The sequence below is a fragment of the Archocentrus centrarchus genome, chromosome 1 (assembly GCF_007364275.1).
Source record: "Archocentrus centrarchus isolate MPI-CPG fArcCen1 chromosome 1, fArcCen1, whole genome shotgun sequence".
NCBI classification, from domain to species: domain Eukaryota; kingdom Metazoa; phylum Chordata; class Actinopteri; order Cichliformes; family Cichlidae; genus Archocentrus; species Archocentrus centrarchus.
The window spans coordinates 40,325,713-40,383,148 of NC_044346.1; the positions used below are offsets into that span (position 1 = coordinate 40,325,713).

General features: G+C 42.3%; 1 protein-coding gene across 2 annotated transcripts; it reads right to left on the reverse strand.

Annotated features, from left to right (window-relative positions):
- Window positions 1–419: 419 nt before the first annotated feature.
- Window positions 420–43,592, reverse strand: LOC115782486 (atlastin-2). 2 transcript variants are annotated; one of them, XM_030732669.1, is made up of 14 exons: window positions 43,498–43,592; window positions 33,820–34,091; window positions 29,782–29,916; window positions 29,527–29,631; window positions 28,569–28,619; window positions 9,195–9,251; window positions 8,815–8,907; window positions 8,456–8,594; window positions 7,044–7,171; window positions 6,585–6,641; window positions 6,261–6,332; window positions 4,484–4,915; window positions 4,117–4,131; window positions 420–3,219 (listed from the first exon to the last, which is right to left on the reverse strand). In XM_030732669.1, exons 1-14 carry the CDS (start codon window positions 43,556–43,558, stop codon window positions 3,109–3,111), a joined length of 1,728 nt encoding a protein of 575 aa, XP_030588529.1. In that variant the 5' UTR covers window positions 43,559–43,592; the 3' UTR covers window positions 420–3,108. The 2 variants fall into 2 exon arrangements, with proteins under 2 accessions (XP_030588529.1, XP_030588537.1); XM_030732677.1 differs by lacking the exon at window positions 4,117–4,131.
- Window positions 43,593–57,436: the final 13,844 nt, after the last annotated feature.

Genomic DNA, 57,436 nt, shown 5'->3' on the forward strand with positions numbered 1-57,436 from the left:
CCGAGTCGGATTAAAGGGAAACAAAGTGCAGCATTTCTGAAAGATTTACAAGATTCATTAAAAGTTAAATATTGTAAATTCGTCTTCACTGTTTTTCAGTCTCACCCAGAGTATCTGTGCCGTATCAGACCGCCCACCATGGAGCTAAAGATGGAAGCCAAGAGAGGCCATTTTTTTCTTAATGTTTTCTTCAAAACTATTCTGTTCATCCAGTCTGCGATAAAGACAAACCGGACTTGATCGTCTGTAAGTACGCAAACATGCCGAGTTATGCCAAAGTTAGCCGGGTTTGGAGCATCAAGCTAAAAACAGGGAATGAGTTATTAACGCGCGCACGTGAAGCTTCCATATAGATTATCATACAAACACTGATGTAACGCATAGATTTGACTGAAGTACTTTTAAAGCTCAGGCCGCTTGATGCCAGTTCATCAGGTCCAGTTTCTCCATCTCTTCACTGGCTGAAAACCACCCAAAAACAGGACGAGGCCGCGGTGTGTGTAGGAGTTTGGTTTAATAGTATTGAAAAATAAATTAATGAAAATAACTTTAAAATGCAACAGAAGAAAAAAATCCAGATTATAAACATTCTTTGCCAGCAGGGGGTGCAGTCGCAGTGCTCATGTAAGATAAATTTACAAATATATATAAAAAGGAATTTATTAGACATATCCACAAATCACAAAAGCGTTCCTTTACATCCAGCGAGCTGAATCTGGTCTACCACCCAACTGTTGTTCTTCCAGCTACAAAAAAGGTCTAGAAAATTTATATTTATATATGTATATATTTCATACACATGCCCTGTGTGTGGATGAGGCTGTAAAAAAAACTAAACCGTATAAAAACAAAGAGCACACAGTGGTGATGCTGTGGATGGAATGGTTATTAAAGAAAATGACCTCTGACCCTGAGATCAAGGCCAACACTTGGAATGAACCTTTCATCCGATTCACAGATTTTGGCTTTGAAAGCAGAAACACAGACCCCACCCAGCTTTAAGTGTTCATGTGTCCGTGATGCAGCAGCTGGAATGGCCAACGAGTCAGTTTCTTAGTGTTTCACTGAACAGCTTTGGGCAGTTCCCAAACACGGAGCTGATTCAGTCCATCAGATCTGCCCAGATAACGAGGACGAGGAGGAATGACGAAGGGAAGATATTTAAACAAAACCAAAAACCTCCAATTAAAAATCATCTACAAGTCTCAGCTGAGCTAGACTGAAGGAGAAAAATGAACACTGGCAGTTGGGTTAAAAGGACCAACTACCAGGAAATGTGTAGAAACCAGAGACCCAGAAATAATTCAGACATCGATCGACTCAGTCGAACATTAAGACATCTTTCTCAGTGGGTCCAGTGGAGGTGAGGCGGACAAGAAATGGTGGACCGACGGGAGGCTAACTGCTCCCTTACATCTCAGACAACAAGCACGTATCCCAGCATGACTCAGTGCTGGAGCATTAAAAGTAACTGGAGGTAAATACTGAGTCATAATCACCTGAAAACTAATCTAAAAGCAGCCACCGTCAGGCCGGCCTCCTTCAGTGCTGAGCTGGTTTGTTTTGCTTCCTTTCAATTCTTCTTCCCCAGATTTGCACAAACTCATGGAAACTTGTTGGTGAAGGTAACGGTGCATCAGTGCCAGTGCAGAGAACTGGTTCAGATTCACGGCGCAATGATTGCTCAACTACTATCTCAACTAGTTTCATAATAAAATGAACAGGGTCATTTTCAGAGTTAAAAACAAAAGTCATAGCCAATTTTGCAGAAAAGGTTAAACTGAACATTCAAAAAAAATTGTTTAATGAAAACTGCAACCCTGAAACCATGTCTGTCCACGTGTCTCACACCACGGTCTACACCATGCATGGTGTGCATTCAGTTTTTATGGTTGACACATTTTCAGCAGTCACAAAAAACTACTGCAAGCAGCTCAGCTCTCAAATTTCGTGTCACACTGTTACTAGAATGATATTTCAACATTTGGGTCGAGTCCTGTTGCTGCCGTTGCACAGAAGAAAACCTGAAATAAATATGTTCACGATCTCAGAACCTGAGACAAAGGTTACTGCGTGATTCAGTCATGAAAAGTTCTCGATTGCCTTTTCATCCAGCTGAATTCAATACAAACAGTTTGCCTGTTATAACACCGGTCGTGCCAGAAACTCAGGAAGCAGGAGTCTGGGAGTCTAGATGCTGTGAGCTGCTGCGGGTCTCACTGAGTACAGGGACCAGTAAAACAAGCAAATAAGCTCGGTGCTATTCAGGCCTGCTATAGCAGTTTACCACAGAAGACCATTCCTGAGATCCTGGGGCTGTTCCACAACCTTCTACCCTGGTCCAGGACTGTGGATGAAATCTGACAGAGGCTGAGAAAACTGCTGGAAATATGAAGTACAGTTCAGTGATGAGACTAAATCTTCAAGTTTGAGTATTCATTAGTCTAGCCGTTTCTCCATTTGAGAGATGACTGATTAAAATTAAACAAAACGTGAAGGCTTTAAATTTCAGATGTTTCGTCTCAGTCCAGTAAGTGAGCAAATACAAAACTTAAAGCATCTAATTTGGGAAAGCAGGGAAAAAGTTGGCTTTGGGGGAATTTTAAGTCCTAAAAACCTTTCCTGCCTGTGTTTGTCAGTCCACTCAGTCCGAGAGCTTCTACGAGTAAAGCTGTAAACTTTGGTCGTGGCGACTCCTCGTGCTGCCACCCAGTGACAAACAACCCTGATGAAGACGAGGCGGTGAAACACGAGGAGAGCAGTGAGGAGGGTCTGCGGTCATGCTCTTCATACTTACATTCATTCAGAGAAATGGAATCAATGTGCGGCCATCATTTGACAGGTAACCACACCTGGTATAATGTGTCAGAATAATGGCCCCTCCCACTAATAAGAATTGTAACCCCACCCACTGACAATAAAATACATCCTACCACTTGGTCCGGATCTACAGTGAGTCCTTAAACTCACAGCCTGCACGGTGAGGAACCAACATCTACAGCCAAACAAAGAAAACTTATTCATACATCTCAAACCGTTGATTTTAAACCGAGCAGAAGGTGAAGGTGACGGAGGGAAAAAACATGACAGGACTGGCATAGTTTGCTGCTAGTTTTTCTTCTTGATGTTGTTGTTTGAGGCGAGTCGAGGCCGTGGGGCTGGGATCAGGCTTCCCAATGGGACTCGACTCCGAGCCACCTCGAAGAGTTTGGAGAAGATCTGGAAGAAGAAAAGGAGGATGTCACATCAGAGCTGAAGCAGAAGGATTTTAAGATTCAGTTCTGGAAAGCAAAACAGACGTCAGCCCAGTTACACACCAATAACCGATCGGACCGACATGCTCTGCACCACCGCCACAAAAACACCAGGTGGGGGGAATGTTTTAGAAGACTTGGAGAATAAACGCCACACGCATTTCAGCTGTTCTGACAGGCTGCAGGTGGCCAATATCTTACTACCACGTTTTGTGTTCATGTGTGACCCGTTTGTATTTAGACACAAAAATGTCAGAGCTGCTGTTTGTCATGGACGGTATCTTCTAATTTGGCAGTTCCCTGTAAACTGGGCTTGGTTTGAGAGGAGGTGACTGCTGTAGGCAGAGGTGTGCCCATTATTCAAGTGGCAACTCCGCGGCTGAAAGATGAAGCCACTGCTTGAGCGTGGCTCCAAAAGCAAGTCAATCCTCGTGGACTGTAAAAAAGGCCCAACTACACAGCAAATCCATGTTTAGAGCCTGGGCAGGTTCCTTTTCCATAACAGCAGGTAAGGATTTAATTTGGGGGTGTGGTCGGATTGATTAGCCATTAACTGGTGCGAGGCCTCAGCTCTGCCAATTCCAGTTACTTAACTGGACCACCACCATGTTTGTGCCGTTAGCGCCCTTTGGAGGATTTTTATTTGAATTATCTGTTAAAAAATAAACAGTTGCAGGACTGGGACATGAAACCATTTATTTATTTATTTTTTATTAATTCCTTTATTTAACCAGGTAAAACCCCCATTGAGATCCAGATCTCATTTGCAAGAGGGACCTGGACAGAAAATCTGCAACACAACAACCTGGTTACAAAAAAGTAAAACAAAATAAAGATGTGCAGGTGTCAAGCAAGCACTCACCTTTCGTGGAGTCCTCTGGAAGCATTAAGGGACAACATCAATATGAAGGTTAAGCGGAAAAAGCAAAAAGATGAACAAGATAGATAGTTTCCTGTTATCAATAAAGTTTAAGGTTGAGTGCTGAGTGATGAACTCACTGATCCACAACAAGGAGATAAGAATAAAAGCCTTACAGGTAATATTATGACTGAAATCTGCTTGGCTATAGAAAAATAAAATATTAGAAGACAGGAACATTTAGTGACAAATCAGTTAATGTGGAAATCAGCTCCCACTTTTTAAAAACGTGAGTGAAGCAAACAAGGTGAAGAGAAAACTTTTACATAAAGATTAGAAGGAAACTGAAGAAACGGGCTTGTCCTCTCACCTGTTCCCAGAGGGTTTCAGCCACCTGGTCAATGAATCCTCCAACTTCGCAAAACTCTCCAGAGTATTTAACGTAGGCCCAGATGCAGAGTGCCGTCAGAGCCACTCCCATCACCAGGTTGCACAGTGTGGCCACAGAGCTGATGCCCACAAAGCCGGTAACCAGTGACACCACATACATGACAAACATGACGGCAAAGAGCGTGGCGGGTGTCCGTGCAGCGTAGAAGATGTTCTTGCCGTCATTGTGCTTACTGAAGCTGGCGTAGGCCTCATCGAGTTCCACCTCCAGCTGCTCCTGGTAGCGCCGGCAGAAATCCTCTCCGCCCATCTTCTTGACAGAGCGGAAGTGCCGCACGGAAGCCTGCCGTAGCTCCATGTGACGGCGCTCCAGCTCTGCCGGGGAAATGTACGGTTTGTCCCCACCGCAGATCTGAGGACAGAACATGAGTTACCAAAAAAAAACAAAAAAAAAAAACCCTGGATCTCAGAAAAGTAACAGTTCTCAAATACTGGTCAAAACTAACACAAACACACTCAATACATGTAAAACCTGGTACTGAACACCATGAAAACCAAAGAGATCATCATCGACTTCAGGAAGCACAGGACTGACCCAGCTCCCCTCTACATCAACGGCGAGCGTGTGGAGAGGGTCCACACCTTCAGGTTTCTTGGTGTCCTCATCTCTGCTGATCTCTCTTGGTCAGATAACATCACAGCTGTTATCAAGAAGGCTCAGCAGCGACTTCACTTCCTGAGGGTCCTCAGGAAGAACAACTTGGACTCAAACCTGCTGCTGACCTTCTACCGCTCATCCATTGAGAGCCTGCTGACCTACTGTATCACAGTATGGTACGGCAGCTGCACTGAGGCAGACAGGGTCAGGCTTCAGAGGGTAGTCAAGACAGCACGAAGAATCGTTGGCTGCCCTCTCCCCTCCCTGATGGACATCTACACCTCCCGCTGCATCAGCAGAGCCAGGAACATCATCAAGGACAGCTCACACCCTGGCTTTGACCTGTTTGACCTGCTGCCCTCTGGCAGGCGCTACAGGTGCATCAAAGCCAGAACAAACAGACTCAAGAACAGTTTCTTCGCCAGAGCAATCACCACCCTGAACTCACACACTCACCCACTGTAACTGTGCAATATTATATTATTCATACTGAACAATATCTGACATTCCCATATTGTGTAATATCCAGTATTCATTCACTAGTGCAATATTCATTCACCAAGTGCAATATTCATCATCTTCATTATTATATGTATACACATATTTACTTTTCTTACAATGTACAGATGCACCAATGTATGTATATATTTTTATACATGCTATTTTTTGTATATTTTACACATTGTTTATTTCTGTATATCTCTTGATTATATTGATCATACTAGATTATAATATTTTCATAATATTTTTATTTTAGAGAGTTTGATTTTCTGTTGTATGGCACTGAACAGGAGTGGCCCTCCAATCTCATTGTACATCCTGTATAATGACAATAAAGGCATTCTATTCTATTCTATTCTAAAAGATGTACAATAAGTCCTCTTCACAGAGGATCCTGTGACTGCCGCAGCCTAAAACTGAAGGATCCCTTTATCACTGTGCCTAAGAGCTTAGGTTTTAGTTTGTAATGGAGTGCATTTTATTTCACTCCCCAGTTATAAGATCATGTCTGGGGTGAAACTAACTGTACCAAGAAAAACTTGGTGCAGAACCAAAAAGTTGATCTGGAGGATCAATCTGCCTCCTCCCGCACGTTTACCTGCTCCATGCTTTTGTTGTACACATCTTTGGATCCTGCTACAGCTGCAAGGTTATTTGCTTCAGCTGTTGCCTAAAAATCAGAGGACAGAACATAGTCAGCATGGACTCTGATGGGTGAAACATCAACACACACTTTACTGGCTGCAGCCTGATCTGAAGGATGTGGCATTGTTACTTTACATTAAAGAAACTTCATTCACCTCTTAACCTCAGAGAGAAAACAGTTTGAGGATGTGAACTCTCTTTTTTTAAAACAAGCTGCTTACTCTGCTGATTACAGATCAGCTGATGGAGCCATTTAACAGCAAGGAGCTGAACCAACCTGCAGCATTGACTTGGGGTGAGGGAGCTCCTCTCCCTGATAGATCTTCATGTAGGCCTGAAAACACAGCAGCAGGGTATTAGGGAATTTGAATCCTCCAAGAGATGTGATCTTAACATTTAACCACCAATAAACAAATAGCTAAATAGGGTTTTCTAGAAATTTGACAAAACAAAGCCAAAGTTTTATCTGCTAGCTTTTTCTTTTAAACCAAAAGAATAATTTAACACATTTTCAATTGGAAACCTGACGGCCATCCCGACAGAAAGTAGTAGAAACTAAAGCAGCATTCCTCTTTCATTATGGGCCCAGATCCACTTTCAAGCATCTCACTGAAGTTTCTAGAGCTCACTTCTTTACCTTCCACAGCAAATTCTTTTTGGGGAACTTGTTTTTAAATAAATTAATGTTATATGTGGTAAAGTGCATTGTTCTTACTGAGAAAATGAGTAAACTCACTTTGAAGTAGTGCAGCAGGTCTCTGCAGGTGATTTTCACTCCTCCGATCTCTTTTTCCACCAGGTTTTCTGGAGCAAGCAATGCTGGAATGAGGCTCACCAGCTCATTCTGAAAGTCCCCATCAATATCTGAGAGACACACACCAAAGACATGTCCAAAAAAAAAAGACAAAAACCCAAACAAAACACATGCTGCTGGAGAGCTGTTTAAAATAAGTGTGTGATGGCGTTCTCCCTGGCAGAGAAGCTTTGGGTTGTGTCCATTTCACCTATTGTTCAGTGATGTGTCATTTTTATCCTTGACTGAACATGTTGCTTTATGCAAGATCAGATTCAATCCAATTTCATTTTACTTATAAAGCACCAAATCACAACAAATAGTTGCCTCGATGTGCTTTATATTTTAAGACACCCTACAAGATGTGCAGCATATGAGTGAGGGCAGCACAAGCGTAATGAACCAAAAACGAGCTGAGCATACACAGTACCGTCATTTTTGTAATTATTATAGTTTCACATTTTTATGCACACAAATCCATGAGTTCATCAGGAAGATGGCCACAAAGGATCATGTGCTTAGGGAGTACCTCAGGCAGCAGAAACCTGAGAAAGAAGAGGACGAAGGACAGGAACCATCATGGAAGAACCGGTCTCTGTACGGCATGAACCACCGGCAGATAGAAGAAGTGGCTGACAGAGAAATCCTACCAATGGCTGGATAAGGCTGGACTGACAAACAGCACAGAGGCACTAATCATGGCAGCACAGGAACAAGCTCTGAGCACAAGATGGATAGAGGCTGGGGTCTACCACACCAGGCGAGACCCCAGGTGCAGGCTGTGCAGAGATGCCCCCGAGACGATCCAGCACATAACAGCAGGGTGCAAGATGCTAGCAGGCAGTGCATACATGGAACACCATAACCAAGTGGCTGGCATAGTATACAGGAACATCTGTGCTAAGTACGACCTGGAAGTCCAGAGGTCAAAATGGGACATGCCCCCAAGGGTGGTTGAGAACAACAGAGCTAAGATCCTGCGGGACTTCCAGATACAGACAGACAAACTTGTCATGGCTTAACCAACCGGACATCGTAGTGGTGGACAAACAAAGGAAGAAAGCTGTAGTGATAGACGCTGCAATATCAAGTGATGGCAACATCAAGAAGAAGGAACACGAGAAGCTCGATAAATATGAAGGGCTCAGGGAGGAGCTGGAAAGGCAAAGGTAACAGTGGTAATCGTAACATTTGGGGCAGTGACTCGGTAGCTAACAGCAGAAATTCTCAGCCCGGAGTTGCTCCTTGCTGAGATACCATCGCGCGATCAGGCACCAGCTAGAACCCCACACCCCCATCACACACACAGCGCAACTGAAATGACCTCTGCCAGTACTTTGAATGTGCCATTATACCTCTGAGCCGCCCATCAAAGTGAGGATTGGTGGCCACCTTGAGCCCAGGGTGAGGCAGCAGGAAACAACTGATGTTGGAGAAGCAGGAATGGATGTGTTTGCGGACATTCTGCAGCTCCTCGTGCTGGTTCTGTTTGACCTGAACACAAACCAGGCGCCTGCTGTTAATACCAGATTTGCTGCGGTTAAAATAAGTCAACACAATGTGGAATATAAACAACTTCTGAGTTTTTAGTTGGGAATTTCCTCCATGTCATGTTAGGTTGACAGTGTCCACCTACTTTGAGACTTTGTGCTGCATTAATTGGATCCTGGATATCTGTGCAGTCAGGCTGTGAGGCTTAAATGATCCAACTCACCTGCAGTCGTTTCTCCAAGAAGCTCTGCCCTCCCTCCAGACCATATGGATGTTCGTAAGGGTAACTCCAGTCTCGAATCAGGAACATCAGAGTCTGGAGGACCAAGAAAGATTTATTTTTACACACACACACACACACACACACACACACACACACACACACACACGCACGCACGCACGCACGCACGCACGCACACACACACGCACACACGCACACACGCACGCACACGCGCAGGACTTTCATGACTTCAAATACAACCATTTCAACAACATACACTCCTTGAATAAGCACACTATAAAGAGTTCTCATGCAAAGCTTGCTTTTATGTTAAAAAGAAACCTTTATCACATTTTGAGGACAGTGACTGTGGCATGGCAGACCTGAAAGGGTTTCTTGTAGACTTCCTCCATGGCCAGTCGTCCATACTCAGTGAAGAGCTGAGGAGATAAAACAAGCTTATAACCCAACAGCAGCTAGAAAAGCTCAATGAGTACAGGATCAAGTGTATGAATATCTCATTGCTCAAATAGTTATCTTGTTTCTTCTGGCCTAGGAAAGCTTGTCCCTTACAGGTCAAAACAAAGTCAAGAAGCTACTCACTACTACACATTTTTGTTTACAATAGAAAATAGAAAAATGGGTTACATTTGAGCACGCTGCAGCACAGTGGCATAGTAGATAGCACTGTTGCCACATAGCTAGAAGGTCTGGTTCGAATCCACCTTGGCCTGGGCCTTTCTGTGTGGAGTTTGCATGTTCTCCCCGTGTTTGCTTGGGTTTTCTCTGGGTACTTGGGTTTCCTCCCACAGTCCAAAGACATGCAGTTACTGGGGTTAGGTTAATGTCTTTGGGCCCCTCCCCAATCGGACAAGGAGTGACTTAAGCCTTGTGTTCTCCTTGAATTGCTGGCTGTCTGAGTGGTGTCCAAAAAACGTTGTGGGCTTCATAGATAATTGGCAAAGTTTCTGGGGAAAACCTGGTCTTGTTAGGAGAGACGGCATCCATCCCACTTTGGATGGAGCAGCTCTCATTTTTAGAAATCTGGCCAAATTTATTAACCCTAAAACCTGACGACCCAGGGTTGAGACCAGGAAGCAGAGCTGCAGTCTTACACACCTCTCTGCAGCTTCTCTCCTCCTGCCATCCCCCCAAAACCCCAGTGTTAGAATAGATAAACGTTTAACTGTTTTTCTATGTATCACAATGTGTTCATCATAAACATGCACATGACCATCAGATTGTAAGCACAAAACATACTCATACACACCCGGACCCTCCAGGTGAGGAAAGCAGGTAACGCCTGTTTCCTGACGTCACACACACATACACACACCCCCACACACCCACGTAATGCTAAAATAAACGAGCCGGCAGGAAGAAGGAAGTCAGACTCTCTTTCGGACCCACACATGAGTGTGAGCTGACTGAGACTCTCCCTGCAGGTTAAAAGATCAACTACGGGTTTCTGTGTCTTTTATTTAACGGTGGTCCGAACCTAACATTTTTTGGTCCTTCGAGAGCCGGGCGGGCAGTGAGGAGGTTTTTCCAACGACTACGGAGGGACACCGGCGAGCCTGTCCAGACAGCCAGCTGCAATAGAGGGGCTGCACAAAGACCTGGGACGCAAAAAATTCATTGCCAGGCCTGGCTTCATAGGTTTCTCCACGGTCGCTGGGAACGCTTTCCTCGAGACCCGATCCACCAACGTGAAGATGACAGAAACCAGGTAGGACAAATCGTAGACTACTGAGTCGGACCAGGTCCGATTGCCAGGATAACTTTAAGGGAAAGTTGGCTTTTCAGGGAAAACTGTAGTCTACGTCCTCCGAACCGGGTTCGTGAGGTAACCGGCCGAAGTAACTTTCAGGGAAAGTTAGCTTTTCAGGGAAAAGCGTAGAAAAACAAAGCATAAAACGGTACCGTAGGTGTTCTCGCCAAAAGGAGAAAGTAAATTGGTAACTCTTACCAAACGGAGAGGTTTTAATTTGGCCTTAATTCGGAATTTTGGTGTTCTCACCGTAAACAAAGATTTAAAATAGGCGCCATAAATACGCATATGTGTGTGTGAATGTGAGTGACAGAGAGTGAAAGCCGCCATTGAAGTGGAAGCAGCAGCATGAAGAAAATCTAACGGTTTTCAACTTCATGGTCTGTTGAAGTACACAGTGAAGGGCTGTTAGGTTCGGACCACCGTTAAATAAAGAAAGACACAGAAACCCGCAGTTGATCTTTTTACCTGCAGGGAGAGTCTCAGTCAGCCAACACGCGTGTGTGTATGTCTGAGGGAGAGTCTGAACCTTCTTCCGCATTGGCTTTTATTTTAGCATCACGTAAGTTTACACAAAGCTCAGGTAACAACATCACTCACTTCACATGATGTAATCATGTATGTGTATGTGGGTGTGTGTGTGTGTGTGTGTCCTCAGGAAACAGGCGTTACCTGCTTTCCATGTGCATGTTTATGATAAACACATTGTGATACATAGGGAAACAGTTAAACGTTTATCTATTCTTACAAGGGCGGATTTGGGTTTAGGTCTCAATAAAGACACGTGGTCTGTATGGGACAAAGCAAAGGCTGATTGTAGGTCGGAAACAATGGGTAAGTCCTCGTCGAAATGCGAGGCCGCCGTATTAGAGGGCGATGTAAAATTTATGGAATGCATAAACAAGGGTCAACTCAATATATAAATAAATGTAAGAAAAAATATGGGTTTAAGGGAAAGTTGGTAGTGACAGAATGTGTCTGTGTAGATTCTCAGTCATCCAGGTCATAGCGACTGGACTTCTTTTTGTTTCTTGAAGACGTTTCACCTCTCATCCGAAAGGCTTCTTCAGTTCTCAACCAAATGGTGGAGAGACCCAGGTATTTAAACCCCTGTGGGCGTAGTCCCCTGGAGGTGGTTATGACCCTCTATTGATCATGTGCGTGAACACATGTGCCCAGGTGTGAAGGGGGCGTGGGTCATATTTAATCAGTGGTTTCAGTTGAAACCAATTTAGGACTCCGCTCCATTGTTTCCTGTGGCCTATTGAGGTCACTGGAACAAAGGTGTGAATGGGGGTTGAGACGTCTGGGAAGGGAGCTCAGGACAGCACTGTAAGCGGGGGAAAGTTGGTGACGTAATCCACCTCCTCTGTTCAATGATGGTTGTTCACAGTGGACATAGATGGCTTCTTTCACTCCTCTTTCAAACCATCTGTTTTCCCTGTCCAAAATGTGAAGATTGGCATCCTCAAAAGAGTGCCCTTTTTCCTTCAGATGCAGATGTACTGCTGAATCTTGTCCTGTCGAGGTGGCTCTTCTATGTTGTGCCATTCGTTTGTGAAGAGGCTGTTTGGTTTCATGTAGAGGTCCGAGCACTCTTCACTGCACTGAACAGCATACACTACATCGCTGATCTTGTGTTTGGTGGGTTTGTCCTTGGGATGAACCAGTTTTTGTCTTAGGGTGTGACTTGGTTTGAAGTATACTGAGATGTCATGCTTGGAGTGGTGGCCTAGGGGAGATGAAGAGGGTTCGTCACTGAGAGGACCCTGGTTCAAATCCTCGGGCTGGCATCACTGTGGGTCCCTGAGCAAGCCCACCCCCCCAGGTTGCTCCCCGGGCGCCCTTTGGCTGCCCCCTGCTCCATGCTGTGCTGTGTGTACTACATACTCTATGTGTGTGATGGGTTAAATGCAGAGAATGAATTTCACTGCATGTAAATGTATGTGACAAATAAAGCTCTTTCTTCTTCTTCTTCTTCTTGGAGAAAATTCTTCTGAGTTTCTCTGACAAGCCTGACACATATGGGATGACAATGTTGTTCCTCTTGTCCTTCCTATTCTCTGTAGTTTGTGTTTGGCCTTCATTCCTGTGCATCTTAGCTGATTTGATGAAGGCCCAGTTGTTTTGAGGGCTTTGAAGGAATATTATGCCATATATATATATATATATATATATCTTATGTACGTTTACTTCCCTGAGATATTTGTCTGGAAAATAACTTAACTGATGAAAATACAGAAGCTTATAATGTTCCGTGTCATGATGAACTTTGTGTTCGAACTGTACAATGAGCCACACTGATGAAGACTACACAATGATAGATATGGAGACTTCGAGGTCACCCTGTTGTTGAAATTATCTGTTTTTCACATTCTGTTTTGTAAATGATGTAATCAAGACCGATATGAGCTGACTATATGAGAACTGTAAGTTGAATTAGAAAGTGCCAGTACTTCATGCCATCTCACACGAGTATGGTATGCAGTCTGACCCAGATTAATCTGTAAACTGTTTGACATGGCTTTATTAAATTTAAGAATTGGACTCCTTATTCCGTTCTATGGTTTAATTTCTGTTTAATAAACGAACACGCTGGAACCTGGGGGGATAGGCTGGTTTTTCAGGTTCCTTCAGATGGTGACCCCAACGTGATTAAACAGGAATGTTTTTCAATTTTTAGATGTTTTTTGAGTTTCTTGGGAATAAGGAGTGAATCTGGCCGCCGGTAATCGTTGTTTTGAGAGTCCGAGACAGTACTGACTTTCAGACTATCAGTGACCAGGACGTCCACCTAAAGGTTGGCAGAGACCTTTTCTAAATATCTGCATATTGAATTGCATCAAATTATGGTCACTGGTGGTATGACAGGAGGACGGTGTAATTCGAGCCATTTCACACAGTTGTAAAAGTTTAAGAAGAAAAAAAAAAAAAAAAGAAGAGTTTAAAAGAGTTAAAGAAAAGAGTGAAAAGAATAAAAGAGTTTAAAAGAGTAAAGAAATATAGGCAAAATGAGTCGGACGGTGATGAGCCCATGGGCCGTCTGGCCAGCGGACCGAACGAGTGCCCTTCTCAGGGGGTTTTAAGGTTTAGAGGGCCTTTGGTTTTTCTGAAATCTAAAGCAGAACATTTGTCTTTACTCATATCCTTTGGAAAGTTGAGCGGCGTAACAGTGACGCGTCTGTTTACGGCTCCCGGTAGAAAAGTTGATAGAGTAAACACTGGTGGTCTTCGCGGTTCTTTTCATGAACCTTGATCTCAGAAATCCATAAAAGCAACTAAAACCCTTTAAAAGCCTCAAAAGATAGAGATAAAGAATAAAGAGAATAAAGAAAAAGTAAAAGAATACAGAGAAATGAAGAAATAAAGAGATAAAGAGAAAAAAAGAGTTTTGTAATAAAATAAAAATCCTAAAAAAAAGAAAAAATATAAATGGTACCATGCTAATATTGTTTTTGTTCTTGCAGTTTGGACTGACTGACTGACAAAATGACTGATGACACTGGGTGTAGAAAAGGGGCTCCGATTAAAAGAGGTTGAAACTTCAAAAATAACTGGTGATGTAAAATTATTGTTATTATTGTGTAAACTTCCAACCACAGATATTAAGCTGAAAGCTAAGTTTAAAGGAGAAATCTCTCCATCTTAATCAGGTAAAAGTTGATCTTGGGGTCAGAAATTCACTAAGCAATCCCAAAATTAGGTCACTTGGGAAAGAAAAATCTATAAAAATAATTAATTTTGAAAAAAAAACTGATGGATGCTTGAATGTGTGTCTGTGTGTGAGGAGGCCTCCATGTGTGTGACTGAGTACTGCTGTGAGAGAAATAGGAAATAAGGACAAAATATTTTGAGGTGAATTTCTTTGCAAAGTGTGGTGTTATTTGTTGTTGTTTTTTTTAAAAGGAATAGGACAATCTTCCAGCCGTCAATATTAGCTGTTTTGTAATCCATTGCTATGTGTGTGTGTGCATTTTTATCTCAAGGATGTGTGCGCGTGAATCTAAGTGAGAGTCAGAGACAGAAGTCGTGCGTGTGGACTAGAGTTAAGTTTTTTCTCTTCTTTTTCTTTTCTTTCATTTGGACTGATATGGTTGTATAAGGGTGTGCTGGTCAAAAATTCTCGGAAGGAAGGTTTCACTTCCGATACATATGAGAGATAAGCCAACCACAGATGGATAAAAAGACAAAAAAACCCTGAAAAATCATAAAAAAAGGGAGTCAGGAGTTTATTGCTTTAAAAATAATGAATAATGAATAAACAAAGCCAGTAAAATAGATGCCTTGAAAATCTCAGGTTGAAGTATTTTTTGCAAATTGTTAGAGGTCATTTTTCCATAAGATTGCTGTTAAAGGTTTCCGTGAGGAACTCAGTTTTAGTAAAATCTCAAAAGAAAGGTTAGAAAACAAAAACAAAAAAACAGTGCATGTAAATACTTTGTGAAACAGCCGAATCTGAGACCCAAAACAAAGTGCCAAACTTTGAGCTGCTGCTCTGTTACAGAGCAAAACATAGAGAAAAAAACTTAATGGTTGGCCCGTGTAGGATAGAATACAAGTTCCCGATTTATTCTTTTGTGCATTTACATTTATTTATTTGGTAGATTTGTTTAAAGCTAAGATTATAAGAGAAAAGCAGAGAACATTTGAATTTTGAATGTCTGAACAATTTGATATTGAATCCAGCATTAAAGGAAAAAATCCCAGAAGCTAAAAATATAAAAATCAGTTTGCCCTTTTGATAAGTAAGCTAAATTAAGGTAAATTATTGAGACAAACAGAGTTAAGTCTCAAAGGAGGGAGACAGACCAGCAGAAAGTTCAAGATTTAACTAATGAAAATCTCAGTTTTATTCTAACAGGAGCCTGAACATCACTGGAGCTACAGGAGACTGAACTGATCGGCTATTAATAAAGAAACTGGTGCAGATCGAGGTGTTCAAGCTGATCCTAAGAACTCCTGAACAGACTGACAGCTCCACACACTCATAAAAAGGCTCCTGGTGCTCAAGAAGGAGGCCAACCATCACATGAACAGGTGACCTGAGAGTTCTTGACCGACGATCTTTGTGCACAAGTCTGAGCCCAGAAAGAGGGTCATCCATAGGAGGCCTTTTTTGACGTGGGGATTGATAACAACAGGTGCAATCAGTCACAGGGTCTCAGTGAAGAAAGAGCACATTAGAGGGTCAAAGGTCAAAGAACTCCCAGGCAGAAAGCAATTGATTTCAAGATTTTAATTACAGTTATGCTATATTCAGTAGTATGACTCAACTACTATTGTAAGGCCACCTCTACAGGGGCCAGAACTTTGTGGTTTTAAGATTATAATTTGTTTAATGCTTCCTCCAACACTAACTATTGTTCTCTTATAAATTCCCATGAGGCCTCAGGGGGACACGCCCTGATTTCAGTTTAGACGACTAAAGATGACAAACCTGCAGCGAGCTGCATGTAAGGTCAACAATGGTGTTGTGAGTATGACCTCTGACCCTAAAAGGATCTACATTTTGACTAAAGACTGTCCATGACATTTTTATTTTTTGTTTTGTTTTCTGGTGAAAATCCCACTGCAGGGGTTTAGATTTAAAAGCATAGAATTACACAAAAGAAAAGAAAAAAAATAGTTAAAAACCTCGATTTTACTGCTGAACTAGTAACAACTGCTGATGTTGTTTTAGGTCAAGGTTATGCATTTTTCCCCTTCACAATTCAGTAACTTTAGGTTTATGAAGCCACATTTTGTCTGCCATAATTATGCTTTTCTTTGGGGTACAGACCCTTACAGAATAAATATATTTTGAATCCAGTATAATACTTTGAAATGATTTTGATTGTCGAATCTCTCTAAGATATTTTATTTCCCCAGATTTTCATGCCAAAGGAGTCAGAATTGAACAGTAATTTTATAGACAGAGTTATCCAAGAGCTGTTTAAGATCAGAGAACTTTAAAATGATTATTTTTAGATATTTTGAGATTCATCCTATGTTTTGTTTTTTTGTTTTCTTGTGTTCTTTTTGTTCCACTTTAGCTTACATAGAAGGTGTGTCAAATTTTAATTTAAGGATATTCATTTGCATTTTGAATTTTCTGATGAGTTTGAGACCAAAATGCAAAAGTTAACTTCACAATTGTATGAAAAATGATACAGCTGACACTGGCCTTATAGAAAAATAACAAAACATGAACACTTGCAATGAAGATGCAGCTTACACTCACACACTCACTCACTCACTCACACTCACCCACTCACAGACAGACAGAAACTCAAATTAGATTTTTGCTTGATCTGATATTTAACTCTAGGTGCATTAAATCAGGTTCACTTTTGGTGGATTGAATCCACTTACTTAGTAAATTAGTAAACTAGTGGTATATGAAAATTACAAGATCATTTTTCTCAGGCTGATAAACAAAATAAAGGATTTATAACTAAAAGCCATTGAATAAATTCATCCTTAGAATATTTATGGGCATTTTGATGTCCTGTCTTAGTTTGTGCAAATTTAATTATTGACCCACAGACCTGCAGTTCATGGTATTTTGTTTAACTGACGGGGAAAAATTTGGAACTTTCTTCACTGGACTTTTTCCACAGGTACCTGAGATCATACCGGAGACATTATGAGCCTTTAACAGGAAACTGACCAGGATGACGGCCAGATGTGAACAGCTGATGTCTAAACAGGTGCAGGAATGCATCTCCCAGTGACAACTGCTGAATACTGTGGTTTGAACATCCATGGCTTTGGTCAATATGAGCACGATGTGCTGAAAGAAGGCTGCATACATATATAACTGTTACCTGTGCACTGATCCAGTGATTGTTTTTTTTTATGTTTGGAGAAAGATTTTCATCGATTAGAACTGGATTTGATCCTGAAGGGATGCAATCCACATTTTTAATGAATTTGAGGAAAATTATTAGATAGTGACTGTTTCATGTTACTGTTTGTCATGTGGGCCAATTTAAATGTAGAATTTACTTTGGACTGATTAAAGTTAAATGCTAATCCACTTCACTAAACAACATTGACATATGAAAGACTAATGCTTGTTTTCTTTTTGTTTTTCAGGCCATAAGAAAGTATAGAAAGCAGGTACATCCAGTATAAATATGACATTATTAAACCCTGTCTAATTGCTAACTTTACAATCACAATAGTATAAGATTAGTTTTCACAGAATCCTCTTCTGGCATTTAACATCAATACAGTCCTGGCTGACCACCTGAGGTCAGGCTGGTGAAGTTGACCTTAGAAATGTCTAAGGTCAAAAGGGGGATTGAAGGAATATTATGCCATATATATCTTATGTACGTTTACTTCCCTGAGATATTTGTCTGGAAAATTCTCAATGTGTGTGTGTTCCTTATGCTTCCCTTCTGCCTTAGAGGGAACACTTTCCGCACGGTGTTGTAGGGTCCTGATCACCCCAAGTTTGTGTTCCAGAGGGTGGTGGGAGTCAAAGAGGAGATACTGGTCTGTGTGTGTGGGCTTCCGGTAAACTTCAATGTTGAGGCTTCCATCTTCCTCGATAAGCACCGCACAGTCCAGGAATGGTAACTTGTTATCTCTGGCGTCCTCCCTGGTAAAACGTATGTATTTATCCACTGAGTTAATGTGACGAGTGAAGGCTTCTACTTCTTGGGTTTTGATTTTGACCCAGGTGTCATCTACATATCTGTACCAGTGGCTAGGTGCCATCCCTTTGAAAGAACCAAGAGCTTTACTTTCCACTTCCTCCATGTAAAGGTTGGCTACAATGGGAGACACTGGGGAGCCCATGGCACATCCATGCTTCTGTCTGTAGAATCCATCATTGTATTTAAAATATGTTGTGGTAAGGCAGAGATCTAAAAGTGCACAAATCTGATCTGGGGTGAAGCTGGTTCTGTTCAGTAAGGAATCGTCTTCCTGTAGTCGTCTTCTGACGGTCTCCACTGCCTCAGTTGTGGGTATGCAAGTGAAAAGTGAAACCACATCAAAGGACACCATGGTTTCATCTGGATCCAGTACAAGATTCTGGACCTTGTTAGTAAAATCTGTAGAGTTTTCAATGTGGTGGGGTGTGATGCCAACAAGCGGTGATAAGATGGTGGCGAGGTGTTTGGAAATGTTGTAGGTGACCGAGTTTATACTGCTGATAATGGGTCGAAGTGGGACTCCTTCTTTGTGGATCTTTGGGAGTCCATAAATGCATGGAGTGGCTTCTCCAGGGTGTGAACAACCATCATTGAACAGAGGAGGTGGATTATGTCACCAACTTTCCCCCGTTTACAGTGCTGTCCTGAGCTCCCTTCCCAGATGTCTCAACCCCCATTCACACCTTTGTTCCAGTGACCTCAATAGGCCACAGGAAACAATGGAGCGGAGTCCTAAATTGGCTTCAACTGAAACCACTGATTAAATATGACCCATGCCCCCTTCACACCTGGGCACATGTGTTCAAGCACATGATCAATTTTAAATACCTGGGTCTCTCCACCATTTGGTTGAGAACTGAAGAAGCCTTTCGGATGAGAGGTGAAACGTCTTCAAGAAACAAAAAGAAGTCCAGTCGCCTTTTTCAAGCTCCAGAGACTAGTGACAGAATGTGAAAACTTAGTCACACAGCTGCAACAAAAAGCAGCATTTTGCAAAAAGACGCAGTTGGAACTGCAGTGTGCAAAGTTGTGGCTGTTACAGGCTAAACGCCGACAGGAACAGTGGAAGGCAAAAGCCACAGCGGCAAAACCACCCACACACGTGCATGCAGCTGTAATAAAGGCAGATGAGGAAACTCACATTGTATGTAGACCCCAGCAAGACCGTAGGGGGCCTGATCCTGCGGCACCCGGAGCTGCGCCATGTTTAGAGGGGGGAGGGGCTAACGGGGCAAAACAACATGAGTCCCAAGCAAGGGAAGGCTTAACAGCTGTTTCTCCCGCAGCTTTCTCTCCCATTGCCAGCCGCACCAGAAATGGGGAACTTAAAACACTGGCGCACATAGATGTGCATGCCACACCTAAGCCAGCAGGTTATCCCATTTTATCAGAGTACGGGCATGAAAGGGATTGTTTCAATTGTGGAGGGCCCCCACCTGCACTGGAACCAGTGGCACAAACCTTCCCCATGCTCCAAGTTGCGAACCCAAACACAGGGACAGCAAGCGCCCCTCAACCTCCCACTATTTTGGTTTGCCGACCTTGGACTGAAACTGAAATGCCAGAGGCCGTTAAAGGCTTAACCCCACACAAAATTGACGCAGAACAATGGGCGACAGATGTAAGGGGATTACAAACCTCGTTTAACCTGAATGGAGATGAAATGTTTCGGGTGTTCCGCAACCATTTTAAACACGAGTGGGGAAGAGTAAGGGACACCTTCACAGGAAGAGATAAGGGCGGCAACATTTTAAGGCATAATTCAGAAATCCTATGGCAAGGGATGGAAGGAGTAATTTTGAGAACAAAACAGACCCTAGTGCCACCCCCAAATTATGACAAAATTAACCAATGCAGACAAAAAGAGGGCGAAGATGTGTACGAGTACCAAGGTCGCCTGGAAGCAACCCTTTAACGTTCCGCGGGCCGTCAAGCAGCATTTTTAAATATACAGTCAAATTTCTCCGTCCCTGTGTGGTCAAAACACACATGCGACACATCAAAAGATAGCTACAGCTCTCCTCTTTCTAACCATGTATGCCATTCCCAGGTACAATAATCACAGCATATACAGCGCAGGGTATTTTAAGCTAATACCCGAAACTAGTAATTTGACTTCCCTACCTTCGAAGGCTTGTCTTGAGACCAAATCTTTATAATTCTCCACAAATTTGGCATTATTCTGTCCATAACAGTCCAGTGAATATAATCCAATACATCCATGAGGTCAAAAACACGAGTCGTATCCACAAGGGCACCAAAAACAGAGCCTAAACTTTTCTTGAAAAATCGTAAACACAGTTTGTTGCCTATTTTAGCTGTTGTAGCTGCCTTTAGGGGCTCCATTTTGTTTCAAAATGGCAGCCCAGAGTCTTAGGCTTTGATTGACACCTAACTTGACCAACTGGGACACTGTGACGGCTGTCTATAGCAAGGAACAGCCAATGAGTGTCACAGACTAGCACAAGATCATGCCCCTATTTTTGGCCGGAAAGATCCAACCTATCAGCTCCCAGAATAAAAATAACGCTACAGACGCTTAGCCAATGAAATTCTGAACACGTGGATGTATAGTTTGAGGGGTTTATTTTGTGTTCGTAAAACAGAACATCCTTCGAATGAGAGATTAGTGGTTACAGGATTTCTGTGCGCACATGTATAAAAGTTGTTTTATGTGTGCTATTGCTGTTTTGATGGGTTTTTTTGTTCAAAACATTGCCAAAACACAAAGAAAAGATTATAAAAGGCTAAAGCGCCATGAAAAAACTCCAGTCAAGTGTGTACCATGCCTTTGTAAACCGTGATGACTGGCACAGAGAAAACATGTAAAAAAATAATGTGCCATGAGTATGTAAATAGTTTTATTTAATATTTTTATTTAAAATATAGTATGTATATAGTATATATAGTAATATTTGTGTGTTTATTAAAATGTTTGTTAACTATAGCACTAGTTTGGACTACTTTTTATAATGCACACATTTAGTGTACTCTTTATTGCTTTTTATGATAAAATATGAATTTCTAAAACAGGGAGAGTAGCTTTGGCTCTATATTCTAATTCCTCTAAGTGTAAGCTTTCATTAGAGCCCTCATTGATGTCTGTAGGATGAAGCATTCAGAGGTTATTGCATATTTCAGGGTTGTCCAAGTGTCCATTTGTAGTGTCCAAAAATGTCACTCTGAAAAACACACAACCCATACCTTATGGAATATGCTGTAAAATGCTCACTTTTACAGCTATTGCTTTCAAATTTGAAATGGGAATAGCCAAGACCTTATTCTTTGCAATCATGACGTGTTTTAGTCCATAAGTACCAAATTCAACTGTCTACACTCTTGATTTTTTTTAAATTTTTTTTTAATCTAGGCGAGAAAAAAAAAATCTGTCTGTTCAAAAGAGAATAACTTTCTGACAGTTACACTTAGAAGAAATCTTACTTTTGTATTAAAAAATATAGAATGTTACCTTTCCAAAATGCCCAAGCTTTTTCACATAGTCCTAAGGGTTTAGGAACAGCTTTAACTTAAATATTTGAGTACATTTTTAGGCGTTTTTGACACAAAACCCCCGGAATGTTAAAGGGTTAAAGCCCACAGCAGCATTCCTGAAAGTGCAAAACCAAGCAACCCCCACCTCAACCACCTTTTCCAGCTCAACCACCTCCCCCGCAGCTACAGGGGGCAGTTGGTGGTTCACAGGTTGAGGAGGAGGGGGAGTTAGTGCAGTAATTAAATTTAACAGCAGGAAGGACGGGGTGACATCTAAGGATGATATCTATCTTTAATAAAAACAAAAAAACAAAAACAAAACAAAAAACTGTAGCATTAATGAGTCCTGGGCCTTGCCTCAACAGGGAGGTGTAAAAGGGTATAAGGACATTGTGTTTCTGTGTAGAATGCAGAATTCACTCATGCCCCTCTGGGGGTATGGGTGACTTCTCCTTACATGAGTAATAAACCATGGGAAGGAATCTTGTCTCTCATTTGATAAATAAATTTCCATAACAATTTTGGTGATTGTTGGTAGGATCCAGTGAGTTCTTCCACAAAGAAGTGACGAGTCTCTGGCCAAGCTGAAGAGAAAAAAAAAAAAAAAAAAAAAAAAAAGCTTCAGTCCTCCTGCATTTGCAAATTACGGAGGAACTCGAATTTTCACCCTTTGCTGCACAGCTGCCTGGATTCAAGGACCCTGCCTTAGAGGCACGGCCGTAACACATATCGAGTGAGAAAGATTCCAAATAATTAAAAAAAAAAAAAAGGTAAATCAAAAATTGCATCTGTCACTGTCAGAGCTGAATAGACATTGGGAGTCTGCTTAAAAGAGTAACACCCATCGGCGAATGGGTGGCACGCAGACTGGGTCATGTGTAAAAGAGGTTAAAGACAAATTGTGTTGTTTAACCTAAGGTGATTAGGCTCCTTGATTGTGTCCTTTTTCTCTGTTTTCTTACATGTAGAAGAACCTGTGAGAGACGTCTCACTAGGGAAAAATGGAGATGGGAACGCAGGAGTAGAAAATTAATAGTTAAAGAACTCTGCATAGAGCGAGATCTTAGCGGAGTTTAGAGCAGCAGAACAGCTGATGCCCTAATTAATGGAGTGGCAGTTTTGGGGCCACCTCCATTTGTTGTTACTTGTGATACCTCATCTCTCTATGCCCTTTTTGCAGGCAAATTTATAAGCGCTGAAAATCTTTGACCAGATCTGGACTCCTGCCCTCCGATCAGACATCGTCCGGACCAGAATGATCGTCGGTAAACACGAGATCCACCAACTCCACCTCCTCATCGAGTCGCTGCTACACCACAACCTGCAGACAAGCAGAACAGCTCCACCTCAGAAGAGCCCTCAACACTGCTCCCGAGGGAGAGGACGAGGATCTGGAAGAAGACGGGGATGATTTTTTTTCCAGGTGCATCGAGATGACAGATGTTACAACTGCAGCCTGACAGGTCATTGGTGAACTGAATGTCCACAACTGGTGAATGGAACGCGGACTAACCAGACTGTGTCACACTGATTGGAGAGGAGGACTTCAGACAAGTCAGATGAGGGCAAGTTGCTTGATCAGCAGAGAAGGGAAGTGAGATAAAACACACACACACACACACACACACACACACCACTCACTCACTACTGGCATCTAACACACACACACACACACACACACACACACACACACACACACACACACACACACACACACACACACACACACCTGAACCACAAATGAAGAAGCAAATGATGGCCTTCTTAGGTCTGTGTAATTATTGCAGAGCATGGATCCCTTATTATGCCCAACTGACGCAACCATTGCTCTTCCTAATATACGCCAACCCCATGGCAATGACAGATGTCATACAATGGACAAATGGAGAAGCTTTCACAAGAGTAAAAGAAGCACTGGTAACAGACCTGGTGCTGCCGCTTCCAAATTACAAAAAAGATTTTGTCCAGACTGTAGATTGCAAGGATGGGTTTATGAGCTCAGCTCTGTTACAGTCTTTTGGAGATAAATTGAGGCCAATCGCTTATTACTCCAAACACCTAGATGCAGTCTCACGAGCATTACCACATTGCGTGCAAGCAGTATGTGCAGCAGCACTCGCTGTTGAGGCCTCCAGAGAATTGGTGCTTTTCCACTCACTTACACTTGAGGTGCTGCTCTTACAGAGTAAAATGACATTCTTCATAACTATAGAGCGCTGCACCACTCTAAACCCAACCACTCTGCTACCAACGCCACATGACGGCGACCCTCATGACTGCAAAGTGCTGGCGGAACAAAACAGCAAGCTCAGATTAGACTTGCAAGATGAACCACTGGCGAAAGGCCACGTCGTGTTTGTGGACGGCTCAAGCCGGAAAAATGATAGAAGCAAAACAGAAACGGGCTACGCTATAGTCACCAATACCAACATAATCAAAGCTGAAAAACTGCCCTCACGCCTCTCTGCTCAAGCAGACGAGTTAATCACATTAACCGAAGCATGCAAGCATTATGCAGGTAAAGAAGTCACGATTTACAATGACAGCCAGTATGCCTTTTCTGCCGTACGTTCGTTTGCAGCACAGTGGGCGAGAAGGGGAATGCTGACCTCTACAGGGAAGCCAGTAAAACATGCTGAACTGTTTAAAAAACCGATTAATGGCCATAAAACTACCATCAGCCCTGGCCATTTGTAAATGCGTGGCACACAAAACAGGCACAGACTTGATAGTATTGGGAAACAACTACGCTGACAAAGTGGCAAAACTGGCCGCAAGTGGTATGGCACCTCAACAATTACACAACAATTGTGGAACCCTTGTGACCCGAAGTGCTGCATGATATGCAGCAGCAAGCTCCTAAAATTGAAGTGGAACAACTTCCTAGGTCACTATTCAAAACAGCCGCCATATTGATACATGGTTTAACACATGTATCAACAGGGGGGGATAGTGAGTAAGACCTATAAGTATTGCTTAGTCGCAAAACCTAGGGGTACAGCTAAAAAAAAAAAAAAATCACTGTTCTTATCATCCGCAGAGCACAGGACTCGTTGAAAGAACGAATGGCACAGTAAAAAACAGACTAAGGAAATGTATGGCAGAAACGGGGAGGCCCTAGGTAGAATGCATAGACTTAGTAAAAACATACATGCATGTGACCCCCAACAACACAGGGATAACCCCCCTATGAGGCATTGTTTGGCTGACCTTTTAGACTCGCGGTGTACACAGAAGAACAACAAGCAGAGGAAGAGACAGACTTGAGTGATCAGATGAGAAAGTTTGTTCCAAAGCAAAAAGGTTGTTGATACAAATAAACTGCCGGAAGGCTCTTCTGCTTCTCCACAGGAACATCCGGTGGCGGTGGGAGACTGGGTCCTGGTCGGAGTGATTAAGAAGAAGTGCTGGAACCAACCCCGGTGGGACGGACCCTACAAAGTACCACTGACCACGCCAGCTGCAGTCAAAATAGCAGAGAGATCCACGTGGATCCACCTCAGCCAGTGCAAAAGGATTGAGCCAACCAACGCTGAGTAGGGGGCGGAAGTCGGGGTTCAAAGGGGGAGGTGAGCCCTAGGCCACCTTCGTCTCAAACCCATGAAGAAAACAACTGAATCCCCCACTAAATAGGGATGGCTCGTTCACATGCAATGACCACGTTTTTAACGTACACGCATATGTAAGTGTGTATTGTCTGTGTTTATGCTGTGAATGAATATGTCAGAGTAAGAATGGTAATTCATGTACGAGTAGGTTAGCTGTGTATGTGTGCATGTGTGTGCATGTGTGTGTGTAAAGAAAGATTATTGTCAATGTCCTATTTAATTGTTTTTTTTTTTTTTTTTTTTTTTTTTAAAAATTTAATTTTTAAACTTGCACATTGGAGACTGGTCAAACGCAATTTCGAACTTCTGTGCTAACCCTGTTACACAGATTTTTGACAATAAAGTACACTTGAACTTGAACACGTGGAACTGGATCTGCACCCTGGGCGCATTGATGACCATCGCGACTGCAACACAAGAGTTGAGCGCCTTGCGTGCAATGGTGATGCAGAACAGAGTGGTTTTGGACTTGCTGGCCGCCCCGCAAGGAGGAGTATACACCCTGCAGCAGTATGTGGAACGGCAGACACCTGGAGGGAGTCAGGACTGGCTCTCTTGGCTGACTACTGGAGCTTGGTGGCAAGCTCTGCTGAAAGTCTTAGGGCCACCAGGGGTCATTCTGCTACTGTTTTGTTTATTTTTCAGTTGTATTGTTCCATGTTTAAGGAAAATGATGACGAATGTTTTCCTTTCAGCTTTCTATCAGTGTACCCTTGTGCAGGGTGGGCAGGAGGGTGAAACAGAAGACCAAATATGAAACCCCCATTGAAAATGGGAGACCAAGTGATGGGGGTGGATGTAACCTGGTTTTCAAACTAATGTTTAAATTTTGCAAATGTATGTAGGTGCTTCCCCGAGTGAGACTGACGAGCAGTGGCTGCCGTGAGTGGCGGGGCCGTTGAGGAATTTTCCTGTCTTGAAAGAATAGAGAGTGACTTTGGGTCAAAAGAAGGATAGACAGCCGCACGACAGGTTTTTCGCCTCAACCTCATTCAGGATTGTATGTGCTATGTTCATGATAAACAGGGAGGAAATGTTAGAATAGATAAACATTTAACTGTTTTTCTATGTATCACAATGTGTTCATCATAAACATGCACATGACCGTCAGATTGTAAGCACAAAACATACTCATATACACCCGGACCCTCCAGGTGAGGAAAGCAGGTAACGCCTGTTTCCTGACGTCACACACACATACACACACCCACGTAATGCTAAAATAAAAGAGCCGGCAGGAAGAAGGAAGTCAGACTCTCTTTCGGACCCACACATGAGTGTGAGCTGACTGAGACTCTCCCTGCAGGTTAAAAGATCAACTACGGGTTTCTGTGTCTTTCTTTATTTAACGGTGGTCCGAACCTAACACCAGACCACCAAAAAACAAAGCTAAAATCAGCAAAAAACTATTTAAGCATAAAAATTCAAAAAAAAATAAATAATACAGCTTCATCAACAGCACCAAAGAATAAAAAAAAAAAAGGAATATAATTCCTCCATTGTCATCATGCCACCACAGTGCAGACTCAATTCCAACAGCGGTCGATTATCTTGTTACATCCTCACTGTGTGAAACTCTGGACTACTGTGGCTCCAACACAAAACAAAAAAACCCCCAAACAAATCAAAATGCTTGACTCCCTGGTATAACTTAAAGGTGCAGCTTAACATCCACTTCAACTGGTAGCAGCAAAGTCTGGTGGCTCTGATCTTCTGAACAAACAAAAACCCAAAACAATGAATAATTAAAAAACAGTGTGGGGGGGGCGGGGGCGGGTCACTAGACACAATGGGAGAGGTTGTGGAATAAATGCAGACTAAAGACATTAAAAGCCTTCTTGAACAACTCTGATCAGCCACTTCATAACATCTTTATGGAACAAACATCAGTACTGGAAGACTATGCTGGAAAAGAGATACAAAGAATCATTTGTACCCACAGTAATCATGCTTTTTAACTCTCATACAAAACAGCAGATTAGCTGAATGAATTTCTCTCTGGGATCAATCAAGTTATTCTCATTCTTAAAGCAGATAACCCGTAAGCTGGAGAGGGAATGGCGTCTCACTAAATTAGAAGATGCTCATTTAGCCTGGAAAAAGAGTTTGTTGCTCTATAAAAAAGCCCTCCGTAAAGCTAGGACATCTTACTATTCATCATTAATTGAAGAAAATAAGAACAACCCCAGGTTTCTTTTCAGCACTGTAGCCAGGCTGACAAAGAGTCAGAGCTCTGTAGAGCCGAGTATTCCTTTCACGTTAACTAGTAGTGACTTCATGGATTTCTTTACAAATAAAATTTTAGACATTAGAGAAAAAATTATTCATAACCATCTCAAAGATTATTCTTCATGTTCGGCTGCTTTCAGCACTGCTGGTACTTGTTTAGACTCTTTGGCTCCAGTTGATCTTTCAGAGTTAACTTCAATAGTTACTTCCTCCAAACCAGCAACATGTTTATTAGATCCCATTCCTACTAGACTGTTCAAAGAAGTCTTTCCAATTATTGATGCTTCAATCTTGAAAAATGATCAATCTGTCTTTATTAGTTGGCTATGTACCACAGACCTTCAAGGTGGCTGTAATTAAACCGCTACTTAAAAAGCCATCACTGACCCAGCTGTCTTAGCTAATTATAGGCCAATCTCCAACCTTCCTTTTCTCTCAAAGATTCTTGAAATAATAATAATAATAATAATAATAATAATAATAATAATAATAATAATAATAATAATAATAATAATAATAATAATAATATTATTATTATTATTTATTACAGAGATTAGAGCATACTATAGATATTGGAGGTACTGCACTGTAGTGGTTTGAATCATATTTATCTAACAGACAATTTGTTCATGTAAATGGGGAGTCTTCTTCAGACACTAAGGTTAATTATGGAGTTCCACAGGGTTCTGTGCTGGGACCAATTTTATTTACATTATATATGCTTCCTTTAGGCAGTATTATTAGAAAGCATTGCATACATTTTCATTGTTATGCAGATGATACCCAGCTTTATCTTCCCATGAAGCCAGATAAAACACAATTAGAAATGTCTTAAAGACAAACCGTGAGGAATGTTGGAGTCATTTTTGACCAGGACATATCCTTCAATGCACATATTAGACAAATATGTAGGACTGCTTTCTTGCATTTATGCAATATGACCTAGTTTACACTCTTCAAACAGGGTCTGCTTTAGGAATAAATCTAGCTGTCTCATTGGCCGATACTGACCTGGAGGTGCTGAAGGTCGTCTTCCTGGACGTTCTGGGACAAGTTGTATACCTGAAAAAAAAAAAAAAAACAAACACACACACACACACACACACACACACACACACACACACACACACACACACACACACACACACACCATTTCTATACAATGCAACATTGTCTATTCTATTGTTACACAATCAAGCTGAATTAATGCGTCTAAAGGCCTTTACACACTGGACACATAAATTCCGTGCAAATGTTTTGTGCGTTAAAATATTTTTCGGACTCTCCTGTTCTTAATGCAGATGTTCACACCAACCGCATCAGTTCACAGGATGAATTTGCGGCATTTATTTTTTCGGATCAAGTTCGATTTTTCTGACTTTTGCAAACGAACAAACAGGACTGACCAATCAGAGTGCGGCATTTAACAACATGTGAGGTCATAGCTCAAAACGTGCATCGATGTACTGAATATACAGTGATGTGGGAACAATAAAATCAAATTATTTTACCTCAGACACAGCTACACGCTGTTCTGAGTCAGTCGGCTCTCTGAAATTATTCTCTGGTTCCTCACGTGATCTCAACTCTGTCAACAACAACTGTCCACTGACATCCTGAAATATGCAAGAAAGCGGCCGTGATGCAGCTTCAACTCCAGCATCAAACCATAAAACTCTCCCTGCTGCTGCTTTCTTATGAGTTGGATGAACCCAGAATCTGTTTTTTCCTTCTCTTGTTTAGAAACATCAGGACCTCATTACATCATCTTCATTCTTTCACAGTGCGTTTTATGATGATTTATTTGCAAAAACGCAACGCGTCCAGTGTGTATGTAGGTTACACAAGTTCGCATCCAAAAGATTCGGAATTTCATGTCGTTTTTACGCAACGCATCCAGTGTGAAACAGCCCTAATTGACAAGTTCTTTATTTCATCTGTGTATTCAGTTCACAAAAAGATGACAGACCTGCACAGAGCTGGTCATGGTGCTCAGAGCAAACAGTGTGGCACAGTCTTTGATGGTAGACTGGCTGTCAAATGCCCCCTGTGTGTCCATTAGTAGAACTGCAACCTAAAATAAATGAATAAATATATAATTATATAAAACATATATAAAATAATTTCAGTGCAAAAGCTCCTACTATTCCTAAATTGTTCTGAATGCATGCCACAAAGGCTGCAAAAATAACTGGTACAGCAGCTCAGAAGATGTGGCACAGACCTTGCTGCAGTCTGGTTTCTCCACCACGAACACCTCACTCCAGGCCTGGATGCCTGTGGTCTCCCTCTCACAACCGCCCCGCCAGGTGAAGCCGGTCAGAGGCTCCTCCTCTCCGCCAAGCCATGAATCAGATGACTGGAAGATCACAAAAGCAGAGCTTACAAGCTGATTCTAACCTCTCACCCACACATTTACAAAGCCTTTTATTGACAAGGCCAATTCAAAACTTAATCTCTTCATTTGTACAATGGTGTATACTACATAATGGCTATTTATATGATCTATAGCAATAAGCCAGATGTAATGCATATTTACAAAGAACATCAAATTATACTCGTGTGTACAATGACTACATAATGCACCCATACCACATAATTTGCGGATATCAATACATTATGTATAACATTACTATAATCATAAGGCAACCATGTTTTTACATTTGAGCAATATTGCTGAGCAGTAGGTATGGCTTTAATATTGTTCAATGATGAGTCCTGTACCATTTATAGCCATGAGCCCGTGACCAACACATTAGACAATGCCAGAGGTGGGAAGTAACGAAGTACAAGTACTTTGTTACTGTACTTAAGTAGATTTTTTTAGGTATCTGTACTTTGAGTATTTATTTTTCTGACTACTTTTTACTTTTACTCCCTACATTTTTAAGTATTTGTACTTTCTACTTCGTACATTTTCAAAAACAGACTCGTTACTTTAGGTTTAACACCTCAGAACAGTTTATTTCCAGTCACTGCGCCATCAAACCGATCTGACCCTAAATAGCAGAACAATGACACATAAGAAACCATTGTACTGACGTATCCTTCATCACCGGGAGTTATCGCACGCAAAGAGATTAATGAGGAAAAAACGAATAATTAATGTGTCATTTATAGCAGTATAATCAGGGGTTATAGTGGGCCGCAGATATCCCCAAGTTGGGCTCACGGTACTTTCAGCATTTAGTTAGCGCTACCGAAGAGGAGCAAAACTAAAAGGGAGGAACGTGTGGCAGGTAATTTTAAAATGCAGCGTTTCCAAATGCTCAACAAATAGCAGCAAAACACACAAAGTGTCTGCAGTTTGTCACACAGTGTGTCTGCTAGCTAAAAGGTCCAGCCGCTGTATTACCAGGGAGAGCAAAGAATGAGCAAAAACTTCAATCAGATGGAGAAAGATGTAAGAAAGAGGACAGGAGAAGAGAGGTTAGATTTAAAGGTAAGAACTGCGAAGTAAACTGAGCTATGCTAACTTTGTGTTGTTCAAAATACTGCAGTTTAGTACATGATAAACAGGTCAGTTTGCTGTACTGTATTTACAGTAAAGCTCTGTGTTGGACTAGTGTACAGAGGCTGTGTTCATGGTCAGAGTTACAGGTCACATGAAGTGTAGTAGAAATGAGATGTGTTTAAATTCCCATTTACAGTTTGTGTCCTACATAACAGCTGAGTGCATTCATTAGAATTAAAATTTAGATTGGAATATTTATACACACACACACACACACACACACACACACACACACACACACACACACACACACACACACACACTATTTTTCGGACCATAAGGCGCACGATAAAACATATGTAGAGCGAAACAAAAGCGTCAGGTAAGTCGAACTTTATTCAACTCATTCACAGTAACTCAGAATATTGTTCAGTTGTAACAAATACAGAAAAGTACTCACATTTTAAATCATTCATCTTTCACAAATCTATCAAATTCCTTATCTTCAGTGTCTGAGTTGAACAGTTGGGCGATTTCAGCATCAAGCATGCCGGGTTCCCTCTGTCATTATCAGAGTCAGTCTCGTTGTTACTGTTTTGTTTGCAGCACACAGCAACATTTAATTGTTAATAAAAGGGCAACTTTTGCTGGCAATCTGTCGCCATCTTCTTCAACATCTTAACAGATGCTACAATATATTCTTTATTAATGAGGGTAAGAACAAGTCATTTCTTTATTTTATATATAATCCCTTCACAAATCCTGTGCACCTGTCTATTTACCGATATAAGCAAAGAAAAATATTTTAAAAAGGAAATCCCTTTGTGACACAACACCGGAAACCTGAAAACTCTGCTGTCACTGTGTTTTGTGTACATACAGCGCTCGTACTGCGTCCCGTCATACGCTGTGGCATCGCCCGGACCTCTCTTTGGCACTGAGGGGGACAGCACACACCCCCAGACCTCGATTCGTCCTTCAGCAACTTCGGGTTTTGTTGCACAACATTTGGCAACAGCGCCGGCCACTGATCGTCAGATTACGCACAAATATCCGGGCCAGCATAGATGAAAATAGGCCAGGAACATGTAGAATAAAATCCATCATCGTTTTCTGTGGTTTACTGCGTCCGGTTTCCTTTTTTGGAACAATGCTTCTTGTTGAATTTATCTCCGGCTGCTTTCCACACCTGCTGCGCTGCACTCGCAGCTTGTTCCCGTCTAATATCGTCAGCAGAGTCATTTTGTGAATCTATGATGGACTATTTATTTATTTATTTTTGCATTTTTGGCCACAGCGGCTTTTCGTGACAGTGGAGAGAGACAGGAAATGGGGGAAAAAATACAGGGGAAGACACGCGGGCAAATCAGCGACAGGCCGGGACACGAACCTGCGCCGCCCGCACCGCAACGCGGCATGTGTATGTGGTCGCCGGCTTCACCACTAAGCCACCCAGGCGCCCATGATGGACTATTTTAGAGAATTCAATGAGGCATTTGAACTGATCTGCCAGACTGGAGGAAATATCGCTGCAGACCACAGAATGGTGCAGTGGTGTGGATGCCTCGGCCATCGGCGGTCAGACGGCAGTGCTCAACTATTTGAAAAGCGTATGCTGGGTGTTACCCCCCCCTCCCCCTGTCATACGCTTTGTACGCTCTGGAAAATGTCGATATTTATCAAACATCCCTCACCAAAGATACATTTCAGAGCCTGTGCTTTATTACTTTTACTTAAGTAAAAAAGTTGAATCAGTACTTAAACTTTTACTAAAGTATTTTTTAACACAAGTACTTGTACTTCTGCTTAAGTACAGAGTGTCAGTACTTTTGCCACCTCTGGACAATGCTCAGCCAATCAGAAGTTGGCATCACAGGCTAATCAATAAGGCTGCAGCCTAGAACTGATCTCTATAAAACAGGCTGGCTCTCTAGGTCCATCTACTTTTTGGTCATTCGTTTTTCCATTTTCAAAACAGATATTACCCTTCCTAACATGACTACACAGAATATCAGATCTACAGTCTATGGAAAGAGATCACAAGTAGTTAATAATTCTCAACCTGACATACACAAATCAAGTTGTGTTTTTCCTTTGTAAGCATTTCTTTATATGCCTTTTAGTAGAAATTTACCATGAGGGCATTACATAGATCCTCAAACTAAAACAAACCAAGGACAGGGCCATTCATTGTTGATACACGTTTCAGCACAAAATTCCCCTCAGTGTGTTAGTATACCTCCACTGCTGTCCAACAACAAAGGAATTTCACACTACAACAAACGACTCAGGAATATTGATGCTTCATGTAAGCTGCAGCTGAAACGATCTCCATCTACTACAGTAGGCACCATTAGAAGCTGCTAACACAGCAAACACTGACCACACTCAAACTAAACAGATGTGTGTACAATGTTGTGGCACTTTGAACTGTGCATAACTTTCAACAACATTTTGATTATTGAAAAATAAGCTTAACGGTTTCAGCTGCTTTTAAATAAATATGCATTATTTGTTGGGACAACATTTAATCTCATCTATTTAACTGGGGTCAATTTTGACTGTACTTTTTGCACTGGTTGCTTTTGTTCCATCCTAGTAAACAATGATGAATAGATTAAATCAAAAACTGTTTTGAGTCCTGTCCCCCCTGTACTTTTTGTATTTTGCCAGATTGGGGCCATTCAATGGTTGTGTTGACTCCTCCGCCAAGACAACAGCTGAGGTCAGTGGATCTATTTGGTGGTGTTTGTCAGCAGGATTACACTGAAACTACCAACTTAAATTTCATGGAACTTGACAGGTTACCTGTTTGTACATGTAACGCAGCATGAAGTCAAGCAGGAAGGACTTGCCCTTGCGAAAAGCTCCAGCCACAGAGACGACAACCACGTGGAGGTCCTGGACCTCCTTCTGCAGCAGCAGCTGCTCCAGCACTTCCTCCTGCAGGGAGAATGAATGCTCCTCCTCATCTGCCACTACAATCTGCACAGGCCGGGCCACACCCACTTCCTCCTCCAGCATGTCATCCTCTTCTTCACACCTCATCTGGGATGTGCCTGATTTAAAAGTGTGGCCACCTGAGAAGGAAAAACATGGTTAAAATATGTCTGAAGGCTCAGAATGTAATAATTGTTGTAAATGTGCTCTTCACTCAGGCATCAGTAGAGGGCTGTGCCTGTGGACAGTAGTGATTGGCAATAGCTTACCAATTAAAGGAATTTACAGCCTGTTTATAAATATAAACAAACTGCAATGAAATTCAAGTTTCACAAGCCGATTATTTTCCAATAGAATATTGGAATACTGGTTTGCTGCTGAGGTGTGATGGTAATACAGCTCGTAGCTGACCTTGAGGTTGCAGTTGCAGTGTCTTGTGTAGCACCAAAAAAACAAAATAGGGATCTGCTCCCTGCACGCACAAACCCACTGCTGGTGAATGCTCAGTATGATTTGATCACCATCACAACGTTCCAGGTCAAATTTATATTTTTTTCTGCACACTTTACAAAATGCCTCTCGATCATTCCCCATGACCGGCTTAACCTCTGGGGTCCGGGGTATATTTGGCCATTTTTGACTACTTTTGTTTTTACCTTTATAGTTGACCTTAGATGCTATGCTATGTCATCAAAATCAAAATCTGTCATTTTGACGCGCCGGCGCATCTGTGGACTCCAGGCCAGTCTTTGAATGCCGGTGTTGTGCCAAAAAGTGATCGTCTGCCAGAAAGTGATTTTTGATGTTTCTATGTGCTTTTATGTGTAATGTCTTTGCTTATATTGGTGAATAGAGTGTAGTCAATAGGATTTATGAAGGGCTTAAATATAAAATGAAGAAATGACCTGTTATTCAAGTATGTTTATGACTCTGCATTATTGCACGTACATTATAATAAATCCAGTCCTCCTTGGTCACTTAAAATATCTATATAGAGTGTAATGTCATATTTGTTCTGATTTGCGCTGCCCTCTTGTCCAGATATCTCTTTAAAATCTGGCCAATCACAGTTTTTACCCTGATAAATAAAGAATATATAAAAGTCACTGCCAAAAACTGATTGCAGCTTCTACCTTGTGACAGAAATGTTGTTTCTTACTCAAAATGACTTGATATCATTCACGAGAGATATGTTTGACATATTTTTCACAGATTATAGGTCAGCAAGTCATTTACAACAGTTTAAATATGGGCAATCATTTTCTGGCAATCACTTTTTGGCAGACGATCACTTTTTGGCACAACACCGGGTCATCGCGACAAAGTTGTGAAAACTTACATTTTCCCATGACGAGGCGCAAAATGACTCGCTAGTCTCAACATATTAAGCAGTTGCAGCACCGCGCATGCGCACAGCGGAACCAATCTAGTCTATCAATGTCAGCTCAGGTCCTGGTGAGTCGTTACACTGCTCAAAAAAAATAAAGGGAACACTCAAATAACATCCTAGATCTGAATGAATGAAATAGTGTCATCGAATACTTTGTTCTGTACAAAGTTGAATGTGCTGACAACAAAATCACAAAAATCAATGGAAAATCAAATGTATTAACCAATGGAGGCCTGGATTTGGAGTCACACACAAACTTAAAGTGGAAAAACACACTACAGGCTGATCCAACTTTGATGTAATGTCCTTAAAACAAGTCAAAATGAGGCTCAGTATTGTGTGTGGCCTCCACGTGCCTGTATGACCTCCCTACAACAACTGGGCATGCTCCTGATGAGGTGGCGGATGGTCTCCTGAGGGATCTCCTCCCAGACCTGGACTAAAGCATCTGCCAACTCCTGGACAGTCTGTGGTGCAGTGTGACGTTGGTGGATGGAGCGAGACATGATGTCCCAGATGTGCTCAATTGGATTCAGGTCTGGGGAACGGGCGGGCCAGTCCATAGCTTCAATGCCTTCATCTTGCAGGAACTGCTGACACACTCCAGCCACATGAGGTCTAGCATTGTCCTACATTAGGAGGAACCCAGGGACAACCGCACCAGCATATGGTCTCACAAGGGGTCTGAGGATCTCATCTCGGTACCTAATGGCAGTCATGCTACCTCTGGCGAGCACATGGAGGGCTATGCAGCCCTCCAAAGAAATGTCACCCCACACTATTACTGACCCACTGCCAAACCGGTCATGCTGAAGGATGTTGCAGGCAGCAGATCGCTCTCTATGGCGTCTCCAGACTCCGTCACGTCTGTCACATGTGCTCAGTGTGAACCTGCTTTCATCTGTGAAGAGCACAGGGCACCAGTGGCGAATCTGGTGTTCTCTGGCAAATGCCAAGCATCCTGCACGGTATTGGGCTGTGAGCACAACCCCCATCTGTGGACGTCGGGCCCTCATACCATCCTCATGGAGTCGGATTCTAACCGTTTGTGCAGACACATGCACATTTGTGGCCTGCTGGAGGTCATTTTGCAGGGCTCTGGCAGTGCTCCTCCTGTTCCTCCTTGCACAAAGGCGGAGGTAGGGGTCCTGCTGCTGGGTTGCACCACCAACATTCAAAAGTGACCAAAACATCAGCCAGAAAGTATAGGTACTGACAAGTGATCTGTGGTCCCCACCTGCAGAACCACTCCTTTGTTGAGTGTGTCTTGCTAATTGTCAATCATTTCCACCTGTTGTCTATTCCATTTGCACAACAGCATGTGAAATTGATTGTCAGTGTTGCTTCCTAAGTGGACAGTTTGATTTCACAGAAGTTTGATTTACTTGGAGTTATATTGTGTTGTTTAAGTGTTCCCTTTATTTTTTGAGCAGTGTATTTTTATACAGATTTTATAGTTAAATGAACTTAAAAAGTCTGCATCAATGAAAAAGTCAACATATATTGAAGGGGTGATGAAAAATTTACTACCAAGTCAAATTCTGTTTAGTTACCTTTTAATAGCCTTAATTTGAGCTCATTTAATTTACTACCCCGCGGAAACCCTGAAGACCCTTTTCAGTGTGAACTGATTTTTCGTGCACATTGCTGTTAAATGTAACATGTTTTGCTACAATTTCATGTCAATATCTCTACATATAACCATCACTTGTTGAAGCAGGTGAGTTTTTCGATAAGTTCATACTCAATCACTCTTTAAAATGAATATGAATTTGGGGTGGGGGGGGGGGGGCAGCATTGATCCTTTTATTATCAAAAAGGGGTCATTTCTGCCTGTCTCTATTTTAAATTGGAGTATAATGTAACAGGAGTTTGCCTGTAAAGAGTCCACTGTGTGTGCACAGTGAAGCATGCAGCCAATAATTCATAAAAACCAGACTGAAACACTCCGTATAGTCTGCCTTCTTTCCCATTATGCTGGAAGCCAAAAACTCACTGACGTATGTGTGTCCAGCACTACACAGTGCTGCGTTCATGGTGCATGTTAACCCTACAGGCCATGGTTGCAAGCACAAGTTAATAGTACAAACACTATAAAGCAGAGGACCCAGTAACATCCCTTAGAGCCACAGCTAACTGGATCACCCACTGACCTGACCAGCTACCTGTATAAATACTTAAAACAAGCCGGAACAGTGACCTCCCCCCCGTGTGAAACCAAGCACCAATGGCGATCTTTTCTGTTTCCTGTGCTCAGCTTTAGCTGACAGGTTAAAATAGGGTAACAGCAATGCTGTGTTGTGACTCCCAGCTCCACAGTCAGTAAATGGTACATATAGCACTTTTCCACCTGAGCCAAGTGTTTTTTTACAACATGCCTCATTCACACGCACTCATATGAGCACTCCCCCCCCCTCTATGCGTACGTGCTTTCTGTCATTCACACACCAATGAACACATTGTAAAGCAATTCGGGATTCAGTATCTTGCCCACGGATATTTTGACATGCAGACTGGAGCAGCCAGGAATCAAACCACCAACCTTCTGATTAGTAGGTGACCTGCTCTACAGCCACAGCCAGCTGGTTTGGTCTGTCCACATTCAAATGTATCATTAATCTGATTTAATCAACAATCTGCAGCAAAATCTACCTAAGATAAGAAATTCCTTTCTTAGTCCCACAACGGGGAAATTTCATATCTGCACATTACCTGTGCAGATATGCATCACTGCTCTGAACACATTTATGTTTCCTCTCTTATATGCTGTCCAGCTGTAAGCCATTCACTTGTCTACATACTATATTATAATTTTTCTATGAGCATAGACTGAGAAAAATTCAGACTAGCACAGCTGTCATAAAGCAATGTCACTGACACTAATCTGGAAACTAAAGCCAGTGAGAGCCCAGCAGATGCTTTCCCACTGCTGCAGCTGAACAGGTTCATGAGAAAATGCTGGCAGTTCAAACACTGTTACTGTGGTGTTTTAAAACAAATGCATTAAATAAAGTACTCTTTACAGTGTGAATAAGGTCTATTATGAGGAGCCTGGCTGTAGTCCTGAAGGCTGAAGTTTCCCCACTGGGATTAATAAAATGAACTCAAATCAAAACTACTGGATTGGAGGAAAAAAAAAAAAGTTTCCTGATCTCCTCTGGTTAGAGAGCATTCACAGGATTTAAGCCAAGAGGAAAGCTTGGGGGGTCACTGCCATTATGGGCTGACCTGAGGTTTACAGTAAATAGATTTATAAAAGCCAGTTTTAACCTTCCAACTGGTAAAGCTTTCAGCTCTCCTTGTATGGCAGCAGTGATGCTTCACTGCCCTACAGATCTGCTTCCATTGTATCAGGTCACATTTGAGTCTTTTGGGTGATTCTGGTCCCCATCCAATTGGTCACATCGGCACAGCACAAGACAAATAAGGATCATTTGAATTGAATTATGCAAAGCTACTCATATATGCAAGAACATACATACTGAGCTTGACAGGAGCATCATTCCTCCCCTCTCCATGCAAGTTTAAAAAATAAAAAAATAAATAAAATAAAAATCAATCATACAAACAAGAGACGTGTTGTCTATAGAGCGCCGCTGTGTTTGTTTGTAGGTCAGCCATCATTGAGGTGATACCTATTCTTATAAATGTTGAATATTTGTCAAAGATTTAAAATGTGCCCCTGTATCCCCCCCCCCGTTTTTCCTGTCTATCAGGAAAAACGGTTCCAAAAAATGTTCCAAAAAATGTTCCAAGTGTCTGGAACATTCTGCAGACCTTTGCCCAATGAACGCTCACACAAAGTTTCAGAAGAGTCAGCCTAGGAATCAGGGAGAAGTGGGGATTAAAGGGAAACATCAATGTGCAGCATTTCTGGAAAAATTCATTCAAAAAGTCAAAAATGGAAAATCCTTCTCCCCTGTTTTGCAGAGTTTTACCCAAAAAGGACTTGTGCCAAGTTTAGAAGATCAGCTATAAATGACCGAGGAGCAGCAAATTTAGCAAAAGCTGACAACGGCTCATATCATATCAGCTCTGCTGACGTGGAGCCGATAATGAGCAGCTGCTCAGAGAAACTTATCAGACACATCAGACTGTCACAGCTAAAACTCATAACTTTGAATAATTTTGTAAATGCTTTTGTTAGGAAGTGCCTGCAGTATTTAAGCCATTTAATATTTGATTAGCTGTAGTAACTCAGATATGGGGTTATAGTTTCAGTCTTTGCCATCACTAAATAATATTTTTTTAAATGACAGCACCAATTTAAGTGTTGGAATTACTTATTTTTTTTATTACTTGTTATAGTAATGTTAAACTGAGACCAGAGTAGACCTCCAGGTGAAAGGTGAGACGATGCTGTGGTGCGTGAGCCGCCTGATGGGGAGCAGCTCAGCGTCTTCCTTCAGTTCAGCTGGAGAGGCCATGTGAGCGCTCTGCAGGCAGCAGCACAAAACACAAACGTGCCCAGCACATGTACATGCATGAGACTGCCTGAGGAAGAGCACTTCTCCAGTACAAAACACAAATGCAGTGTTAGCTTAAGCTTAAACAATTCAACAGTACAACCCCCACCCCAGTCAGGTTAAATGTGAAACATCATCTCACACTGAATATAGACCCACTGTAGATACATGACTGTAGTGGCAGGAAAAAGGAAGCAAGTGAAAGATGAAATCCTGGGGAGCGGGTTGGGGGTGTTGTGGTTAAACCGTTTGAAATGACCTCATTCAGAGCTTCAGCTGATTTAAAACCTTTGCACAAAGGCAGACTCCTTATTGTAGTCAAAGACATTTAAGAAATACTTTTTTTTTTTTTTAAGAAATACTTTCAATGTTATTTCTATAGCAGCAAATCACAGCCGCCTCAGGGCGCTTTATATGGTAAAGTAAAAATGACAACCATATAACAGCAACAACCAAAGTGCACCTTCATGCAGCTTTTTGTTAAACACAGACTGTTAGCAGCATTAACATGCTAGCTGAAGTAGCACAGAAACAAAGCAGGCTGAGACGGGTTCCACGGTCACAGCGTTTAAACAGACCGCGGACTGTGTGACATCACAGCTACTGTACAGCATACCTGAACACGGGATGAGTCAAGCTGGGCAACATGGTTGTTACAACGTTAAGAGGATCCCGAACCAAGTCCATATACGCTGCTCAAAAACCAGACACCTGGCTGAGGTTCAGGAGGGAGAGTGGGTCATCTACTAATCAGAAGGTTGGTGGTTCGATCCCCGGCTGCTCCACTCTGCATGCAAAAGTGTCCTTAGGCAAGATACTGAATCCCGATGCATTCATTGGTGTGTGTGTGCAATTAAAAGATTAAAAGGTAGACGTGTGTGTGTAAGATGCTGTATAAGTGTTTTGAGTGCTGGAGTAGGAAAGCGCTCTATAGGAAGCAGTCTGTTTACACCTGTTAGCTTTAGTGTTGAATTCTAAAATAAAGTGTGTACTGAGCCTCTGCTCGGCTGCATGCTGGGTTGAGTGAAGCAGTAGTTTTATTGTGTTGTTTCCACACTGAAAATGAGCACAGTGGACAGAAGCTGTAGGCTACCTGGACAGACTGTAGTTGTTCACAGCCTCTGCACACTGAACAGCATGATTTTCTGTAAATCCAGCAATTAAAACTGAGTTTGTAAATTGTATTTAATACATGCCTACAGTTACTAATGTGACAGCAACACTGTAAACATGGCCTTACTGAGTCGGGAATGAATGCCAACCCTAACCCTCAACCCAACTCATTATGACAGCACTGCAACATCTAGAAATCTGAGCACTGGTTAGATAAGGAGGCATGTACAAGTCCTGAATATATATGATCCAGTTTATAATATATAATACAGCCAGGAGTTCAGGGTCATTACCCCACACCACACCTCTGCGATTCCCTGTTAGCTCAACCCAGGTGAAGACAAGTGAAGAAAAATGACACCACCACCTTTATGACGGCACATATACAAAGAAAGGTCGCAAACCGAACACACAACCAGGTTCAGAGGGCACCAGAGGTACACTTTAAAAACCATCAGCACACCTGGATACTGCAGAGTCTGAACTTAAACTAACCACGTGTCAGCACTGATGGTCTAAGTGTTTCATGAGCCTAATCACATGATTAACATAATCCTGCCGATATGAGCCGATAACCCTGCAGCGTTCCTGTTTACTGTGCTTTCTCATTCTGCAGCGTTTTTTCCGCATGTGTTAACGAACGGGTTTCTTTCATTTACATGGTTATGTTTTGAATCTAAAGAGGACTAAGACAATACAGTGGGTGTACCTGAGCTGTATTTAAGTCGAATCTCAGTCATTACAATACTGTAATACAGCTGTGAGACAACTACAAGCGCAGGCCAGAGGTTTAACAGATTCTCACTCCCTGCTGAGCACATGTTGGCTGTGATAAAAACTTTTTAACTTGCCAGCCAACAGAGGAAAAGAACTGAGTGCAAAAGCATCTCTAACTGCTGACCTAATACTGATGATAAAGTGGAAAGATGTGGCTCATCTGATCATGTCTGCTGCAGTAACACCTCAGTTTCTTACATTAGTTCTACAACACATCAACAGTGATCAGGCAGATTTTCTGGAGGATGGATCGCTTCATATTCAGTTTAAAGTGTCCAACTTCCTCCATATAAAGCTCTCCTCCCCTAGCAAACACTGAATAACCCCCAGCTGACTGACTCTTCTCCAGATTTAATCTTGCTTTTAAAATGGCTCCAAAATACACAGAAGCTCACCGTCTATCCACGGCTCTCTTTAGTGTGGAAAAGTTTCCCCACAAATATTGTATGTGATTTTTTTCCTGCATCCCATCCTTAGCCGTTATAAGAAAAACACATTCAGTCAGAAGTGTGCTAGTCTGTCTTAAAGTGCTTCTATGAAAAAGCTTATCAGAGGCTCAGACACAATTATCAAGCCTCAAGAAGCCCCATTATGATCTGGCTGAGCCTTCAGATCTGCAGTCAAAGACTGACTCTGGGGAGAGGCCAAATATACTAGCACAATTACATACAAATCACATGACTACTGATACTCCAGTTTGGTCTCCACCAACACACACACACACACACACACACACACAGACACACACACACACACACACACACACGCGCGCGCGCTCCTCTGCAGCTGTAACAGCAAACAGGTCCAAACACACCAGGAAACTTCATGGCCTGTGCTGCAAAAACCGCTCGCTTTAAAACACAGTGAGGACTTTGTGATGCTGCAGCCCACCGAGACCCCCAAAGGACTAAGCTGGTAACATTTTAAAGAGTTCCTCAAACAGCCAGCCACGAGAAGACACCACAGCAGGAATACGAACTGACCCCACTGCTTATTCCTTCTGACCTCTACCATTAAATGCTTGGATGATAGCTCAGCACAGTAGTGCACAGTACAGCGTGCAGTCAGAGCCCACAACACACGCTTATCGTTTCGTGGTTATTTAAAAAGCTGCATTTAATAACTCAGACGTTCATTTTGCGGGTTCCTGTTAACATCACGAGTTTTGTGAGCAGAGGAAGCCATTTCAGAGGGAACTTCAGCTGGAGGTGGAGGGCAGCCTTGGGACGGTGTAACGGGGCGGCGCACCGGCTGCTAACGTTACACAGCATCCAGAGGGATGCTGTGTAACGTTTAGTAGCCGGTGCGCCGCCCCGTTATCCGGCGCGATGATACAGCAGGTTCGGTCAGCACGCCGATGTTGCCGGTAAATGATCAGAGCGGATGTTAGGAACCTCGGTTTCTACAGGAGTGACGAATCAGCTCCGAGCGGTTAGCACCGCTGCTAACAACACACACGGAGCCGCAGGTGAGGACTTAACGCCGGCTCCGCCGTAACCGGGCGCTGCTCAGCGTGAGTGGGCCCCGGCCCACAGAACCCACGCTCAGTGGCACCATTACAACACCACTTTGTTTTTAGGCATATTTTACCGCTCGAACACAGCGGGACGCTCTCACCCGCAGCAGGACGCGAAACGACGGCTGACGCGATGATTTGCTGCCTGCAGTCGTTTCACAACGTTTGTGGTTCAGAAAGCGCACCGCAGCCGCTCCGGCTCCAGCAGCACGCACACCGATGCTCCCTGCGGCCTGTCACCTTACTAACGTCGCTCAATATATGATTACAGAGATATTCGTTACCTTCTTTAAAGATGCTGTTTTTATGATTCGACTGCTTCGACCTGCTCTCCTCCGCCGCCATCTTTCGTGACCTGCAGATAGCTGCAGCCCGCTCTGACGTCACTAAGCCCAGTACGGCGGTATGGACGGTGGGGTCCTGAAATACACAACAAGCCCCGCCCAGTGTGTGAGCCGGGCTCCGCTCTGAGCCTCAGGGTCCCTCTACCAACAAATACCAAACCCCTCTGCACAAAGAGAAACCACCGCTTAGCAGGAATTCAGCAACAAAGCATCAAAACAGCTGTAATCATGTCTGCGATGGCACATCAGGACTAGTTATTCTTCATAACAGCTGTAATCATGTCTGCGATAGCACATCAGGACTAGTTATTCTTCATAACAGCTGTAATCATGTCTGCGATGGCACATCAGGACTAGTTATTCTTCATAACAGCTGTAATCATGTCTGCGATGGCACAGCAGGAGTAGTTATTCTATCATAACAGCTGTAATCATGTCTGCGATGGCACATCAGGACTAGTTATTCTTCATAACAGCTGTAATCATGTCTGCGATAGCACATCAGGACTAGTTATTCTTCATAACAGCTGTAATCATGTCTGCGATAGCACATCAGTACTAGTTATTCTTCATAACAGCTGTAATCATGTCTGCGATAGCACGGCAGGACTAGTTATTCTATCATAACAGTTGTAATCATGTCTGCAATGGCATGTCAGGAATAGTTATTCTATCATAACAGCTGTAATCATGTCTGCGATGGCACATCAGGACTAGTTATTCTTCATAACAGCTGTAATCATGTCTGCGATGGCATGTCAGGAATAGTTATTCTATCATTAACAGTGAAAAATAAAGTGTGTGTGACTTTTTTTAAGTGTCATAACAAACACAGAAAACAAGCCAAGCATCAGACTCCAGCTCTGAAAGGGGAAGTGGGCTCAACAGTAGCTCAAACTGCAGTTTTTTAAGTGGTCACATGACTCCACACTGACTGCCATGTTAAAACCAACTCGAGAGCAAAATAACACTTGTTTAGATCCTGGTACAACAATACTTTTGTCTTTATGGCTAACTTCAATGTTCATGACTGCTGGCAGGTGCAGTTTCTTCTTATTTAGCAGTTGATCTAAAATTGTTCAGTATTTTTACATTTTTTTAAATTATAATGCCATTATTTCCTGTTATTATTACTGACATCACCCACCAAAAGCGACTTTAGTGGAATCACCATGATGAGTTCACTCATCATACAAACAGCAGCAGTTGCCACCTGAGACGTGTCACCATTGACCAGCATAACTAGCTGGAAGAAGTGGTGTAGGGCTGAGGTTAAAGGCTCCAAAAAACATTAGAGGTAGCAACAATTCGTTATGGGCTTGGGTCTTCTTTTAAAACCATTACATAATGGTGCATAGATTTAAGAACCCATAAACTCTGCACCTGTACAGCCCACAAGCCACTGTACTCCTAGCACCGGTCCCAGATAAATGGGGAGGGTTGAGCCAGGAAGGGTATCCACTGCAAAATCTTTGCCAAATCAAACGTGAATCATTAAGAATGAGATTTCCCAACCAGATTAGCCGGGTTAACAAGGACTGCCTCTGGTGGCCTGGTGGTTGGTTGGCCAAATGGGTGCGGGTGGAAACTGTGCTACTGTTGACTGAAGACAAAGGAAGAGGAGAGGGGGGAAGATGTGTTAGGAGACAGTGAGAGAGAAGGAAAGGAAGGAGTGTGGAGCTGAGAGTGGGGACTCTAAATGTAAGGACTATGACCAGTAAAGGGAGAAAGCTGGCTGATATGTTGATATTATCTTCAGTGCCAACACAGTGCAGAGCAGCTACCTAAACTCTGCTCCCAGTGAGGTCGATTATCTCGTCAATAGTTTTACATCCTCACTGCGTACGACTTTGGATACTGTGGCTCCTCTGAAAAGGAAAGCTTCAAATCAGAAGTGCCTGACTCCGTGGTATAATTCACAAATGCACAGCTTAAAGCAGATAACCCGAAAGCTGGAGAGGGAATGGCGTCTCACTAAATTAGAAGATGCTCATTTAGCCTGGAAAAAGAGTTTGTTGTTCTATAAAAAAGCCCTCCGTAAAGCTAGGACATCTTACTATTCATCATTAATTGAAGAAAATAAGAACAACCCCAGGTTTGTTTTCAGCACTGTAGCCAGGCTGACAAAGAGTCAGAGCTCTGTAGAGCCGAGTATTCCTTTCACTTTAACTAGTAGTGACTTCATGGATTTCTTTACACATAAAATTTTAGATTAGAGAAAAATTATTCATTTCTGAGTTAACTTCAATAGTTACTTCCTACAAACCATCAACGTGTTCATTAGAGCCCATTCCTACTAGACTGCTCAAAGAAGTCCTTCCATTAATTAATGCTTCAATCTTAAATGTGATCAATCAGTCTTTATTAGTTGGCTATGTACCACAGGCCTTCAAGGTGGCTGTAATTAAACCATTACGTAAAAAGCCATCACTGACCCAGCTGTCTTAGCTAATTATAGGCCAATCTCCAACCTTCCTTTTCTCTCAAAAATCCTTGAAAGAGTAGTTGTAAAACAGCTAACTGATCATCTGATCTGATCAGATCATTATTATCAGGCTGTCCTAAAAGCTCCCTGAAAAGCCTTCAGCTGATCCAAAATGCTGCAGCTAGAGTACTGACAGGGACTAGAAAGAGAGAGCAGATTTCTCCCATATTGGCTTCTCTTCATTGGCTCCCTGTTAAATCTAGAATAGAATTTAAAATCCTTCTCCTCACCTACAAGGTCTTCAATAATCAGGCCCCATCTTATCTCAAAGACCTCATAGTACCATATCACCCCAACAGAGCACTTCTCTCTCAGCCTGCTGGCTTACTTGTGGTTCCTAGGATACTTAAGAGTAGAATGGGAGGCAGAGCCTTCAGCTTTCAGGCCCCTCTTCTGTGGAACCAGCTCCCAGCTTGGATTCAGGAGACAGACACCCTCTCTATTTTTAAGATTAGGCTTAAAACTTTCCTTTATGATCAAGCTTATAGTTAGGGCTGGATCAGGTGACCCTGAACCCTCCGTTAGTTATGCTGCTATAGGCCTAGGCTGCTGGGGGGTTCCCATGATGCACTGTTTCTTTTCATTCACCTTATTTACTTTGTTTATACTCCACTCTGCATTTAATCATTAATTGATATTAATCTCTGTCTCTCTACCCCCTCAGCAGATGACCCCCCCTCCCTGAGCCTGGTTCTGCTGGAGGTTTCTTCCTGTTAAAGGGAGTTTTTCCTTCCCACTGTCACCAAGTGCTGCTCATAAGGGGTCGTTTTGACTGTTGGGTTTTCTCTGTATTATTGTAGGGTCTTTACAATATAAATATCTACAATATAAAGCATTGTGAGTAGGTGGAAGTAGAGGTATGATCTGGAGAGAAGAGAAATGAAAGTCAGTAGAAGAAAGTTAGAGTATGTGAGAAGGAGACAGGTGGAAAGATGAAAATGCAAGGAGTAGAGATAGTGAAGGTGGACAAGTTTAAATACCTGGGGTAAACAATGCAAACAAGACAGTGCCCCAGAGGGGTGAAGAAGAGAGTTCAGGCAGGGTGGAGTGGGTGTAGATGAGTCTCAGGGGTGATTTGTGACAGAGGAGAGCTGCAAGAGTGAAAGGGAAGTTTCAAAAGACTCTAGTGAGATTTGCTATGATTTATGATTTGGAGACTGTGGCACTGACAAAAAGACAGGAGCCTGAGTTGGAGGTGGCAGAGTTGAAGATGGTAAGATTTTTATTGGGAGAAATGAGTCCATCAGGGGGACAGTTCAGGCTGAGTGATTTGGAGACAGAGTTAGAGAGACTGAGATGGTTTGAACATGTGCAGAGGAGGCATGGTGAATATATTGGATGAAGGATGTTAAAGATGGAGCTGCCAGGCAGGAGAAGAGGAAGACCTCAGAGGAGGTTCATGGATGTTGTGAAGGAGGACATGCAGAGGGTTGGTGTGACAGAGGAGGATGCTGGGATAGAGTGAGGGAGACCGATGATCCACTGTGACTGCCCCTAAAGGGAAGAGCTAAAAGAAGACTCCTCACCTGTGTGCAGACTGCTTTTGTGTACGGTCACGCGTCAAAAGGGTCATCTGGAGTCATGAACAATGCTTAAACAAAAATCTCTGGGCTCCTTTGAAAGAGTAAAAGGTTAAAGAGTAAAATCCAAACCAAACCTAATTCAGCCTGAATGTCAGAATTTGTTTTTGAAACCTTGTGACTTTTGCAGAAAATGCATTTGCCGGTCGCCCGAGTTCTCACTGGATGCTGCCCATCAGGAGAATATATGCTGTCTCTGAATGATTTCATCCTCACTCAGTAGGACTTTCACCACATAATCATGAAAGAGAAGAATAATTAGTTGTCAGGTACATTGTGGAGGAAATTGCAGGCTCTAACTTTGACCTGGTTTTCCTGTTTGTTGTGTGTCTCTGCAGCTGATTTTAATCAGTTTACATTCTATCATCACACCTGGATGGCAGCGTGGTTGAGTATTATCTGATGACAGTCCAGTCAGAATGGGTTTTTACAGACTATAGTCTTCCTTCAGTAAAACAGAGCAGGCTGATAACATGAGCTGCAGTTATACAAGCAGACAGCTGCAGCTGAAACCCACCACAAAGCAGTCAACTGTCATTTACTCGGTGTTTTGATATTAAGCTATATATTTTGTTTGATTTTTTAATCACATTACCACAACACAAAATGACAGAAATAAAGGAAAACAAACTGAATTTTATTTTCCACAAAGGACTTATTTTTAACATTGAAATACAACTCAGCTCAGTGAGAACTCCATTGTAACCTGGAGTATGCAGTGCAAAACAGCTAAAAATATCTGCATTGTGTATATGGATGAGGCTCCATAGTCACATCTGACATTGCTTGCTGTCTGAATTGTTGATGAAAACTGTAAACCAACTACAGATATTTGAATGAGCAATGCTATAATGCACCCAGCTCTGAGAGCCTCCTATACTCTCCAGCCTAACCTTAAAACACTTTTTAAAAAAGGGGGACAACTCAATTGTTTATGTGTAATAAAAATGAATAAAATAATACTTTTTGCTCCCCTCATTGATCCTAGTTACATAACATACAATGTGAAGTATATTTATGGGAGGAAAATCATTTAGAGCAGGGCTCTTCAACTCCAGGCCTCAAGAGCCGGTGTCCTGCAGGTTTTAGATGTGTCCCTGATCCAACATACCTGAATCAAATGGCTGAATTACCTCCTCAGTATGCAGTTAAGTTCTCCAGAGTGCTGCTAATGACTTCTATATTTGACTCAGGTGTGTTGAAGCAGAGACACATCTAAAACCTGCAGGACACTGGGCCACGAGGCCTGGAGTTGAAGAGCCCTGATCTAGAGGGACCAGAGTAAATAACAGTCTTTCATCAACTATTTTTTCCATGCTTCAGAATGGTTCACTGATGGGTTAAAGCATGACATGTACACACTGTTACTCTTATTTACAGTATAAACTGCTACATTTTTTAAAAAAAATCAAATGGCTGATAAACATGTTAAAAATCCTTTTTCGTGATCTTGTACTAGCCTGTGCATGATGCACATTACCCGGTCCGTATCAGTGTAGGTATGAAGCAGCAGAAGTTAAGTCATGCACATGAATAATAATGGCTGACTTAGGGGTTATTCACAATTATCAACATTTTCCAAAGTGTACAAAGAGTACTCTTTTTCAGACCCCCCTCCCCAAAAGTGTACAAAGAAAATGTTACTCTTTTTTCATGACATTTAATTTCACCTGGTTCTTTGGTATTTTAATGTAATAGGAAATAATAAAAACACATCCTGGTGTTGAAAAATGCTGGAAACCTTGGTATCAAATACATTCTTTCCTATCTACTAAAACATTGTATTGTTGTGCTAATAAACAGATATACCTATATGTTATAATTTATAGGGTTTAATAAACTAATAAATAAATAACACAGGCTTCCATGAAAACTGTCACATTTATTTTGCTGAACCTACTTACATGCATGAAGTTATCATAAGTGGTGTCGATAACTCACCTGAAAGGCTTTCACTAATGTTAATTTTGTGTATATAATTTTGATAGCTGCGTAGGTCATGCACCATTGTAGAGCAGTATCTGTCATGTTTGGCCACCTCTGGGCAGTAGCTTGAGCTGACATCTGACACATTATCACTTTACAAAGTAGCAGTGCTACAAATGCAGCAGAAACAGGGAATCCAAAGCAGTGCAGAGCCCCCAGTTATCAGGTTTAATAAAACACATGATGTAATTTCATCTGTTCCATGGTAATATTAGTTGAATAATGATCTACAGTTATTTATTTATTAATATTTCTGTATACAACAATCAAATCAAATATTTAGCTAACTGGTTAACTTAGCCTGCATGCTATATCTGCATGCAAATGGACATAAAATCAGTTCATGCAGACTCAAAGTCAGTAATTATATAAAGATTTGGACAAAATTAACAGCCCCCTATGGAATTAGAAGTTTTTGTCAACATTTTGCCAAGTGCTTTTTTAGTAGAAAAAGGGATTTTCATCATAGCATTTCTAAACATATTCATTTTCTTTAGAAAGCATAAATGATTTCTACTTGCACACAATAACACAATTAATCCATCCATCAGTCCAGCCACCCATCCAGTCATCCATTCATTTTCTTCCACTTATCCAGGGCCAGGTCACAGGGGGCAGCAGCAAAGAAGCCCAGACCTACCTCTCCCAAGCCACCTCCCCCAGCTTGTCTGGGGGGACCCCAAGGCATTCCCAGGCCAGCCGAGAGATATAAGCACGTCCTAGGTCTGCCCTAAGGCCTCCTCCCAGTGGAACATGCCCGGAACACCTCACCCAAGAGGTGCCCAGGAGGCATCCTGGTCAGATGCCCAAACCACCTCAACTGGCTCCTGTTGACGTGGAGGAGCAGCGGCTCTACTCTGAGCCCCTCTTGAATGGCTGCACTCTTCACCCTATCCTTAAGGAAGAGGCCAGCCATCCTTTGGAGGAAACTCATTTCTGCCACTTGTCAGCTGCCTCTGGAGTCACATAGGCCAACCAGGCCCGATAGGACTCCTTCTTCAGCTTGATGGCTCCCTTCACCTCCACTGACCACCATCTGGTTCAGGGATTACCACCATGACAGGCACCAACCACCTTGCAGCCACAGCTCTGAGCAGCAGCCTCAACAATGGAGGTGCAGAACATGGTCCATTTGGACTCAATGTCCTCAGCCTCCCTTTCGATGCTGTCGAAGTTCTGCTAGAAGTGGGAGTTGAAGATCTTGCAAACTGGGGCCTTTGCCAGCCATTCCCAGCACACCGTCACTATACATTTAGGTACGCCAGGTCTGTCCCGCATCCTCCCCCACCACCTGATCAAACTCACCACCAGGTGGTGATCAGTTGACAGCTCAGCTCCTCTCTTCACTCGAGTGTTACAAAATCAATCACTGACCTGTGACCTAGGGTGTCCTGGTGCCATGTGCACTTGTGGACAATCCTTATGTTTGAACATGGTGTTTGTTATGAACAAACTGTGGTTTGCACAGAAGTCCACCACTCGGGTTCAGATGAGACAGGGCATTCCTCCCAATCATGCCCCTCCAGGTCTCACCCAGTAGGACGATGGAGTCACCGGATGGAGCACTCTTGAGCACCCCGCCCAGTGACTTCAAAAGGGATGGGTACTCTGAACTGTCATTTGGCGCATAAGCTCAAACAGTAGGACCCATTCCCTGACCTGAAGGCACAGGGAAGCAACCCTCTCATCCACCGGTAAAAACTCCAACGTACAGGCAGCTGAGGCAGGCAGCCGAGGGGATACAAGAATATCCACCCCAGCTTGCTGCCTCTCACCGAGGGCAACTCCAGACTGGAACAGAGTTCAGCCCCTCTCCAGGAGACTGGTTCCAGAGCCCAATGAATGAATGAATGAAGTTTTATTGCCATGTGGGTGAACAAGTTCACACATTGGAAATTGCAGTTACAGAACACCATCCAAATACACAAACACAACACACATAGGGGGATATGTGTCCTCGGGTCATGCAGCCGTTTACTTGCGGCGCTACCTTTGGCAGGAGGAGAAAACAACACATCATGGGGAAGTTAGGTTAAAAAAAAAAGTCATCTGGTACAGTGCTCTTTTGAGCACTGTACCAGATGGGTCCAAAAAAAACCACCTTAGCAAAGCATTTGCACATGTAAAGCAAGGACAGCGGCGGTAGGTGAGGTCAGGTCAGGAGGGGATGCAGACGGAGACGAGAGGTGGGGGCATTGTGGAGCCAGATGCCAGGATCCAGCCAAAACAGTTCGCTGATAGTGGTGGAATTTCATCAACGGCCGTGATACACCAGACCCAGCTTCACAAATCACAACGCGGAGTGGGGGAGAGAGCAGCCGCACACAGAGCCCTGGAGAGAGATATGGTTGCCAACCCAAGGCCGGCAGGGGAGCCGAATTCCTGATAACAAATGTTGTTTTGGAACAGGCTGCTTGTTTTTCCAACAGCCTTCAGTCTTACTGGGAAACCATTCGAAAATCCAATATTCCAAATTCGTTGATTGCCGTCCTCACTGTGCAGAACCGAACTATATCTCCTGATCTAATCCCTCTCGCCTGCGAGCTCGCCAATCTTGCGGCTCAGGTCCACCAGGCTTTGAGTCTGAGTTTGTACGGCTCTGCTCAGCCCGTCCACCTGGGTCGGCAGCCTCTGCAGATGTCGAACCGCTGTCCAGATTTTCTTAATTTGCCAGTAAAGCAGGTATCCACCGAGCCCAAACAGAGAAGATACTGCTACCAAAAAGCCGAATATGTAATGGGCCCGACTATATCTAGTCTGTATCACTCAAACGTGTCAGGCAATGGCCAAAGGTAGAGGCCCTGGCGGACCCCTCCCCAGCTATCAAGACTGGCTATCGGGACATGGAATGTCACCTCTCTGGTGGGGAAGGAACCTGAGCTAGTGCGTGAGGTTGAGCGATACCAGCTAATAACAGAATTATTTCAGAAAAAAACAAAATAACAAGGGTCAATATTATTTGCCCCTGAAAACTGACCTTTTTATTGAGTCACAGCACAAACCACTGCTGTGCAACCATGTGCTTTAACTTTGTAACGCTCAAAGCTCGTAAAATCAAATTAAAATTGAGGGTCATCTTCTAATTTAAACACAGTATAAAAACTGTGGGTTTGTCCCTTGAGAAAGCACCATGCCAGAAACAAAAGAGATCAGTTTAAACTTGAGAAAAGGAATTGGTGATGCTCACAAAGCAGGAGATGGATATACAAAATTATCACAGCATTTCCGTGAGAAGTGTCATCAAGAAATTCAGAGAGCCACACAGTACAGAACAAACCTGGCAGAGGCAGCAGGAAATGAAAGATTTCAAAGACTTTGAGAGATGAGAGATGTGACTAAAACCCAGAACTGCCAAGACATCAGTGAATGACTCAGCCAAGTCAGGAATTGTAGCCTCAAAGAAGATAATCACTGGAAACCTGGACAGCACTGCGAGGTTGCAGACCAAGAAAAACTAAATTTCTGCAGAAGAAACAACTTCAAGCCAGACTGAAGTATGCTAAGGACAACCTGGAGAAGGAATATGCATATTGGAAGTGTCCTTTGAGCAGATGAGACAAAACTACAGCTCTTTCACCTTGGAGAAAGAAAGGAGAGGTGCCTAACCCAAAGAACACCATCCTCAGAGTGAAACACGGTGGTGGGAATATCAGCCTGTGGGAATCCTTCAATCGACCCTTCAAAGATTTTGAAAGTAAACTTCAAGCAGTCAGCAGCAAAACTGGGTCTGGTCATCGCTTTGTCCTCCAACAACGACCGAAGTGAATGTTAATGAGTTGCCTGGACAATGCCCTGACTTGAATCCCACTGAAAATCTGTGGGGTGAACTGAAGACCAAGGTCCATGCCAGAAGGCCATCAAGTCTGGGGGAGCCTGAGAGATTTGCCAAAGAAGAATGAGCTGGGATTATTCAGGACATGTGTGAGACTTTCTGAAAACTACAACACCTGCAAGCCGTTCTCCAGAAAAAAGGATAGCCAGTTGACTATAAACATTTGGGGGCTAATAAGTTAGTAAGTGGTAGGTTTTTTGTGTGTGTGTGAAATAATTTTGTTTCTATGTGCAAAATGAAGTAATCCAAGCAAAATAAAACTGGGATGTTAAAAAGTGCGCTGTTAACAGCATTTGGGAAATACTTTAACACTGAGCATAGCTCAGCTGTAACTACGGATACAGGGGAGCTATGCTAAACCTCATATGTTTAGTTTTCTGGGACCACATGAATCAAAAATAGCCAAAGCTATAGAACCAAACAACAAATAAGTACTGGCTCTACAAGGTTCTACAGAGCTCCTAAAAGCTCAGGGTAAATGCCAATGTTTGCATTACTGTGAAGCAAGTTTTCTCGCACTTTAAGTCACTGTGATTGTGTCTGTGCTTTAGTTGTTTATGGCTGTGACTATAGACAGTATAAATAATGAACATAACTTCTAGATTTAAGTGCCTTAAACCTGCATTCTTTTTAATGGTCACCAGTGTGCGATACCTGTGGTTGCAGAAAAGCATGGCTGATTCTGCATAAGTCTACAAGCAAAAGGAAAGAAAGATCATTCGGGGTGTGCTCAGTGGCTTCTTTTCACAGATCCACCCATTGCTCATTAGATCCCATTTCAAACATCAATATGGTGAGCTCAAGGCTCCTACTGTCATGATCATGGGTCTGCAACCCAACGCTTTAGGTTGGACTTTTTGAAACTGCAGATTTGAGTTTGTGTTTCCCTTTTCTGATCCTTTTATTGTTAGGTTTATGTATCATGAGTCATGTTCTTGGTTTTGTTTGCTTGTGTCTTAGGGTCTTTTTAGTTTAGTTGAGCCTTGTTCCTGGTTTAGTTACGTTTGATTCCCTCAGTGTGCCTGCCACAGTGTTACATGACACCTACTAGGACTTCACAAACCAATAGGTGATGTGACAGTGGCTCTTTTATATTGCCTATGACACATTAATCTGTAATGGTTATAACCATGGTTACTGTAGTTAACTAAAACTAAACAAAAGACAAAATGCCTAGTTTTAGCTTAAATTGCTCAAATCTGTCAACTAAACTGGCCAGAAAAGGATTTTGTACATTTGCTTTTAGAGACTAGGATATCTGCCAACAGAACATATTTAATAACTGTTCTAAACTTAGCACCACTGACTGACTTTGCCACATTATATTTAATGGAAAAAAAAAACAGCTGAAATGAATAAAATCTAAACTAAAATGGAACCTTTCTAAACAATAAAATTAAACTGAAATCAGCAAATCACCTCTAAAAAAGAACTGAAGCAGTCTCACAACCAGCAGCTGGATGCTAAAAACATCACTGCTGCTTTTCCCCGTATCTCTGTTTATCGTTACTGATACACCAGCTGTTCATTTACCAGAGACAAGGTACGACATGCCTCAAGGTAGTAATGTAGTACTTGGTGCTGTGACATTTCAGGAGTCAGTACTGTAAACATGGTTTCTATGCAAGCCACTGATAATGTGCTTTTATATCCACTCATGCTGATGATAAAAGAAAAACAAATGACAAAATAAAAAAACTGGTGGTACGCCTCAGTAAACCAAACTGTAGCCACTTCTTCAAAAAGTCATTCAGAAAATGCAGAAATTCATTTTGGAACAGCACAGTTCTGTGACACACTGAAATAAGCAATACCATTTCTGTTTTCTTTCCCTTTGCTAGTAATATTAAACAAGATCTATTACAATTATTTCTTCCAGCTTGAAATTTTTATTCTATTTTATTTTATACACTGAGCTCATTACTTGAACCTTTGGCCCTCACCGTAACAGTAACAGGTCCACTTTAAGATGTCTAAAAATAGAAGTTAATCTCAATAAATTAGTAAATCCGATTCTAATAATAAATGTCATGAGTAACAATATGGCTCAAAAAATGAAAGGAACACTTTTTAATCAGAGTTTAGCATCAAGTCAGTGAAACCTCTGGGATGTTGATCTGGTCAGTTAAGCAGCAGAGGGGATTGTTAATCAGTTTCAGCTCATTAGGATGACATTGTTAGGCATGCGTAGCACGTGGGGCCACACAAACTACAGAGCGCCCTTTTGAGATGCTGCAATAAAATTTCAGCTAAATGTTCCAGCCTGCTGCATCATGTTTTCACTTTGATTTTCAGGGTCTTTGAATTCAGCAAATCAAATGATGTGGCATCCTTTTATTCCTAACACATTACCCGGTCCGTATCAGTGTAGGTATGCAGTGTGATTTTTTTTTCTCCATTCAGATCTGATGCGTTTTCAAAAGTTTAAATTTTTTTGAGCAGTGTAGATGATCTTGTGGCTTTTTGTGCATTTTAGGTTGTATTCTTTGTTGGGTGTTCATAATTTTGTTTATTAATACTCATGTTTATTTGAACATTTTGGAGTCTTGTTTCTGTTATAATTTAGTCCTGTTTTAGAGTTTTGTTCATTTGGTGTTTTGTGTCCCATCATGTTCTGTCAGCTCCACAAGGTTAAGTTCATTCATGTGTCTGTTTCCCTGTTCTTCTCACTTCTGTTTTATTTTGATAGTTTCTTGTCCCTTGTGTCTTGTGTTTAGTTTCATCACCCTCTGTCTCATTTGGCCCACAATCTTACACTCCACACAGTCCGCATAATCTGAGGCTTGTTACAGATTGTGTGAAGTGTTGAAAAAGTAAAATGTGAAGCCCAAAGTCCACTGGAAAAACCACAAATGAATCCAGAAACCTTTCCAAACAAGCGTGGAACACACAAGGGCAGGTTGACAAAGCTTGAGGGGCAATTTATACACGAGGGTGATAAGGAGGGTAACAAGATATAGCTATCAATAATCAAAGACAATGAGTCAGGAGAGGAAATAAAATTAAACACAAGACACAAGGGACAAGTAACTATCAAAATAAAAGTGAGACCCAAAACTAAATGACACACGAATGAACTTAACCTCAGGAAACCGACACAACGGGATGGGACACGAAACAAAGAAAACCCTCTAAAACTGGGACTAAATTATAACAAGAACTAAAAAACATAAATATGAACAAAGAAAAACGCTCAGAAAGCCACAGTCAGACCCTGGACACCAGTTTAAATGAAGTCATGCCCACTTAATTTAAATACAATTATTGAAATTAGATATACAAAATACAAGCAATCACAGACCCCCCCCCCCCCCCCCCCCCCCCCCCCCAAAAAAAAAAAAAAAAAAAAAACATATTAAAAATATATTTAAGGATACTATCTTTCTGGCTGATTTCAGATCAGTTTATAGGTTTTGGCAATTTCTCCCTGAGTCTGGTTCAACATCCTGTCACAGCCACAAATAGATCACAGTGAAAATGCTGTTTTATTGGGACAAATTATTTAGTTATAGTTGGTATATTCAACTTTAGGTTTGATTAAAGAAGAAAATCCTGTCAGACAGACATAATCCAGTGAAGAGAAGGTGAATTACATAATCCAACAATTCAAAGTCCAGTTGAGCTGTACTCTCAGGAACTGATAAACTGCTGCTTAAATGAAGGAACGAAGGAGAAATGAATGTGCATTTAACAGGAAATAAGCAGGAAATAAATGGAGCTTGAAAAAGGCGACTGGACTTCTTTTTGTTTCTTGAAGACGTTTCACCTCTCATCCGAAAGGCTTCTTCAGTTCTCAACCAAATGGTGGAGAGACCCCGGTATTTAAACCCCTGTGGGCGTAGTCCCCTGGAGGTGGTTATGACCCTCTATTGTTCATGTGCGTAAACACATGTGCCCAGGTGTGAAGGGAGGCGTGGGTCATTTCAATCAGTGGTTTCAGGTGAAACCAATTTAGGACTTCGCTCCATTGTTTCCTGTGGCCTATTGAGGTCACTG

What these genes read in the sequence shown, in the direction of transcription:
- LOC115782486 (XM_030732669.1), bottom strand. Translation starts at nt 43,558, where the DNA reads ATGGCGGCGGAGGAGAGCAGGTCGAAGCAGTCGAATCATAAAAACAGC. An exon ending in AAACAGCATCTTTAAAGAAG is followed by an intron (nt 34,092 to 43,497) that starts GTAACGAATATC and finishes TTTCCTTCTCAG; the next exon opens with GTGGCCACACTTTTAAATCA. An exon ending in AGAAACCAGACTGCAGCAAG is followed by an intron (nt 29,632 to 29,781) that starts GTCTGTGCCACA and finishes CATTTATTTTAG; the next exon opens with GTTGCAGTTCTACTAATGGA.